The 62,050-nt window shown below is 54.9% G+C and overlaps 1 protein-coding gene across 5 annotated transcripts; it reads left to right on the forward strand.

Annotated features, from left to right (window-relative positions):
* The first annotated feature begins 30,461 nt into the window (after positions 1 to 30,461).
* CMKLR1 (chemerin chemokine-like receptor 1) lies at positions 30,462 to 60,411 on the forward strand. Of its 5 annotated transcripts, none has more exons than XM_059677202.1 (3): positions 30,462 to 30,753; positions 56,844 to 56,919; positions 57,549 to 60,411. In XM_059677202.1, the coding sequence occupies exon 3, from the start codon at positions 57,552 to 57,554 to the stop codon at positions 58,671 to 58,673; it is 1,122 nt and encodes a 373-aa protein (XP_059533185.1). In that variant the 5' UTR covers positions 30,462 to 30,753; positions 56,844 to 56,919; positions 57,549 to 57,551; the 3' UTR covers positions 58,674 to 60,411. The 5 variants fall into 5 exon arrangements, with proteins under 5 accessions (XP_059533185.1, XP_059533186.1, XP_059533190.1 ...); XM_059677203.1 differs by lacking the exon at positions 30,462 to 30,753 and adding an exon at positions 33,172 to 33,517; XM_059677207.1 differs by lacking the exon at positions 30,462 to 30,753 and adding an exon at positions 38,128 to 38,490.
* Positions 60,412 to 62,050: the final 1,639 nt, after the last annotated feature.

The following is a 62,050-nucleotide window of genomic DNA, read 5'->3' on the forward strand; positions in this document are numbered from 1 at the left end:
TTGGGGGTCGAATGACCCTTTCACAGGGGTGGCCTAAGACCATCGGAAAACACATATATAATTACATATTGTTTTTGAGATTAATCGCGATGCTTTAATTATGTTCAATGTGTAACAATGAAATTGGGGGTCACCACAACATGAGGAGCTGTATTAAAAGGTCGCGGCATTAGGAAGGTTGAGAACCACTGCGCTAGGTGCAGTAAGTGCATTTCCTTTTTCAAAAACATTCCCTCAGCTTTATGAGGTATAACTGACATACAGTTAATTGCCTGCAGCTAAAGTGTATGATTTCATGGATTTACACACATTCACACCTAGGAAACTATCGCCACAACCAAGATACTGAGCACATCCATCACCCTCAAAGGGTCCCAGGCCCCTTCGTCATCTCCCTGCCCTCCCTGTCCCAGTTCTTCCCAAGGAACTTCTGGTTTGCTGGTTGCCACTAGTGACTAATTCTCATTTTCTAGAATTCCGCGTACACGGAATTCTACGTGTGCCTTCTTGCACCCCGCGTAACTGTTTTGAGATTCATTCATGCTGTCGAGCGTACTAATGCGAGCGCTGACCCCTTCGTGGGTCTTGTTTTTGTGAGGCTCAAATAAGGTAAGTGGGTGGGTGAAATCACATGGTTGCCATACTGCATGATTCTTCAGCTACCTTCTGCCTAAAGTATATGCCCACCCTTACTCCACCCCCCTGCACTTCACATCCCCACTGCTGCGCAGGTGGGCGGAGGATGGCTCCCGGCTACCCCAGCTCTGCCCAATGAATTGCCTTTGTTGGATGAGGGCTGCCTCCTCAGGGTCACCCCTCCCACAAGGCAGCTGGCTGCCAAAGACGGACAGATCAGGGCGGGACAAAGGCTGAGTTCCCACTCATGCTCTGGGGCTCCAATGCTAAGTCCCCGGTAGGGTGTCCCCCTTGAGTTGACCAGCCACATCCCTTGAGACAAAGAGATCATCTCAGGCCCTTCCCTGCACCATGGACATCTTGATCGAGACTGAAATATATTCCAGGTAGGTGTTTGCCTTCCCAACTCTCAGAGCCAAGACGGCACCACGGCTTAAGGCCTCATATACATGTACCGTCATGTGATCCTACCCAACGCAACTTTGGGCAAAATGATGCAGCGGTGGGCTCATGGCCAGGGGACCCATGGGCCCTACCGTACCCTTCACTCTCCGGAAGTGGTTGAAGGACGAGCTGAGACGCTAGCTGGGAGATGGCGCCCTGTGAGGTTGGCATTCTATCCTTAAGGAAGCAGAATAGTCCTTAAGCCAGGGGCCGTTATAGGTCACTGTGTCACGGGGCCTGGGAACCAGGAGTTGAAAAGTTGACATCGCCCCACTCTCTGGAACTCTCAGTGACCTAGTTGCAGGATTTCTGTGGTGTCCCCAGGCCCCCCGTTTCCAAAGGGGGAGGCGCTTCCATTGGGGAACACGATAAGAGTCTCAGTACAACTGTGGCTGCCACCTTGGCATTGTGGGTAGACCAGAAGGCGCCGTCCTGGCAGAGACAATGGGCCCTGAGCATCAGGAGCTGCCGGGCGGCAGCCTCACAGAGTCAGGGAGACAGGCTCCTGGTGCTCAGGTGAATCGCCTGGGGTATCCCTTGGTGCCCCCCACGTCTAATTATACCTGAACACGGGTCATAGTCTGATCTAGCATCCCGTGTCTATTCATTAGTTGGGGTCTATCTACAACGTGTCATCTGCTGTCTGGCTCCCCTGAGATGCAGTTCTTTAGGAGAGGGGAGATAGATCAGTGGTTCTCAACCTGTGGGTCGCGACCCCTTTGGCGGTCGAACGACCCTTTCACAGGGGTCGCCTAAGACCATCCTGCATATCAGATATCTACATGACGATTCATAACAGTAGCAACATGACAGTTATGAAGTAGCAACAAAAATAATTTTATGGTTGGGTCACAACATGAGGAACTGTATTTAAAGGGCCAGAAGGTTGAGAACCACTGAGATAGATGCTTCTTTTTCCCTTTACTTTCCATTTTGCACAGTAAAGAGTTGGTTCACCAGCACCCTCCCTCTATGAGCTTCATTTTGAATCATTATGAAGTCAAGGACTTAAGCGCATCCGATGTCAAACCCAGATCTATATTCCGGTTGTAGGACAAGAGAACCTACATTTCCTCTCACCGAGAACCCAGCTCTTCTATCCCCTAGACTCCTTCATTGAAAATCCTTTGCCCACTAAATCCACTGCAGAAAATAAGAATTAATTAGTTGCTCTAATTTTAATCAACGAAAGACATAAGCAGGAGTTGTATAAGGTTATGGTTGGCAGGCAAGTCCCACTGTGACTGTACCGGGTAGCCAGCCTTCCAGTCAAAATGAAAGACTCATTAGTCAATGTGCTCTTATCTCATGCCATTAGCCCCTTATACTGAAAGTGCCTTGAATACTCTTGCTCCCATTTTTGGCTCCAAAAACCCCTTCTTTAAAACCATCTACTTAATAATACCAGCCAACATTATTGAGTTCTTGCTAGGGGAGAGACAGTTTTCTAAGTTCTTCAATATATTGATCCATTTAATTTTTACAATCACCCTAAGAGGTAGACATTGTTTTTTTATCTCCCTTAGTGGATGAAGAAATTGAGTCTCAGAGAGGTTAAGTGACTAGCCTGAAGTCACACAGCTGCTAAGTGATGGAGCTGGGACTGGCAACCCGGGGCCCATTCTCCCACATGGCAAGTGGTAGCTGCCTCGAGACTGGGCATGCGCCCGGCATTTCTCCGCAGCGCCCGCCTGGCCCTCTTCATTCATTGGCATTACCCGCCTGTCCCCTGCAGGAATTTGAGTTTAAGATCTCCGATCTGCCTCCCCACCCCTTCACAAGTCTTGCGATTCTACTTGCGATTCCAGGGAGCTTTAGTTGGGTTGGTAATAAGAATGGATGCCTTATCTGAACCCGTCCAGGGAGTAGCTTTATTTGTCCTGGATCCCACGCGGGGCTGGATTTATCCGCGCAGAATCCCGGTGCCAAATTTAGCAGAGTAAACTGTTTCCCAAATGTAGGCCAAAGCCTCTAATTTGAGCTGTAACTTGGTAACTGTGTGTGCAATTACCCGGTGAGGCGGTGGGTGATGGACACGTTCAAGATGGGCTCGGGGAGCGCTGGGCTCCATAATTTCCTCCTGTTTCTTTCTCCTGCCGCCAGAAACAATTTTCTTCCTGGTGGACTGTCTTGGTGGATTCGGCTCTTCCTTTGGCCACTGGAGACACCATCGAAGGTGTGGCTCAAAGACCGGACAGCTGCCAAGAGACTATGAAACTGGGGCCCTGCCCCACAGTGTCTGCTGTGTGACTTCGGGTTACTTTATAAGGCTCTCTGGGCCTGTTTTCTGAGTAACATCCAAAGCCAGGATGAGCGGATGATACCATGAGATGACCATCCATGTGTAAGAATCACAGAGGGATGAGAGGAGCGCTGTCCGTTACTCACATACCTGGCTTTGCTTGACCTTGAGGTTCAGTCTGAAAGGACCTTCAGGTCCATGGTGACAGGTCATCGATATATTTTGCGACAAATTCCACACACTCTTCTATTCAGATTCCCCCAATGTTAATACAGCACCCTTAGTTTTATCATCCTCTTACTCTAAAAATACACATGCATATGAGTACCTATGCATATGTATTTCTTCCCTTTGCTTCTTGGGCCCCTTCTAGTCTGGAACGGGTCCTCTGTCTTTAGTTGTCCATCATGACCTTGATGTTTTGGAGAATGTCCAGTTCTTTTGCAGAGTGTCCCTCAGTGTGGATTTGTCTATTGTCTCCTTGTGATTAGATCCAAGTCGTACATTTGGGGGAAGGAGGGATATCACAGAAGGATGCTAAATGAATTTTGAGCCAAGTATATGAGTTCTATGCACTTTTTTTTTTTGCTATTGTTCTGTATGTCTGAAATAACTTTCCAAAACTTAAAGCAATCACATACTAACCAAAAAGGACTTAGATTCGCAGTCACAGCCGGACATTTTCTTCGATTTTCATTACATTCCAGGCGCTGGGGCAGCGCATCCTGTGTTGTCTCCTTCACTTTTGGTCCTCACAGTGGCCCCTTGAGGTCAACCAAGAGACTAAGGATCAAAGGCTTAAGGAACTTGCAGGCAATCACTCCGGGAGCAGGAAGCGGACTCAGGATTCCACCCGGCATCCCAGGGGGTCAGTTCCTTCCTGGGGGGAGCCGGGGAGGAGGCAGGAACTGGGTTAGAGTGGCAGTTCTCGAAATGTGGTCCTTAGACCAGCAGCAGTAACTGACTAGAAAAGTGATTCCTTGGGTGTCACCGCACATGTCCTAAATGGACACCCTGAGGGCACCATGACAAGGCTATTCTGCTACTCATGTTAGAGTCCCCTGGCTTAAGAGGCTAGTGCTTGCAGCCTGGTGGCAAGTTATCAGCTCTGTTTGTCATTCCCGTATTATTTATGAGGGTTCATTAATATGCAAATGTCTGACAATTGATTGGCTTGCCTGGCATGGTTCCATGTATCTCATAAATCAGAGGCTGCTGTGTTTCCTGTTGCCTTAATCCTCTAACTGTAGCTGCCATGAGATCAATAAACCCTCTACTCAGAGGGAAATGAGCCAGGCCGGCCCCCATATGCCCAGAATTTCTGCTGCTTGGAAGCTCCCCGGGGCCCCACAGAATTGCAAAGGGGCCCCTGGAGTCATTGGATTGAGGTTTACATTTCAGCTTCACCAACTCCTGGCTGCATGGGGAGAGCCAGTCATTTCCTTATCTGTGAGATGGAGGTGGTAGAGTCCTAGGACTGACGAGTGTAAAAAGGATTGGTCCTTGTTTTCTCCCAGTCTTGGCCTCGGAGAGGGTCAGTGAGTGACACACCCAAGGTCACACCACCCTCTTGTGGGAGAATCAGGCCCCCAAACTGGTCCTCACCCAGTTTTCTTTCTCCCACGCGAGGACCCCTGGTCCTTCCTGAATCCATCTGGGGGCGGTATCGTCACTGACAGTTCAGTTGCTGGGCCGTGGCTGTTGACGGTGGGGAGAGTGGGGTCTGCTTCAGGAGTCTGGACACGTGGCCACTGGTGTGACCATCTTTGGATACTGAGAGAACAGGCAGGAGATGACTCGAGGTGATGAAGGTAGGCACTGTCCCTACCCTGAAACACACGCCTTGGTCATCTGCCTTGTTCTCAGCTGGTCCGCAAGCTGCCTGGTTGGTGTTGGCCGTCAAGCCCATAGGTCTTTGGTCCTTAGCCTTCGGTCCTTAGTCTCTTTGTCTGTGAAATGGGACAGCAGGATCTACCTCAAGGGGCCACTGGGAGGACTGAAGGAGACGATGCACAAAATATGCTCCCAGTCAAGTCCGCCGAGTGACACACCCTCCCTGACCCTCAGTGTTCTCATCTGTGAAATGGGGATAATGACAGAACCTGTGCAAAGAGGTTGCTGTGATTCTTGCTATTGTTTCTGCTGCTCCATTGTTCATATGTGTCTTGATTTGTTAGCTGGTCCCATTTGTGGAGACTTCTAGGTTGTTTCCACTTTTTGCTGGTACAGGTCCATAATCCCTTATCCAGGCCCTTTGACACCAGTGTTTTGGGACTTGGTGGGGTTTTTTTTTGGGGGGGGGTATGTTTTTTCCTGAAGATCAAGTGACCGTCTTATTATTTTTATATTTTAAAGAACTTTACATTTTACTTTTCAATTATAGTTGATATTTGACATTATTTTGTATTAGCTTCAGGTGTACAGCATAGAAGTTAGACAATCATACTTTCCCTAGTGTTCCCCCTGATATTTTCAGTACCCGCCTGGCACCATGCATAGTTATGACAATGTTGCTGATTTATTCCCTGAGCTGTACTTCTTATCCCTGTGACTATGTGGTAAATACCAGCCTGTACTTCTTACTCCCTTCACCTCTTTCATCCTGTCTCCCCTCCCCCTCCCCTCTGGCAATCCCCAGTCCGCTCTCTGTGTGTATGGGGATGTAGTTTTGGATTTCAGACGGGTTATAGGGTACATAAATCATATACTGTATAATACCACCGGGGGTGGGGGCAGCGCCATATAATCATCACATTAATAAATTCTTCAGTGAAACCCATAAATATTCCCACTAAATGGGATAAATAAAGACTATAAATAGCCTCACATTGGTTCAGGGCTGTGTTACTGACAAGCGAGTGTTGGCTCTAGACTTACGGCAACACCTTCCGCTTGCAGAGCCTCCTGGGTGTTTGGGTTGCAGATACATACGTGACTATGTACGTGGGCAAATATTTCTGTGAGATGGCTTTCTGCAAAAGGTGTCGCTGGGAGGAGGAGTCTGTCCATTTTTAAACATTGACTACGTGTTTGGAAATTCCCATCCCCAGTTGTCCTCTGAGCAGCGTTCGTTCTGCGCGGGGACGACTATGGGAGTGGAGGCCTGGCTCATGAATCCTGGGGTGGCTGGAGGTCTCAGGGGTTAGCGGGGCCCTGCCCACTCCCTGAAGTCCTTGGGGGAGAGGCAAGGCTGCTCTGTGCACCTGCCAGGAGGGTGGGGCTGTGGCAGCAGCAGGAGCTGGGCTTGGAGCGACCAGAGCTGCAGGAAGAGACATGTGAGCTCCCCGCGGCTTGTCCGAGAGGCAGGAAAGCCCCCGAGGGTGCTGGCCTCGGAGCCCAGGACGGAGCCAGCTGGTGTGGGAATTAGCTCTGACTCTCTGCCCGCCTCAGAGCCCAGAGCTCCGGGCCAGGGCTGGGCTGCGTTTCCCTCCCAGTCTCTCCATCTGTTTTCATCAGAGGAAAAAATACCCCTGAGTGGAGACGGAACGCCTGGTGCGGCCACAGCTGTTGGAGCGGGTGGCATGGGGCTGGTGTCAGGTGGGAGTCCTGGGGGACTTGGCAGGTGCTGGGTACCCCCTGTCCTGGGGGAAAATGCAGGGACATGAAAGAAGCAGGTGATGGATCTTCCCAGCACCTAGGACTTAGTGGCAACTTCATATGCGATTAGCTGGGAGGAAGAACAGAGCAAAAGCAAGAAGCCAAGTGATTTTACTGGCAGGTCAGAGCCAACATGGCCACCCTCTGTTCCCATTTTACAGATAGGAAAGTGGAGGCCCAGAGGGGGTAAGGGGCTTGCCCACGATTACCCAGCTGGCGAGCCCCTCAAACCCTTCTAGCCTCTTCTATGGAGTCACCCCATCTCTTTGGCTTCAGGTTCCTCATCTGTCCATTGTGTGTCCGGAATCAAAGTTGATCACATCCTTCCTTTGTATAAAACCTTTCCGGGGCTCCCCATTGCCCTCAAAATAAAGACATGGGTCCTTGATGTGACAGACACGTCCTGTGTGGTCCGACCCTGGCGGCTCCCACCCACTCTCCACCCAGCATCAGCCTGTGCCTCACCCCCTCCCTCTCTGCCCCCAGCTGCCCTGCCTGCTGGCCGTGCCCCCACCACTCACTCTCCTTCCTGCCACAGGGCCTTTGCACAGCCCTCTGCCTGGTGGCTGGGCACCGGATGCTGGAGTTTCAAATCCCACCTCTGCCGCTCCCCTGCGGGGCGACCCTGGCAAAGTGTCTGCTTAGTTCCGTCAGCGCTCCGCTCACTAAACAGGAGAGCTGGAGGTGTTTGGAACCTCCCCGTGGGAGGGAAGGACGAGGGCAGGTCCTTAAAGGGCTGACTCTGCCTTTGACTTTGGAAGGACCCTTGGGGGAGGGGCGGGGGGCAGGGAGAGGGAGACAACGATTCAGGCATGAAAACTAAATTACTTGGCCATAAATCCTCAGGAAATGGCTTTTTCCTCTTTCCTCCCCGACACCCTGCCACCTTCCTAAGTCACAGGATGCTCTTCGAAGCTTAATGACGCCATAGCATCTAGGGCAGCGGTTCTCAACCTTCCTCATGCCGCGACCCTTTCATACAGTTCCTCATGTTGTGGTGACCCCCAACCATAAAATCATTTTCGTTGCTACTTCATCACTGTCATGTTGCTACTGTTATGAACCGTCAGGTAAATATCTGATCTGCAGGATGTATTTTCATTGTTACACATTGAACATAATGAAAGCATAGTGACTCATCACAAAAACAATATCTAATTACATATGTGTGTTCCGATGGTCTTAGGCGACCCCTGTGAAATGGTCGTTGGACCCCCAAAGGGGTCGCCACCCCCAGGTTGAGAACCGCTGCTCTAGGGCCAGGCGTGCGCTTCAGGGAGAGCAAACCTTCTCCCCGGACGCTGTGACATGGGCTGATTCTCCTGGCTCTTGGCCTTGAGCTGGGAAGATGGGGACTTTGCACGGACGATTGGCTTTTGAGAAAAGGGGAGAGCTGCCCAACTGTGGCTGTGGGGCAGGCTGCAGATGTGGGACAGGCTGCAGATGTGGGACAGGCGGCAGATGTGGGACAGGCTGCAGATGTGGGACAGGCTGCAGATGTGGGACAGGCTGCAGATGTGGGACAGGCTGCAGATGTGGGACAGGCGGCAGATGTGGGACAGGCGGCAGATGTGGGACAGGCTGCAGATGTGGGGCAGGCGGCAGATGTGGGGCAGGCGGCAGATGTGGGACAGGCGGCAGATGTGGGACAGGCTGCAGATGTGGGACAGGCGGCAGATGTGGGACAGGCGGCAGATGTGGGACAGGCGGCAGATGTGGGACAGGCTGCAGATGTGGGACAGGCTGCAGATGTGGGACAGGCGGCAGATGTGGGACAGGCGGCAGATGTGGGACAGGCGGCAGATGTGGGACAGGCGGCAGATGTGGGACAGGCTGCGGCTCAGGTCGCTGCCCCCTGCGGAGGAGGCTTCACGCTTATGCCTACAGTTTTGAGGACAGAGGATGGGAACCTTTCACTGGCACCCTTTCTCTGAGGATTTACAACCGTTTGCCCAGCCGCTGTGGCTCCTATGAACCAGGAGGTCACGGTTCGATTCCGGGTCAGGACACATGCCCGGGTTGTGGGCTCGATCCCCAGTGTGGGGCGTGCAGGAGGCAGCCGATCCATGATTCTCTCTCCTCACTGATGTTTCTATCTCTCCCTCTCCCTTCCTCTCTGAAATCAATAAAAATATATTTTAAAAAAATAAAAAAATGCAACCGGCTTGCCAAGACCCGAATGCTCAGGTCCCTGTCTCCCGCTCACGTCCTATGCCCTCCGTTCTCCCCTCTCTCTCTGCTCCAGCCACACTGCCCCCTCCCCGCCCCCCCCTGGCGATTTCTCAAACACAACAGACCCTTTCCAAGGTCAGAGCTTTTGCACCTCCCGCTTCCTCTGCCCGGATGCACGTCCCCACATTTCCTGCAACTAGTTCCTCCTCGCCCTTCAGGTTCCAGTTCAATTGTCCCCACCCAGAGAGCCTTCCCAACCGCCTTATTTAAGGGGACACGTGTTCTCCCGTTGTCATTTCCTTTCCTGGGATGAGAACTTTAAGGATCTACTCTCCTAGCAGCTTTCAAATATGCAACACGGTGCTGTTACCTGTAGTCACCATGCCGTACATGACCTCCCACGGCTTGCTTTATTTTTGTAACTGGAAGTCTGTACCTTCTCGGCTCCCTTCACCCATTGCTCCCACCCCCACCCCCACCCCTGGCAACCACCAATCGGTTCTTCGCATCTATGAGCTCGGTTTTCTTTTCTTTCTTTTTAGATTCTACATAGAAGTGAGAGCGTATGGTATTTGTCTTTCTCTGTCTGACTTATTTCACTTAGCATAATACCCTCCAAGTCCACCCATGTGGTCACAAATGGCAAGATTTCACTCTTTTTTTTACGGCTGAATAATATTCCATTGCATACGTGTATTCCACATCGTCCTTATCCATTCACCCATTCACCGGCATTTAGGTTGCTCCCATATCTTGGCTATTGTACATAATGTTGCAGTGAGCATAGGGGTGCGGATATCTTTTCCAGTTCGTGTGTTCTCGTTTTATTTGGACAGATACCTCAAGGCAGAATTGCTGGGTCCTGGGGTAGTTATGCTTTTAATTTTATGAGGCATCGCCATGCTGTTTTCCACAGTGGCTGCACCAATCTGCAGTCCCTCCAACAGTGCGGGAGGGTTCCCTTGTCCCTTGCACATGTTCTCCCATTGTGTGTGTGTGTGTTTGATCACATCCCCCTGTTCCTCTCCTCTCAGCATGTATTGAAGCCTTCAGTTATTTTAAGATCAGTGGTTCTTGAGAGGGGATGATTTTGTCCCCACCCCTTGGGAGCATCTAGCAATGGCTAATAAAGATATTTTATTGTCACAACTTGGGTTAGGGCGGGGAGAGCCCAGGGATGCTTCTAATACCCTATACGGCACAGGACAGCCTCCCACACCAAGTGTCTGGCCCAAAGTGTCAACAGTGCTGAGGTTTTGAGAAACTGTGACTCAGTTGCCTATATAGCCACCTTGGCTTTCACATAGATGCAAACACTTTTACCCCAGGGAAGCCCAGCTGCGTGGCGCTGTCCGCGGTGCTGAAAGGAACAGGCCCTCCGAGCTGAGTCCCCCACAGCTTGTCCAAGCCCCAGCCTTTCTGCATCCTATTTGGATGTCTGTTCCCAATCCCAGCTCAGACGGTTGTACATAGAACTACACAGCGTCGGCGTGGGAAGCGTCCTAGAAGTCAGCTAGTCGGACTCCCCTCTGTTGCATTAAAGGGAAACGGAAGTCCAGAGTCCAGCGTGGCCGTTGCGGTGGAAGAGGAGGTTGCAACAGAACACCACTTACCGCAGCTTAGGAACTGCAGGTGCCATTTGCCCGGGCCCCTCTCTGCTCAGCACAATGGGGCCAATGACGTTTTGCCACCTGAGGACTGTGGTCCCCTGATTGAGAGGCGCTTTGAAGTAGCTTGTCCCCGAGTCACATCAGCGCTAGAGCAATAAGGACTTGGCAGATTCGCTCCTGCGGTGCCCAGGGCAGCTGGGCTGGGCAGGCCCCGGCTGGGTGCCCGGGGGCTAGGCAGCCTGTCTCCCAGGGGGCTGATTCTTCAGGTCGGCACGGTTCTGTGTGCACGCACAGATGCGGGCATCCGTTCAGCTTAATGCAGCCCCGGGCGCTTCCTGTGCGTCTCACAGCCCCAGGCCCTCGCTTCTGACTCCGTGAAACCGTCGATTCCTCCATCCATCAGAGAAACAGACTCCGGGAGGCTATTCTGGGGGGGGGGGGAGGGGGGGCAGGGGGTGGGGGTGGGGAGGGTGGTCTTTACAGAAAGCATGGCTTTTGTGCATCTTGAGGAAACAGTCATCTAAAGCTGCCTCCCATGGAGGGCCTGCACGTGTCAAGGGCTTTATATGTTGCCTCTGATCTTTATAAAAAATCATATTTTTATTGATTCAGAGAGGGAGGGAAAGGGAGAGAGAGAGAGAAACATCAACGATGAGAGACGATCACTGATCGGCTGCCTCCTGCGTGCCCCACACTGGGGATGGAGCCCACAGCCCGGGCCTGTGCCCTGACCGGGAATCGAACCGTGACCTCCTGGTTCATAGGCTGATACTGAACCACTGAGCCATGCTGGCAGCGCCGAGTCTCCATTTTACCGACGAGGAAGCTGAGGCGAAGGACCCTATTCTACTCACACAACTGCGGAGTGGCAGATGCCGGGTGTAAATCCAGGTCTTTCTTTTAGAAGCCATCTCTGTGTTTCGGGGTCTGTTTGGCCTATGACATTTGGGGCTCAGCCTCAACGCTCTGTAAAGGGAGCCTAGGGGGATCTGAGGACAGAGCCGTGGTCTTTAGGGTACATGTACATGGCCTCTGGCAAGCCATTTCACCCTGCTCCCTGCCTCAGTTTCCCCATCTGCAACCACACAGCTCCATCAACCTCAGGTGTTTGCCTTTATACGCAAACAAGGTGATAAGGACCCCGAATGATGTTTTCATAGCAGCAGCAGCAGTGGCTGTGCTTTATTGAGCACCTACTGTGTGCCAGGCATGATGTCGGGAGATCCGTTAAGCTCTGTCTCCTTTAATCCTCACCCTATGAGATGGGTGGTTTCATTCCCCGGGGTGAGCTCTGGGCCTCAGTCTTTCCATCTGTACAGTGGGGGTGATGTCGTCCCCACCGCACAGGGTGGTTTGGGTAGTAAACGAGTTCATGTAAACATGTGATTAGAATGCGGCCCGGCACACCGCAAGTACAGTATAAGCGCCCTATCACCAGGCACATCTTGTATCTGGGAAAACTGAGGCTCACAAAAGTAGACAACTTGCCCAGGACCACACAGCCGAGAAGTGGCAGACCCAGGTCTTCAACCTGTGGGTTAAGAACTCCAATGCCCACTCTTTCACCTCCTGATCAGAGCCCCGCATGCCCCTGGCACTTGGCAGTGACCCTGGTTTGGGGGGTACCTTGTCCTGTTGCAGACATCAGATGGGATGCCCTAGTCGCTTTAGTTTTGGCCTGTCCTCTCTTAGCCCATGGGAGCCACAGTCCCTCTCTCTGAGCCCCCAAGGCCATGGAAATAAACACAAAATTAGCTTCGCACTCCCAGTGTCCAGAGGCAGCGGCAGGCCTTGAATTATTCAGGCTGTTTGGGTGTGAGCTGTTAGTTTTCCACGGCTCTCGCCTTGACGGTCGCCCTGACAGATTGATGGACGAGCCAGTAAAACACCCTGAGGCCAGGAGGAAAATTCTTAATCATAACTCACTGATGGTTGCGAGTGTTTGCTCTGCACTGGCAGCTCCAGAGGCGCGGCCTGGCCGGGACCTCCCTCGCTGTCCTCTGATGAGGCTGCAGATGCCAGCTGCAGAGTCACCCTAGCAACCGGCAGAGGGCTCGGAGCAGGACTTTTGAGACTGGAGCTCTTCCTTCATTTTATTTTATGCTTTTATTGTTTTAAAAATGAAGGTGCAGCCCAGCCGGCCTGGCTCAGTGGTTGAGCGCTGACCTATGAACCAGGAGGTCACGGTTCAATTCCTGGTCAGGGCACATGCCTGGGTGGTGGGCACGATCCCTAGTGTGGGGCATGCTGGAGGCAGACGATCCATGATTCTCTCTCATCGTTGATGTTTCCATCTCTCTCTCCCTCTCCCTTCCTCTCTGAAATCAGAGAGAGAGAGAGCTGTCCCTGGGGAAATGCTTTTTTTGTTTTTTTTTTTGGTTTGTTTTTTAATAAGAAACAGCTAGACATTCTCTCTAAGTGGTTGTACTTTTAAAAATTCTCACCAGGAGTGTCTGAGAGTTCCCGTTGTCCCACATCCTCGCCAACACTTGGTATTATCGGTCTTTTCCGTTGTAGCCACTCTGGTGGGAACCAGTGTTGTCTCATTGGGGTTTTATTCTTCTCATGCGCTTATTGGCCATTTGCACTTCTTCTTCTGGCCAGGGTGTTTCCAACTGTACCTCACGCCCCTGGAACTCTGCTCCTTGGCATGAGGTCTCCCTCCCGGACGTAGGAGCTTGCGGGCTAGTGTCTGGAGTCGTGAGAGAGGTATGTGTCTGGAATGTCGTAGACGCAGCTTCTCATTCCTTCAGGGGGTTGACTGAATCCTTAGGAGGGCCCCAGCAGGCCTGAGCCCACTTTCCATCGCGGTCACCAGCTCATGTTCCTTCCCCGTCTGCCGATGCCACTCCCTCACTTGCTCTTTCTGAGATGCCTCCAAATGAAGCTGCTGCGTTCACCCAAGTCTTTGTTTCAGGATCTGCTGGTCGGATTCATGGAGCCCACGTTACGTGGACCGGAGGGAAGAGCGCAGGCTCTGGCGTCAGAGAGCACTGTTCAAGTCCAGGCTCCTCCGCTAAATCTCCGTGCGATCTCGTGCCTCGGTCTTCTCATCTGCTAAATGGGGATAATAGCTGTCCCACGCTCCCAGGGCTGTTACCACAGTGACGTGAGACCATGTGCGGTGCTTGGCTCATGGTGAGGCCCATAATAATGGGGAGTTAATGGATTGTTATTATTATGATTTTATTCAACCTTGAAAGCTGGTCTCTGGAGGAGGAATGAGGGCCAGGCATTGTGTCCCTCCCTCCCTACCTCTCCCCCCCTCCCTCCCCGCAAGCATCTTCTCTTCCAACATCCCTGGGAAGGGCAACGAGGGTAGGAGGGAGGAGGAGGCCTGACATTCCTCTCAGTCCTGCAGTCACACCCGTCCCTGGCCCGTCCCCCTTGGCCTTGCAGAGAGTGGACAGAAAAACACTACATTCTGATAACAAAGGGTGTGACAAAAGGCAGGAGTGGCCTCGAGGAATATTGATGGGGCTGTCACACAGAGTGTCTCCAGATTTCCCCGACAGTCCCAAGGTGAAGAAGCAATTTTGTATCTGCCATTAATCTTGCAAATAAATGCACGACGTGGCCGCAGCTGGGAGTTCTCATATTAATTGATCGCTGCTGCGGAACTGAGTTCGGAGCTCATTAGGCAGGGCTGGGAGCGGCGGCCGTGGGCTCACTGTGCCGTCCTGGCGCCGGGTGGCACGTGCAGCCGCGGCGGCCCCGGCCTGTTGGCGTGTGATGCTCGGGGCTCCCCGCTGGTACCGGGACTGGCATCCAGAACCCCAAAGGGATGGAGAAGGGGGTGTGGGTTGGACATCGGCAGGTGCAGAGGACCTGGGGTGGCTCTGACCCCTGAGTGACCTCAGGTCGTGAGCGAGTGTGCAGCTTCTACTTGGGAGCCCGGGTTCAAGTGGGGCCCCCACTCTGCACCTGCGGGAACTGGGTCACTGCTCCTCTCTGAGTCTCAGGTCCCTCATCGTTGAAGTGGAGATTACACCAATGCTCAGTACAGAGGGGTGCTACGAGGTTAACATGAACTGTGCCCATGTCTTCAGTCAGAGTAAATGCTCTGGGATGCGATGACCGGGTCCTAGGGGAATCGTGCCTTCTAGCCCCAGCCCCCTGTGCTGTGGGAGGGTGAGATGCTCCCATTAGCGCTCCATCTCTTAACGAGATGTCCATGCATTTGTATTTATGGAAATGGGGTGCCATCCGTCACTGACACCCAGGCTGGGGGAAGGACTGAAGAGCAGGTGGGCAAGGGATTGGAGTTGTTTGGGGGAAGGGGTGGGAGTGTCCAGGAGGCACTCGGGACCTCCAAGGAGTGAGAGAGGACGCCTGGCATGTGTGTTGGGTTTTACAGTTTATAGCGGACACTCGTATTCATTGTCTCATCGGCTCACCTCCCAGGTCAAGAAAAAGACAAACTTGGCTCCTTTTCCTGCCTTCCTTTTTCCTGAAATCTCTGAGTGACTCACTTCTCCCGCAATGCCTCAGGCCATCTGCATGGGGCCTCCTTCATATGTTTTCTTCACATCTCAGAGCCTTTTCCAAAGCTCTCTATGCAACCACTAGCTCAGCCACCCGCTCATATTCAACCAGCCAATGAAGCCGTTCTCACAATGAACCAACCAGTCATCTAGTCAACCAGCTAGCAATCAATCAATGAACTGACCATCTAACTAGCTAACTAACCACAAAATCAAGTAACTAAACAACCGACTAGCAATCAATCAACTGACTAACCGAGCAGCTAATCCACCAACTAGCCAACTAATCAATGAACCAGTCAGTCAGACAACCAACCACTCAACCATTCAATGAGCAACTTAATAAATCAACCAACCAACCCACAGACCAACTGACCAATCAAATAACCAGCAACAAATCAGCCAAAATATTCTGGGCAAATGAACACAATGAGATTCTGACTTGACCCAGGAGAAGGGCTGTCTATAAACTTATTTATGAATAAGTTTATAAATAAGAATGAGGCCCCTTCTGGGAGGGGCCTCATTCTTGCACCACTCCCTGCACAGCCCTGGGCCAGGCATTTTCTCTATGGACCCCACTAGAGCAGCAGTTTGCAAACTGGGTTCCCTGGGGTCCAGGGTTCTGTGGAAGGGCCCTGGGGTTGTTTGGGAAGCAAAGGGCAGCCAGGTGGTGGGTGCTGGGACTGTCTTCCCTGCTTCCACCGTGGGATATGGAGTAAGACTTTGAATAAAGGTTAGATGCCTTAAAAATTTGTTTTAAATGTTTAAAACCCAGCACAGCAGGCCACCTCTTTAGCTCTAAGATCAACGACTGTGGGTGTGGGTGTGGGTGTGGGGGAGCCATGAAGAGGACCCCGGGCTCCGGCCTGCAGTTTCCAGCAGGCAGTGAAGGCAGCGGCAGCTCCCCCACATCACCCTGGGCCTGGGAGCACTGCGTGCCAAGGCCTGGCTGCTGGGAACTGGGTGGACTCAGAAGCTCCTGGAGACCCACACGTCGGGGAGGGGCTGAGGACAAGGGCCCCCCCGGCGCCTCCCCCCTCCGCCCACCCCATCGCATCTCCTCACCTGTTTCCAAGCAGAGCCTGCTTCCCCTGGCCCGGGGTCTGCTGGGATTTCCACACAGCTCCAGGCAGGCCGAGGGGTGACCTGGGACGCAGCACCCACTAGGACTGATGCCGAAAGGTCTTCAGATGAGGACCCCCATCCGCCGTTTCTCAGTCACAGCTGAGGGGGGAAGGCCCAGCCCCGTGTGGGAAGACCGAGCGCATCATGCCAGCCACCTGGGCGGGGTGTGCAGCTGGGAGTCCTTTGCGAGTTTCAGCTCCCAGCAGCAAAGAGCAGCCAGATGGAGCCCAGGGCTCTTCCCCCTGCGGGAGAGAGGGCATGGCGTTGGGGGTCGGGCCGCGGGTTGAACCCCGCTTCCCCGTGAGACCTCGGGCAAGTCACGTCACCTCCCTGCACCCCTGTCCCCTCTTCTGTAAAACGGGGTTGGTCAGCGGTTACCACCGAGGAGGCCGAGAGTGGGACGCACCTCTGTTTAGGGGGCCCTCCACTGTATGAATGGAAAACTGGCCAAGCGGGGGATTTGGGGAAGAGCCGGGATTATCACTGAGGTTTCTGCGTTGATGTCTCTTTTCTTAACCCCGAGACGTCTTTTCCTCTCTCTTTGGGGGCCGTTTCCTCCCGCAAGTTAGAACCACGCTCTGCTGCCTGGCTGTGTCCTAACGCCCGGGCTGACTCCGGGAGCCTCTGGATCTCACTCTGCTCCCTGTTTTCTCAGCAATGCCCCCCTCCCCCCTGGGTGTGGGCTTAGAGCTCTCCCAAAGGTACATGGAACACCCCCAGGCGGCCTGCCCGCTGATCCGAGGGCTATCACTTATTCAGGAGCACCTCCTAAGTGCCTGATTTATGGGTGGCAGGCGAGCTATGTTCTGTAGGCAGCTAGGGTCGTGCCATTAATTTTTCAGAGATTAAGAGCATGATGGGGAAGATAAATGGGGTGATTCTGGGGATCCTGGGAGAGCAGCTCCCGGGAGGGGTCCCCGCACCCCTTCATGCTCACCTGGCAAGAAGTGAGTCCCTTTCTGCTGCTTTTCGGGAGGAGATCTGCTCCCAGAACAGGGGGATGGTCCTTCCTGGAGCCACAAGGGGTTCTCCTACCAGAATCGGAGATATTTCGATCGGAGAGTCACAGACAGTTAAGTGAGATGAGTTCTTGAAATCGTGCAGTCCAGTCTCCTCATTTTACCGACGGGGAAACCGAGGCCCAGGGTGGGGAGATGACCTTGGGGGGCCACTCCACCAGCAGCTGCACCCCGGCTCTCCCTGGGGTCTCCTCCGGCGCCTCCTTTTTCCTGGAGGTAGCGCTTCGCCGCGGGTGGAGGAGAAGGACTTCTGAGGGGCGCTGCCATCTTCCCAAGCTCCCCACTTACAGAAAAAGAAGCCGAGGTTCAGAGAGGACCCTGCACCTCTTGACTGTAACTTGCACAGGGATCCCTCGGCTTTGCGCAGCTTCTCTGGCTCCCACCTCGAGTGCGCAGGACACAACAGGTGCAATAAATATCTGTTAAATGGATGCACGTTGACCAGCATGGCTGGTACCAGAATCACGTGATCTAGAGCCCGCCCGTCCTATTGCGTCTTACGTCCCAGGTCTCATGAGCAGCAGGCGGGGACATGGAATTCCCACAGGTGGGAGCTCCACCTTCCGGACAGTGGGAATATTCTCTTGGGCTTTCTTTTCTTTCCTGTTCTTTTCTTTCTTTATCTTTATCCTCACCCAAAAGATATTTTTCCACTGATTTTTAGGGAACAGAGAGGGAAAGACAGAAATATGGATGTGAGAGGAACACATTGATTGGCTGCCTCCTGCACTGGCCCGCAACCGAGGTACATGCCCTTGACCCGAAATCGAACCCGGGACCCTTTGGTCTGCAGGCCAATGCTCTATCCACTGAGCCAAACCGGCTAGGGCTCTTCTTGGGCTTTCGAACTCCCAAGGGAAACCCAGAGGGTTGGACCGTCCCCCGAAATGCTTGGCTTTGGGCAGAGAACCCCCTCCTCTCCTTTGAGGAGAAATCCGCTGCGAGAGAAGCTACTCTGAAGGCTCCTTTGTGGGTTTCAGCGCCCAACAGAGGAAAAGCAGCCAGACAGCGAGCCCAGGCTTCTGGGGTGGCATCTGAAATAGCTCCCAGGAGGGAGGCCTGAGAACTGGACTAGGGTGGGGAGGCAGCGAGACAAGACGGGAGTCAGAGGCTGCAGAGTCCGGAAGGAAGCAAGGGGAGCTGGGGGCTCCTTCTATGTGCAGACGGTGCCTGGTGACTTAGCACCAACTGAACATAGTGATGAGGACATGACCTGCCTCTGCAGAAACCATGAGCCCGTTCTCGAAACAGGAACACAAGGCTGGTGGAAAGGATAGCCTCCAATTCTAGTAGGTCCAATGCACAAAGACTGTTTCAACGTCACAGACGCTGCCTGAGCACCTACTGTGTGCTGCACTCCGTGAGAGGCTCTGTGGGAGTTAGGAAACACGGGGCTGCATATGGTTAAGAGAATGGGTTCTGCCTGGAGCCAGACGACCCAGGTCTGAACCCCGGCTTTACCACTTAGGAGCTGTGTGGCCTTGGGCGAGTCCCTTAACGGAGCCTGGGTTTCCCCATCTGTAAAGGGAGGTAACGGTATCACGGTTGTTGGGAGGATGAAACAAGGTCATACACATAAAGCACTTGGCAAGAGGTCAGCACATAGTGTGTGCTCAGCAAGTGTTGTTGGGTAAAGGGAGTGCATGTCCCTGGCGTTGGGCAAACGGGGCTGCAGGGACAGTAATGCCCAGATCACCCGGGCAGTCGGCCCTTACTTGCAGGACCTCACTCACCTCCCCCTCCCTGCCTCCCCCAGGGACTTCTGGGGGTCTCCGGGGGCACTTCCGCCTGCTCAGGACACTGCCCACCCACATCCTCCCGCTCTGAGCATCCGGGGGAAGTCGCTGCCCACGTGCCATTTAATTTTCCAAGTAATTCCTCGGGTCTGGTCTCTATTTCCGAGGTTACGCACTGACAGTCTGCATCCCATCTGTGGCCCTCAGACACAGTTTGATGGATGGCATGGCGTTTCAAAACCATTTGAGGCAGCCTCCATACGCCGGGGGATTCCGGATTTAAAGAAACCATATTGTGAAGATATTTTCAAAAACCAAAATATGCACACATGGTTTCTGCTCGGCCACGAGGGCCTGGAGCTGAGTAGCCAACACCCTATTGGGTCCGCGACCACCGTCTCCACCTGGCCCTCAGGCCCGCCCGCCCAGGGCTCTCTCTACTCACCACCCACCCATGCCCACCAGCTCCTGTGACCACCATGGCCTCTGCGAGCATCCGCGCCCCCTGCTCCATGGCTCTCGGGCCCTCCCCAGGAATCCACTCCAAAGACTTTCTAGCTTCCGACCTCCGCCCCATCCCTCGCCCTCAGATTTTAAAACAGGCGCAATTGATTTGGCGAGGACGGGTGATTAATTAGACACGAACGCTCGCTGCAGGAGAGCCTCTGAGGCCGTTTTGATCTCAGATGCCTCTTGAATTTCCCTGCCTTTGGGGCTGCTGCTCGCAGATGGTTTAGTGTTAATGACAACCATCGGCCCAGCACCCCGCCTCCCACCCCACCCTGGTCCCTTTCTCCTGGAGATCTGTCTGCCCCACCCTTTGGGGCTGGGTAGGGCTGGGGGTTCGGGGCTGTCATGGGGCTCTGGAGCCGGACACACACACACACACACCTGGCAGGCTGCCAGCATACATTCTGTCTCTTCCCACACACTGTTATCACCTCCAGGCGATGCTCAGGGCTGGAGGAGGGGTGGAGAAATGGTGAGGAGCAGCAGCTGAGATTGGAGAGGTTTCCTGGAGGGAGCTGGCCACCCACAGGCAGTGCTTGGCCCAGCAGAGACAGGAGACGCGAGGAAGCTTGTCGGAAGGGCAGACTCCCGGGCCCAACTCAGACCTGCTGAGTCAGAACCTGATTTTAACCAGACCCCCCAGGCAATTCTCGACCAAAAGCACTTTTCAGCTCGATCTGGGCCCCAGCACACATTTGTTCAGAGCGGGCGAAGCCTTCTGTAGTGGTTCTCAAATGACTGTGGGACCGGATTCTTACCAACCCCCACCTTGCCCCCGGCCCAGGGCCTAGTGCAGTGATGGCGAACCTATGACACGCGTGTCAGAGGTGACACGCGAACTCATTTTTTTGGTTGATTTTTCTTTGTTAAATGGCATTTAAATATATGAAATAAATATCAAAAATATAAGTCTTGGTTTTACTGTGGTTGCAAAGATCAAAAAATTTCTCTATGTGACACGGCGCCAGAGTTAAGTTAGGGTTTTTCAAAATGCTGACACGCCGAGCTCAAAAGGTTCGCCATCCCTGGCCTAGCGCATAGTAGGTGTGCAGGAAGTTTTTGTAGATTTGAATCCTCCATAGGGGTTAGGTTTTCTATGTAGTTCTCAGCCTTGGCCACACACTGACCTCCACCTAGGGGAGCTTTAAACATTGCTGGTCACTGGGCCCCACCCCCAGAGAGACTAACTTAACGACTTGGGCATGGCCTGTGACGTCATAGGCGTGGCCTGTTATGTCCTAGGCATGGCCTGTTATGAGTATGTCCTGGGAATGGTCTGTTATGTCCTAGGCATGTCCTGTTATGACTATGTCCTGGGTGTGGCCTGGTCTTGGAGACTTGATAGCTCCCTAGAGTCCCAAGTACAGCCCCGGCTAAGAACACTAGGCTGGTGCCTATGATAAAAAAATCTGAGCGGCAAAGGCAAATCCCTCTTTCATATCCCACAGGGAGGCTGATGTTGGAGACCCACTCGCCCGCTCTCTTTTCCCTCAGTGTTGGGATTGGATATCCGTTTCTCCCACTGAAGAACCTTGGCTGGCGGGCACTGCGGGGTCAAGGCATTTGAAATACGTATCTCTGAATGCAAGGATCACACTTGGGGGTGATGGCACAGGGTGAGATGCTCACGGCACGAGGGGCGCACGGGATGTGAGGGCTCATGCACATACCTGGGTGCACCTGCCCTTTCACCTCCCTCTCCTCGCCCACCTCCTCTCGTCCATTCCTCTCCCATCTTTAGATCTCAGCTTGGCCACTTCCTCCAGGAAGCCTTCTCTGACTACCCCGGGGTGGGGGTGGGGGGTAAGCAGGTTCCTTGGTCCTATGCTAGCAAAGAATGGTGCTCTTGTCAGAATGCAGTTGGCAGGCGTGTGAGGTGGGGGCGTGACATCTGGCGCCCCCTTCTGGGCTGGAGGTTCACTGCGGCCCTTTATTGTATGTCTGGGTCACATCACCGGGGCTCAGTTGAAATTGCAGTGAGTGAGTGCATGACTCAATGAGCAAGTGAATGAATGAATACATGCAGTTCTGCAGGCACAGGTGGTTGAGGGTCCACAATGGAGGAAAGGTGCTCTTCCGTTCCACACGGCTTCTGTGTAGACACGTTTTATCCGATTACCACGGGGGACCCTGTGGTGTGCAGTGAAACGGGGCTGTGTTTCTTAGGTCTACAATTTTCCAATAATTAGGTTTTCAGGCACGTATGTCTTGCGGTTTGAATAGGATTCAGTTATAGCTCTGTTGCTAAAGTAACCGCATACGTAAGCCCTCAAAAATGTGCTTTAATAGTGATGGGTTACTGTGAATTTGTGCTATTTAGGTAACTTGCAATATACTGGCAGGGCAATATAATTACATGGCTGGGTTATTTTTAATTTCATGGGGCAGCGTTTCTCAAGCCTCTGTCATCCAGTGCCACCTTTTTGATTTTTGCCCTGCTTGGATACCACCTCTCAGGTGTCACGAATTTAATATTTTTCTTTAAATCTCATTAAAAAATGTCAGTAAATGTACTCATGAAAAAATATCAGTAAGTGTCACTCACAAGGAAAATTGAGATGATCACAGTAAATAGAAACCAAGGATTGCTTTTCTCAACTAGAAGGTAACCACCAACTAACCCTCACCCAAAAACAGTGAAAATAAAACAATGGTATTCAATGCTAGCGAGGCACTGTTGCCTGTCTAAAGCTCCGAGCCCAATCCGTGACAGTTCCCTCTGTTATAAAGGGAGATCGGCAAGTGTTGGAGAGGGTGTTTAAGACCTGTGAGCCCTACATCGAGACTTCCTACAGGAAGTGACCAAGTTGCCATCTAAAGACGGAATAGAAATTTATGAGAATCGGTGCGAGAGGAGAGGGAGGTAAAGTTACCTTGTTTTTCTCCAGTTTTTTTAAAAATCTTTTTTCACAGTTTATTTATTTCTTGTTATTTTTTTATTGATTTCAGAGAGGAAGGGAGAGAGAGAGAGAGAGATAGAAACATCAGTGATGAGAGAGAGTCATTGATTAGCTGCCTCCTGCACGCCCCACACTGGGGATCAAGCCCAAAACCCAGGCATGTGCCCCTGGCCGGAATCAAACCCCGGACCCTTCAATCCGAAGGCTGATGTTCTATCCACTGAGCCAAACCGGCTAGGGCTCCCCAGTTCTTTCTAATAGCCACATCAAAGGGTGAGACTGAGTGAGTCTTAAGGTGGTTTTTTTTTTTTTTAACCTCAACTTAAAGTTAAGAACCACTGACAAAACACAGATACCTTTGAGGTGCAACTGACCAGGATTGGAACCCTGGTTTTACCACTTGTTTGCTCGGTGACCTGGGGCAAAGCACATCCCTTCTCTAAGTCTACATTTTCTCAGCTGGAAAATGTGACTACCATCGGCCTCAGAGGACTGGCATGAGGCTTATAAAAAGGCGTTGGAGCCTGGCCGGTGTGGCTCAGTGGTCGAGGGTTGACCTGTGAACCAGAGGAGAGGGGTTTGACCATGCAATCTGATGATCACGAAGCTTGTGGTTTTCAACAGTCGTTCGATGATTGATTCATCCCGCAAACATTTCTTGAGCATCTATTATGCACCAGAGGCCCAGATATGCATCCGATTTGTGGTCTCACGTTTATACCCATGTAAGATTCTGGAACCCTTTTGAAAATGTTGGACCTGCCTTTTCAGAAAGCCTTGTGCCACCCAGGCACACCCATGTAAATTTTATGTGGCCTCCCGGGAGGCCATCAATAGATTTCCTGGGGGGGGGGGGGGGGGGGGGAAGGGCGCGGGCACAGGTCCCAGGTTCAGAATCATTGTTATACCCTAATAAATGAAAAAAACAAAATAAAAAGATGTCATCATATTTGTGTCATTGTACTTGCATAATCCCTTGACGCTTGACTCATTATCATGAATTTTCTGCCTTTTAGTGTAAGAGTCACAGACTTTGACATTTGAGCATCAGTTTCAGCAGGAAGTCCAACAGATGTGGCCCCAGGCCTCATGGAGCCTCCAATCAGGGGAGGAATTCCCTACCTGCCCCGGACATCTGCCCCCTGGCTCTTACCAACAGCGCGTTGGGAAGAAATAGGGGGAAGTGAGCAGAAGAGGGGACATGCGAGTGGTGGAGGCATCAGGGTGCTTGGATTTCACCAGGCTTGGTGACCTCCAGTCAAGAAAGGGGCTGTGGGTGGCTGAGTTCACCATGGTTTTAAAAATTTGTATTTATTTTATTTTTTAAAAATATATTTTTATTGATTTCAGAGAGGAAGGGAGAGGGAGAGAGCGATAGAAACATCAATGATGAGAGAGAATCATTGACAGGCTGCCTCCTGCTCGCCCCCCACTGGGGATGGAGCCCGCAACCTGGGCATGTGCCCCGACTGGTAATTGAACCGTGACCTCCTGGTTCATAGGTCGACGCTCAACCGCTGAGCCGGCCGGCGTGGTTTTTATAGTATTATTTTTTTTTTAATTTATTTTTTTGCGTGGTTTTTTTAGATGCCATCAGAGCCCAGTTAGGGTTTGGGGAACCAAGATGCCTCAAATAGTGAAAACCAAGGTGGGCAGCTGTGGGCACGAAACGAATCCAAGAGCGCGGCCACCCATGATCTTCAGCTCTGGGAGGTCCACCCATGGCTTCGCGGGCAGTTTTCCATAACACACACCGGGTCTGTGACAGCAGTGAGGGTGGGCAGATCGCCCCTCCCGCCCGCCCGCCCGCCCGCCGGCCTCCAGAAGGAGTGAATCGGGCCAGACAGACATCTTTCTGGGTGAATCATTCACAGCTTCCTTCGCTGAATTCGAGATGAGCCCTCGGGCCCTCATCCCCTTCCTCTCACCCCGACATCTCAGGGAGGCATGTGGAGAGCACTGACGCAGGAGGCAGCCAGCTGCCGCCAACAGGCTAGAGAGCAGCCAGAGAGAAACCTTATTTATCAGCCTTCCAGGGCTCGGCGCCTTGGAGGGCGGCTGTCTGAGCAGGGACCAGCCCGGGAAATGAAGGAAGGTGTTGATTTAGACCGGGGCTGTCTCCTCACATGCTTCTGGTCCTGTGATTGCGGCTTTCTGACGGGTCACGGAGTGTTATAACGGATAAGAAATAGGTCCCTGGCTGGAGCTCAGGTGGTTGGGCCTTGTTTATGCACCGAAAGGCCGCTGGTTTGATTCCAGGTCTGGGCACATGCCCAGGTTGCGGGCTCAGTCCCCAGTAGGAGGCGTGCAGGAGGCAGCTGATCTATGTTCTGCTCTCACATTGATGTCCCCCCCGCCTCTCTCCCTTCCTCTCTCTAAAAATCAATTTTAAAAATATATTTTTTTAAAGGATAGGAGCTAGGAAATGATTGAGAGTCTATGTTCCAGGTACTATGCTAAGTGCTTGATATGGGTTAACCCAAGTCATTGCCACCACCACTCACTGTTACTATTACGGCCTCTGTGCCCTCTATTATCACCTCTCTGAGGCACAGAGAGGTTAAGCCACTTGCCTTAGGTCACACAGCTGGTAAGCGGTAGGGCAGGATTCAGACCTACACTGTGCTCTCAATGACCTCGGTTGCTACCTGGAAGCCCTCGGGGGGGGGGGGGGGCGGGAGTCTTTTCTGTATCATCTGATAGGACATGGGCCCTGATGAATGAAAAGGCCCTCGCGAGCCAGGCCCCAGGCCCCCTGCTTGAGAATCGTGACCCCTCTGGCTCCTGGGTCGTGGGGAGATTCTAGGAGGCAGTCCTGTGGGGCTGGGCTTTCCTGGCTGCTCCGGAAATATTTTAATGTTTATAGAGCTGGTACAAGTCCTTCAGCTGTGCCTGCCAGGCGGGGTGGGAGCACGTGGGTGACCAGAAACCAGGGGCACCTGCGTGCCCGGGGGACGTGCCAGATGAGGAGGATCTGAGGTCTGGGACCCCCAGGCGTCACCCACCCGGGCCCAGGGCCAGGGCCCCCACCCCTCCCGTCTCTCCTCAGAGGCGGCCGCCTGAGTTTTGGGCTGGTCTCTGAGTCAGAGGCTCCGGCAGGAAAATAAACTTTCTGTACTAAGAGGAGGAGGGTGAAGCTCACTTTTCAAAAATAGGAGAAGCAGCCCCGTTGCTATGACGAATTCCTCGTGTTGCTCCGTGTTTTTTAAAATTTTTATTTTTTTAATGACCCACATAAAAAGGTACATACGGCGTCCTTGTAAAAATCCATGGAAAAATCTCCCTCTGAAGCCTGATTTGAGTGAGGCCCGAGGAGCCGGGGGGCCGGGAGAGCCTGTTTGAAGGCCATGGAAGGCTCTGGGGTCGCTGGCATTTTGAGGACCCCACCCGCACCGTGGCAAAACTCAAAATGTCCCTCCAGGTCCCCGGACACATGCCAACGTCTACAAACAGCTGAAAAGGTTTTACAATACTTCAGACGACATAGGGCTGTATGGGATGGACTTTCGTTGGAGGACAGAGCGGGAGGAGGAAGGCCAACACCTCCCACCCCCCTGCCGCCCCCCAGGTCCGGGGCAGGCATCGCCAATCAATCACCGTGCTCTTTCCAGCCGGGCCTGGCTGTGACCTGGGATCCCCTGAACGCAGAGCTCCCGGGTTCCAGGACCAACCGACTGGAGTGGAGCGTCAGGATGAAGCTGGCCCGATCGGTGTGGCTCCGTGGTTGGGAGTCGACCTATGAGCCAGGGGGTCACAGTTCCCGGTCAGGGCACACGCCTGGGTTGCAGGCTTGGGCCCCAGTGTGGGGCGTGCAGGAGGCAGCTGATCAATGATTCTCTCCCATCATTGATGTCTCATCTCTCCCTCTCCCTTCCTTTCTCAAATCAATAATATATACATATTAAAGATGAAGCTTGATCCGAAATCTGGGAACTATAGATTCCAAGGGAATGAACAGAGGCCTCTTAAATGCCCTGTAGGCCACTACCTCTCTCTCAGGCCCCAATATCCCTACGTCAGGCCTTAGTTTCCAAAATCCTGTTAAAAAGCCATATCCCACCCTCCCAACCCCTTTTCACTCCCAGGAAGAAAATGCCAAACTTACCCAAGTGCAGAATGGTGGCACTGATGGTCTCCGTTCTTCAGGGGGGCGGTGGGGTTCTGTGCTCCATCCCCCACCCCTGGCATCCAGAGGCCTGGCCGGCCCGGAGCCACATGTGGCTCCCAGCTGATCAAGCCTCATCACAGCCTGGGGCTGCAGGTGAGGCCCGCAGCAGTGCACGGAAGCGGGGAGAGGCACTTCCCATAAGCCCATCTGTTCTAGGCCATTAGGCAGACGCGAGCAGAGCCAGGACGGCGGGCCAGGTACGGAGGGTACCTAGCAAAGAGCAAAGCTGGGAAAACAAGGACCTCCCCCCGGGTGACCGTTCCTCCCCTAGCATCTCCTGGTCCTGCAGTTGGGACCCCCTGACCCTCCTCCTTAAAGGTAACATCTGGGCCTTAGTTGCATTTCAGCTCCAGCCCCAGCAACGCAGCAAAACCAGACGCTGCCTCAGGACCAGCTGCCTTGACTAATGACCCCCTGCCCTGGCCCCGGCCAATCAGTGGAGACCTGGACCCTGAAAGCTGATGGATATGCTGATGAAACCTCCCCTAAGATTCCCACCAGCAAGAGAGAAAAATACCCTCGAACAAAGGGCCACCGCACCTGCTCCACCTGCCTCCCCACCCCCGGGGGAGCACGCCCACGCCATTCCCTCCCCCCTTCTTCCCTCTAAGGGACCCCAGGAGACTTGCAACCAGGGGAGCCATGGGCAGCGGCAGCTCGTCCAGGGATCACCCCTGAACCTGCCTCCAAGGCCCCCTTTTCTCTGACTTCTCGTGACCTAAGCAGCCCAGCCGCGAGGCTCTCCCATTGTTCCTTCTGTGCCCTCCCTGTTTCACTGTCCTATGTGTGTTGTTGCCGTGGCCAATCAGTTCTTGCTTCCTTTGGTAACACATCCACAGGTGGGGCTCCCCTGGCTCCCCTCCCAGGATCCCCCAAGTGTGCTTGATTTTCCAGAAAGGCTGGCTGCCCACTCCTCCTCCCTCTTCCTCCCTCTTCTCCACCTCTCCATCCTTACCTCCCTCTCCTCCTCTTCCTCCTTCACTCCTCCTCCTCTCTCCTCCTCCCACAGCAGGTGAGGAAATCGAGGCTCGGAGAGGCGAAAGGACTTGCCCCCATCACAGGGGTCACAAGGGTGGAGACAGGGGTTCAGTCAGATCTGGTCTATCTGACCTCAAAGCCCTCCTCCTCCTCCTCCTCCTCTTTTCTTTTTAAATATATATTTTTTAATTGATTTCAGAGAGAAAGAAACATCAACGATGAGAGAGAACCATCAATCGGCTGCCTCTTGCACGCCCCCTACTGGGGGTCCAGCCCGCAACCCAGGCATGTGCCCTGATCTGGAATGGCACCGTGACCTCCTGGTTCATAGGTCAACGCTCAACCACTGAGCCACGCCGGCCGGGCAAAGCCCCCCTGCTTTCCCACGATTCTGTGGCCTGACAAGAAAACGTGTTCTGGGACCCAGACTGTATTCCTAATGGAAATGTCTGTATCTGTGATTTTCAGGCTCCAGCGAGCTCCGGCTCCCCCAGCAGCTGGCTCCCCCACAGCCGGCTGGGCGCTGCCCCTGAGGGCCCCATTCTGCTGTCTGCAGTGAGGTCTGGGAGTGTGCATGCCCCCCAGGCTCCCAGGCAAGGCTGCTGCTGTGGCCCCCCTGGCCTCTGTTAGTCACGGACCTTTAGGGGGTGATGCACGGGCTCCTGTCGTGTTGTGGAATGTCCTCTCCTTTGGGCCAGGAGGCTTTGGGGCTGCTGCTCACTGCGGGGTGACCTCGGGCGAGTCCCTTGCCTTCTCCAGATCCAGTGCTCCCATCTGTACAGCAAGGCAGGATGAGACAGAAGCTCTTAGTCCGCTGGGCAAGCCTGGCAGAGGGGGTAGGAGAGGGGTCTGGAGTCAGGCTGGGTCTGACTTCTGACTCTAGGGAGCTGTGTGACCTTGGGCAAGTGACTTAACCTCTCTGTGCTTCCAGTTATTGCCTCAGAAATGAACCAGTTAGACTAGATCGTTTTTAACTGTTAATCTCACTGAATTAACAGTCGAGGATGGTGGGTAGAGAGAGGTGAGGTTCTAGGGCTGGTCAGATGGTGAAGGACACGTTCCCCCACCTGCCCAAGCCTTTGAGGTGAACCTACTCCCTCTCTCCCTCCCTCCCCCTCTCCTTCCACTCTCCCCTGCCCTCCCCTTCCCTTCCTGTTTCCTTTGCACACAAGTTATTTTCAGCAGCCTCAGCTGAATCAATCAGATCTGTGGGCATGATTGGGGCACCCTTGGCAAAACCACTTCCCCTCTGTGGCCACAGCACCCTCATCTGTGAAATGGGCGTGTGACTCCTCCCCCGGCTGCATGGACAGCGCTTGGCCCAGGGCCATGTGCTCGGTAGGCCCCCTGTCAGTTCTTTAATGTGGAGGCGAAGGGCTGGGCTCTGGAGTCAGACAGCCCGCCTGGAATCTCTTCCAACCGACCAGCTGTTGGCCCTGGACAAGTGACCTAACCTTTCTGTGGCCCAGTTTCCTCGTCGGTAAAATGGGGACAGGCGTAGTCACTGCTTCCTGGGGCTGCAGTGAGGATACGCAGCAAGGGCCCAGCACATGCCTGGCTGTCAGCCGTCTGGACGACACCGCTGATGATGGCGATGCTGATGGGATGGTGCGGACGCTAAGCCAGGCACGGTGCGGAGCTGGGGACAGAGCAGGGGACGAAATACATCCCTTCCCCAAGGAGTTCCCAGTGCAAGGGAGAGACGCCCTCACAGGCAGGGACAAGTCCACAGCCGTCAGTGCTGTGATGGGGGAGCCCAGAGCAGACCCCCTCCCCTCCCCCCAGGCAGGGAAGGCTTCCCGGGAGCTGCTCCCCAAGCTGAGACCTGAAGGGGGAGCAGAGACCCTTTGAATAATAGGAACATGTGTCCATAAGGATTTTGTATAAGAAAGTAATTGGACAAGCGTGTTCATTACAGCTAAAAAGTTGAGAATAACCGAGTCAACCACTAAGAAAGTATTAATCGAATAAGCTAGGGTGCATTGAGTCAATGAAATGATTAACAGCTGGTCAAACAGGGTGCGATCCATGTACCTGGTCACTGAATGAAGAAGCAGGTTACGACATGGCACACAGAGTGGGACTGAGTCATTTTATATTTAAATATGAAATACACGTGTGTGAGTGTGTGTGTGTGTGTGTGTGTGTGTGTGTGTGTGTGTGTGTTCATACCAGAGTGCTACTACTATGATTCATCTTGGAGGGTCAGGGCTGGGGATGAAAACAGAATTTGTCTTTAAGCCACACAGGGCCTGAATGTAGTTAAAGGTCTGATGTATTCTGCCCAGAAATGGTAAGTCACTGCCTATCCCCTATCACGTATGTGATTTTTGCTTTCCTATAACATTTAATAAAAGCAAACATGATAAAACATTGTCATCTTTGTTCATTTGATACTTAAAAAACCTCATTGCTGTTTTACTTTACAAAAAAAAAGGGAGCAAGAGGTTATCAGGCCCGAACAGGGACAGGAAGGGCACCCAGGTGGGAGGAACAGCACGCACGGAGGCCTGGGGTGAGAAGCGCCAGAGCGGTGGGACACCCGGCAGCCAGCCTCTGGAGGCCCTTGTGGGGAGCACGGTGCTTCCGCAGCTGAAGTGCTCCCCGTTTGTGCTCAGCCAGTGGGCACGGCTCCCAGCTGGGTTTGGCCGCCAAAGGGGCGGGTCGACCCCAACAGGCCTTGCCACCGGCCACCACCCAGCAGCCCAGGCCCTGGCTGGCAGGGACAGCCGCCCCGGCAGCCCCCACTCCCTGCAGCTGGCCGCCCCCGCCCGCGTTCGGCCCAGTTTCCTGCCCCTCCCTCCCGCTCCCTCCCTCCCTCCAGCTGTTTCTCTGGCGGAGTCCGTCCCTTGCAGGACAGCAGCCCCAACCAGCTCGGAGCTCAGCACAGACTGGTCTCCCCAGGAGCCTCTCAGGGGGTGAAGGTGTTCTAGGGCGGGGGCCGGGCTGCGCTCTGTGGGGCTCGAGGAGATTTTGAATGAATGGATGAACTGCTTTCCGGGCAAGCAGCCACAGCCACAGAACAGTGTGATTGGGAGAAAGAAGTCGGGAACGGGCCGCCTGCACAGCCCGGCGTGGCCTGAAGCCGAGGGGAGCCCTCAGGAAGACCTGGGTGGAACCAGCCTCAAGGTACCATGCGTGGCTTTGACCCCCCCGCAGGGGCCAGGACAGGGGCGCGCTAGTCCAGGAGAGAGGTCTTCCCCTTCGGTTCTTCTTAAAAGTTAACTTCTATCCAAATGACTGGAATTCTATCCTGATGTTCAGATTTCCAAAGGCGTGCGTGCACGTTGTAAAAACCGGCGAGCTCACCGGAATGTTAAAGGCAGGAAGCTCAGCGTTTCCCTCCGTTCCTCCGTTCATCTCACAGCAGCCCCAGGAGGGAGGTGCTTTCAGAGTCCCCATTTTGCAGGCGAGGAAACTGAGGCTCAGAGAGGGGAGGGCACGGGCTCAGGGCTGTAGGGACAGTCAGCTGGGAGGTCAAGATTGGCATGAGCCTGGTCAGTGTGGCTCGGTGGTTGAGCATCGACTTATGAACCAGGAGGTCACGGTTCAATTCCCAGTCAGGGCACAGGCCCAAGGTTGCAGGCTCCATCCTGAGCTGGGGGGCGTGCAGGAGGCAGCTGATCAATGATTCTCATCATTGATGTTTCTCTCTCTCTCTCTCTCTCTCTCTCTCTCTCTCTCTCTCTCTCTTCCTCTCTGAAATCAATTAAAAAAATTGTTTTTAAAAGGATTGGAATGAAATGAGGGTCATCACCACAGGGCAGCATCGACTCTCAGGACAGAGATGAAAGAGGGGTCCTAGCTCAGAGGTGGTCTCCCAGGTACCCTCCCCATCAGTCACTCACTCACCCTCTCACTCACGGACCCATGATGTTTGTTGGGTGCCTGCAATGTACCCGACACATGTAAGCATGTAAATGGGGATACACACACTCACTTCCCCACCCACCCCCCGCCCCCGTTTCTAAAATTAAATTTATTGGGGTGGCATTGGCTAAAACGATGGTACAGGTTTCAAGCGCACAGTTCTACCATACGTCACCTGTCTATTGCATTGTGGTTTCACACTCACTTTTCTACCTTTGTGTCTGGTCATCTTTCTTGTGCTTCACCTCGGACTGTGGGCCCCCTTCCCTGTCATCTTATTCCTCCACCATCCGAATGACGTCATGGAAAACGTGTCTTGTCTTGGGGTTTATTGAATCATTTCTCATCGGGGAGTTTCCGATTATGAATAGCGCTGCAGTGACCACTCTAGGACGACATCTTTGTGTTTGCTTGCTTTTTTCTTAATTTTCTCTCTTTTTTTTGGTGTGTGTGTGTGTGTGTGTGTGTGTGTGTGTTTAAATATATTTCTTTATTGATTTCAGAGAGGAAGGGAGAAGGAGAGAGAGATAGAAACATCAATGATGAGAGAGAATCATTGATTGGCTGCCTCCTGCACACCCCCTACTGGGGAACGAGCCCGCAACCCAGGCATGTGCCCCTGGCCGGAATCGAACCTGGGACCCTTCAGTCCTCAGGCTGACGCTCTATCCACTGAGCCAAGCCGGCCAGGGCTGTGTGTGTTTGTTTTACGGACAGTTTTCCAGAAGTGAAATTGCTGGGTCAAAGGTTTGCCTGTTTTTAAGGATGTTGAGGCTTTGGGACATATTGTCTCCACTGGTTGTGCTGGCTTGCACTTCCCTGGCCCTGTCCTGGGTGCAATATTCTCCCAGCTCTTACTAGTAAAACGTCCCTGATGAGAAAGGTGAGCTAACACGTGGCCGCCTCACTGTACATTCCTTTATCAGCACCGAGTAGCCTTTATAATCTTATCGTTCCCCTTTTTTAAAAATAATTATCCTCTTCAAGTCCATTTCCATTTTCTGTTCCCTGTTAGCTTGTTCACCTTTATCTTATTGACATTTAAGGGGTTTTTTTTGTCTATGAAAGCTCTGAACCCTTTGGCCGCGGTCTCTGTTCAAAGTTTTCCACTCCCCTCTCTATTCTCAGATGAGCACATTTTAAATGGGAAAGCCACAACAACGAGGTTTGTGGGCAAAATTACAAGAAAATAACACGTAATACTAAGTGCAGTCGGCCCTCCCTCCGTATATCTCGGGTTCCACATCTGCAGATTCAACCAACCGCAGGTCAAAAAACTTTGCGAAATAAAAAAGTGTTGCTGTTGCTGACATACACTACGTGTAATTTAGTTACAATAGATGCACCTGCATTTTTTCCTCATGATTCCCTAAACAATAGAGTATAACAACTATTTACACAGCATTTACATCGTATTAGGTGTTATAAGTCACCCAGAGATGACTCAAAGTATATGCGAGGATGTGCGTGGGTTATGCGCAAGTACCACACCGTTTTATGTGAGTGATTGAGCATTTGTGGGTTTTGGTGTCCACCGGGGTCGCGGAGCCAACCCCCCCGCGGATACGGAGGGATGCCTGTCATGCTATTGGAGGTGAGTCTGCTCACTCAGCCGGGTGTGGCTCAGAGAGGGGAGCGAGACAGCGGCCAGGCCCTGGGTCTGCTTTCTCTTTCCCCGAAGGGCCTGGCCCCCAGTTTCCCTTCTGGAATCCCCTACTTCCTTTTCAAGACCAACCTCCTTGCCGCTCTCGCTGTCTCTTTTGCTTCCTCCAACTTGCCGAAAGGAAAAACTTCTCCAAATGTCTGTGTCGCTGGAATGAACAGCATCGGCTAAGTCAGGCCTCTGCCGGCGGGAGGAAGGCGGCTTGACATTTTCTTAGAAGGTTTAACTGAAACCCGCGATGCTCAAGCCGTGTGGTGCCCGGCATTGAGAAGCCCAAGGCTGGAGTTATTGACCCCTTGGTACACAGGGACCTTCGCTGGCCTCCTCCAGCCTTCAGGGAATAGATAAACCTGGCTTTGGGTAAGTGCTTCCCTCTTTGGCTGAGCCCTTATGAAAAGTCCACTCACCTCTCCAACTGGGTCAACACCTATCCCCACTAGGCTCTCTTGGTGCCGGTACTCACCCATCACAGTGCCCATCACACTGTCTTGTAATTGCCTGTCCTGCTGTCTGTCTCCTCTGCTGGCCTGGGAGCTCCTTGAGGCCAGAACAGGTTATTATTCTCTCTGTATTCCCAGTCCCCTGCACAAGACCTAGCATGTAGCAGGTGCTCAGTTAAACGTTCATCGAATAAGGAAAGTAGCCAGGCCTCAGTTTCACCATCTGCAAAATGGGATGAGGGAGCTCGACTAAAGTCTCATCTCTTAGATGTTTACTTAATAACTCCTGTCAGTTGGCAAACCATGTTATTGCTATAATTTTCTCGAATCCTCAGCATGGCTATGATGATAAAGGTGCTATTCATACGTCTGTTTGACAGATTAGGAAACTGAGTCCCAGAGAGGGGTTCTGATGCTAGGCCACCATGAAAGGCCATAGAGCACGATGGCTATGGGGTTGGGTTCTGTTGGGTGGGTTTGATCCTGGCCTGCCACCTGCCACCTTAGTGACAGAGAACAAGTTATGCCTTATCTTTATACCTCAGTTTCCTCATCTATAAAATGGGAGTATGAATAGTAATTCCCTCCTAGCATTATTAAAAGATTAAATGAGATGATAGATGAGGAGCACGTAGCAGAGGGCTTGTCATGTAGCAAGGGCTTTAGAAACATTAGCTATTATTCTGTTATCATTTCTATACCACCATGCTATCTACACCCGTGACACCCATGGGAGCCAAGTAGAAATAATTATTGATTTCTTTACCAGTCGATCATTAATGCCCAGGTTCCTGCCAGTGTCCAAGAAAACCAAAAGCCGATTTCATTCTCTTTGAGCTATGCTTGCACAGGTGCAGTTATCAGTGCCAGTTTTGAGGCTACGAAATAGACTCAAGACTTCTCCTAGTGGAATCCTGGGATTATTGACATGAGGATCAATAATCAGGAGAATCATGAGTATTTCTTAAAGCTTCATTTTTCTGAGTCAGAATATCGGAGGGTAAGCTGTGCAAAGTCCGCATTTGGAAGTCACTTCACGGAGGAGTCTGATGCACCCCAAAACCTAAGAACCATTGCGCTAGAGTAGTTGACTGTCTCTTTTCCTTGCCTTTGCCCAGGTCTCCGGGTTCTTCACTGCACACCGAGGTTTTTTTTTTTCCTTTCTAAGCAAATATATATGTACTTTTTGCAAGTTATACCCTGTGTCAGCAGTTGAGGTCAGGCGGCATGCTGGAGAAGAAGTGAAACTTTGTTGTGTTGTGCCACAGAAAGCAGATTCTGTGCAGACTTGGGAAGTTTCTTAAGCCACAGAATCCTTCTCTCCAATGAAAATATATGGGGGAAACAGATAAAGGTGGTGCTATCCTAACTGAAATAGGAGTGGAGGGCTCCAGGCTTCAGCTCACTAAGCATCACTCTCACTGCTAAAGGACCTTAAAGAATCATGTTAGCTCTGTGGAGCAGGGTGAAGCTTGCAGACCTACTCCCAACTGTTAGGAGACCAAAGTTCTTGACCTTTGCTGAATATGCTCTGTGACCTTGGGCAGCGTACTCTCTGGCCATAATCATTTGTACATAAGGAGGCTGACTGTTGTATTTGTCAGGGGAGTAGCTGTCGTAACGGATAGACCCAAACGCGTATCATGGCTCAAACAAACAGGCGTTTATTATAAGGCAGGCATTTCTGGATGGAGGGTGCTCCTCTTCCAGGCGGCGATTCAGGGACCCATCTCATGTCCCTACTGTCCCCATGGACACCGTCGCTGAGGAAGGAAAGCATGGAGGTAGCCTGCTTGCTTCTGAACTGCCTTCCGCCACACCTAAGAACTAATCATGTGGCCAAGGGGGCTGGGAAACGGAGTTCCTAGCCAGGGTGGCTTCTTCCCAGCGATAGCTGTTTACTGTGGAGGGGAGATTGGTTTTTGTGACATCTGGCTGTCTCGGCCACAGATTTGGTGGCTCCTTGGGTCTCTTCCATTCTCTGATTCTCAGTCTACATTTTTGTCAATCCCCATCCAACATGCCGAGGAAATTCCTACATTCCAGGCCCCTCAACATGGATTTCCCTGGAACTTAGTCAACAGCTGTCCTCTTTCCATTCTGGAAAAAGGAAGCAAGAATAACAATTTTATGGAGCACAGCACATTTATCGAGCCAAAGCTTTTCATCTCCATGATCTCACTTAATCCCCTGACAACCCTGTAGAGAAAAGTTTCAGGATTATCATCCCCATTTTACAGATGGAGAAAAGGAGGCTCAGACAGGACAAGGGGTCTTCCCAAGGTCACATAGGTCATAAGCAAAGGAACTGGGATTTGAACTCAGAAAATCCTACTCCTGCCCTAGGGTCTCATTGCCTGTGCATATGTATGCCAACACATGTGTACACGCAGGTGTGTGTGTGTAGTTAAGTCAGGGTTTTCTTTGGGCTGTATCCCCCCCAGGGCTGGGCACTGGGGAAGTGGAAATGCAGGGATCATGACCCAAGTCCCTAGAAGGAGCCAAACTTACTGATTATAAGGCAGCTGGGTGTTGTTCTTGCCGAGGAAGCCCAGGGCATCAGGGGCTCCTGGATGACGCTGAGGTCTGGATCAAGACAGGCACATAGTGGGTGCTTGGGATCGACTTCCTGTACGAATAAGCCTGCGGAGGAGGAAAGTTCTATGAATGTGAGAACTTCAGATGAGTCAGGCCCAGTTCCTGTTCTTACGGCCTTCAAAGGAGGGGAAGCAAACTTACGACATATATTTTCATTTATTCACCCGCCCCCCCCCCCCAAAAAAAAACACATGCGTTCAGACCTTCTGTGTGTCTGGTACTCCGTAAGGCCGAACGACGAAAAAGACAGGATTACTTGCCCCCATGTGAGAGATGAAAAGAGTGAGGCCCTGATGGGTTAAGGTCATTTGGTGGGACTAGGACCTGGGCCGCTGGGTTCCCAGTCTAAGACTCTTTTCATGCTTCTTGGGCAAGGGGCCGGGCCGGGCCTGGGATGCAAGGAAGGAAGGTTGGCAGCCACTCTGCGCTGCTTCTGGACTCCAGGACATGCTGGTTTCAGGCAAAATTAGGAAACTTAGTTTTACTTCTCTTTTGGAACCTCCCTGTTTTTGCAATGTTGGGCACAAGCCTGGTAGAGAAGGAGTAGAGTGTCTTGCCGCGCTGGATGGAACCGGGGGCAATGATTCTAAGGGGTACGGGGTGCTGTCGAAGACAGAGATACCAATGTCTGCTTGGCATCTGTTGACACAGAACATGGTCATACTGGTCTAGGGTTCAGATCCCAGCTCTGCCCCTTAACCTCCTGTGGCCTCAGTGTCCCCATCGGTACAATGGGCACAATCTCAGTGCCCACTTCATAGGGTCCTTGTGGGATTAAATGACTTACTACCCTTAAAGCACTGAGGACAGCTCAAGGTCAGCCCAATGAAAGCCTTTCTATTTTGATTCTCAGGGAAACAGGCATTGAGATGGGCCTTTGCACATCTGGGCTGATGAGGGCAGATGGCGCCCGGTGCCTTCAGTTTCCTAGGCCAGTCTCCTGGCTTCATGCCTCGCCCCATGGAGAATTCTGGGCTCCTGTGGTAGGAAGGTGCTCCATCCACCACAGACACACTCTGGTAACCTTGGCGTCACAGCAGCTGACTCAGTCGGGTGGTCAGCTACTACCCAGGCAGAAAGTTGGAATCGGTTCTGCTTTCTTGGGATGTAACTTGGGTTCTCTGATCCCAGCCTTGGGCTCGTGCTGAGGGCAGCTCTTGTGCAAGGAGGTGGGTGAGTGTGAGTGGGCGACTGATGCAAGAATCAGCAGCTAGCGTACTCGGTTGTTCCTTCTGTGACCTCGGGCCAGAGAGACAGGAGAGCTGGTGAGAGGCCCCGCCTCCTGACACCATCACAGTGGGGGACAGGACTTCAACGTATGCCTAGCATTCAACCATATAGCACTGAGCCAGTCCCCACTCCCATTTTTCAGATGGAAAAAGTGAGGCTCAGAAAGTGAGAGGGTCTTATCTAAAGGTAGCAAGAGAGCTGGAACACAGCCTCCATGCACTCCCCCAGCATTTGCTGAGCACCTACTGTGTGCCGGGAGCAGGGGATACCGGGAGAGATGAGCCCTGCCCTCAGGGATGTCAACAGAATGGGGTTCATCTAGCCAGAAGGTTGGCTTTAACATGCACGGGGGCCAATTGCCTCTGGCTCGCAAGCCCCCAGGACAATCCCATCCATCATCCATTCAGCTCAGGAGGTGAACACTGGGCCGTTTGGACCGCACGCTTCTTGTTAAATGCACTTGAGTTAGTGCCAGTCCGGTGCATTCAGCGCACAAGGTCCTGCAGGCGCAGAGGGCGGGCAGCGCTGAGGGGTGCAGTCAGGAAATACTCTGAGAAGGAAGCCTGCATTTGAGCTGGTTCCAGGGATGAATTGGCCTTGAGTGCTGGGAGGAGAAATTGGCCAGAAATAAAAGATATCTCAGCGGGGAGAGCAGCGTGAGCCGAGATTGAGCGACTTGATGAGGAAGGGATGTCTGGGGTGGTGGGCGGGAGCCGGGCGCGGCCGGAGGCAGTCTGGACCCTCTGCCGGGCCTGGCACGTCCCACCCAGTTTTCCGGGTGGTCCAAAGGCAGCCCGTGTCACCGGAGCAGCATCCCATTGTCCCCAGGCCTCGTCCTCTCCACACTCGGTGCTTGAACTTGAACATCTGGACGACGGAGGATTTCAGACAATCTCCAGCTGATGGAGTTGGAAATCCCAGAGGGCGTGCGGGTCCGAGGCTCACTCTCCTGGGTAGCCTGTTCCGTAAACCAGTGTGGAGAAGAGATGATTCCTTGGCTACGGTGGCTTTTTTGACTGAATCCTGGGTCCCCTCTCCTACCCCGCTCAGGACTGGCTGACAGAGGTAGGCACAGAGGTCGGCAGAAAACGAGGAGTTCCTTCCAGGGTTAAAGAGAGTTGATTTAGGGCGGCACCTGGGGCCGGCCTGCGACATGTTTACAAGAGGGAGAGAGCCTGGCGGCTGCCCTGCCCGCTGCTGCTCCAGGCTGGGCGTTAAAGTTTCCACTGGCCTCCCAGCCCGGCGGGGAGGTGGGCTGACTGACGTCAAGTGCGGGCCCTTAGGGAGCGTGTGCGATTTCCAATCTCTTTTACGACAGCCTGAACTCACAGGGGGCCTCTTCAGCTGTCAGGGATGTGGGTCACGAAGAAAAAGGGTCTTCCTCCAGCAAGAATGGAGCGGCCGCCGCCCGGCGGGTAGAAGCAGAAACCCCGCTGCTCCCAGGGACCTGTTGGGAAACCCATTTCTGCGGCGTGCCGGCTGCGGGACCCGGGAAAGGTCGCTTCCCTGCTCTGAGCCTCGGCTGTGACTTGGGGATCACAAAGGGGCTTTCTTCACGGGAGCAGGGTCCGTGTTGTTCACGTGAGATCGTGCGTGGCACAGAATTGGGGCCGGAACCCAACACATGGGGCCCGGAAGCCCTGAGCCAGGAGGGGCTGAGGAATGCCAGGTGTGGATGGTGCCAGCGGCACAGCTTTGCCCAAACCTTGCCCTCTGTCTCCTGTGTTGGCGGAAAGCCTGGCACGGCCGGGGCGGAGGCCTTGGACCGCCAGCCGCGCCTCTCCCGGGGAAAGCGGGCCTGTCTGGCCTAAATGGGCCTTTCTTTGGCTGTTTTTCTCTCCCCTCCCGTGAGAAGCCGCAGACACGAAGGAAATCAGGAGCAGGGCTCTGGGGAAGGGCAGGGCGGCTTCCCGGAGCCTGGCTGGGCGATGCCCTCACCTCCCCATTCCTGAGTCCTGGCGGCCTGGGAGAGGGCACGCCTCAGGTGGGGGCCCTGGGCTGCCCCCTGTCCTGCCGGGTGGCTCCTGGCCCAGGCTGGCTGGCTTCCTTTTTCGTTAAGTGTATTGGAGTGACATGGTTAATAACATTACCCAGGTTCCCAGGCTCTCTGGTCACTCATATTCTGGGTCCTCTCCCAGCTCCGGGGCCTCACATTTCCCAGCGCCCCGGGAAGTCTGCAGCGCCCCGGGAGAGTCCCTCCTTCCAGGAGCCCCCCCCCCCCCCGTGCTGTTCCCCAACCTGAAGGAGCAGGTAGTTTTCACTCGCAAGTCCCGGCTGAGCTCCTGCCCAATCCTGTCACCGTCAAAATGGTCTTCTGGGGCCAGCCGCCCCTCTTGGAGGGATCATGGCAAACTCATTGGAAATGTGGGAGCTGGGGCCAACGGTCCCATTTTACAGCCAAGGAAACTGAGGCCCAGAGAGAGGGCGTGTGCTCACTCACTTTTCTGTCAGCCAGCCTCCCTCTCTGCCTTTGACGTGCGTCCCTCTTCCCCAGATCCCTGCCCCCCCCACCCCCCCCAGCTCCTGTCCTTCTGGGCTCTTCACCGAAAGCCCCAGAGCTGAGGGGCCGGGCCACTTCCCGGGCACGTGACCAGGGCAGCCGCACGGTCTCGGCAGGGCCTGCCCCGGGCTTCACGCTCAGCAGTTACCGTCTCGAGATACTGAACACTTTCTGCACAAGGTGTCTGCGTGTTCACGCTGCACGGGCCCCCACGAAGGATGTGGCTGGTTCGCCGAGCGAGGGGAGTGAACCTCCTGGGAGGGGTCGCACCGGGGCTGGGGTGCTGCGTCCACGCCCTAGTCCTGTCCCTGCTTCTCGTCCACCCGGTAGTCACTACCACCCAGACGTGCCCCCGGCCTCCCGGGGCGCTCCCACTGGGTGGCCGTCCTTCAACAGCAGAAGGCAGCGGCCAGATTCACTCCCATTTTACGGATGAGACCACCAAGGTGCACAGAGACCAAGCCCCCTGCCCGGGGCCCGCAGCTGGCGAGCCTGGCTAAGCCGACTCTGAGCCTGAGCATCCGGGCTGACACCGTGGGGGCCCCGGCAGGCCCCGCTACCGTCTGTGACTAAGGCTCGGCCTTCACACCTGCAAAGAGAGGGGACGAGGGAAGCTGTCCCTGTGCAGAGCCAGGGATGTCTGAGTCCTGACGTGGGTGCTGGCACGGGGCTACCTTCTGAAACGGTAGCCCGGCCTCTCTGAGCCTCGGTTTCCGCGTCTGCCCGATGGGACCATGGCAGCACCTGCCTCCCTCTCTGGACAAGTTCTGAGCACAGGGCCCGGCACAGGTGGGCGGGCAAGGTCAAGGTCGGGTCGTGCGTGTCCGTGCCGGCCTCAGAACGCAATGACAGACAAGCGGGGCGTGAGCGGGGCCCCAGCGGGTGGCTGAGTTCTAGCGGTGCCGCAGGGAACAGGGTGGCACCTGCCGCTGCTGGTGGTGCAAAGACGCAGCATCAGCCACCTGCTCAGGCCCTCGGCCAGCTGTTCTGGAAACCTCCTCAGAGAAAGCCAGCGACGCCGGAACCCGGATGCCTAGACTGGAACGCGTGGTCCCTCCTGCCTGGTACTGTCTAGGACGGTGGCTCCCGGCTCAGGGAGGTTCGGGAAGGCTCGGCGTTCCCCGGGGCGGGCTGGTTGCCAACGAGGAGGCTGGGAGTGGACGCCGTGGCCCACCCAAGGGAAGTATTCAGGACGCTACTTATCGTCTGCATTTTCCTCCTCAGCCTTGGCGGTACTTTCTGTCCCCACCCTCGTTTCCCTTCCTCCTTTCTCTCTTGATTTATGTCCTCCTGGACCCACCAGCCTCTCTGCAGATGTATTCTCCCTCCCTTCTGGACGGAGCCAATAGACAGACAGACCTGCAAGCCGGGACACTGGGCGGCTCCCCTCCCCCTGCTCAGGGGGAACAGCCCCTCCCCCTCACCCCTACACCCCCCCAGAAAGGGGCTGGAAGACAAGGGGTGAAGATGGATGCTGAGGAAGTGTCCGCTGAGGTTGACATGAGGAAGTGACCCCCGCTGCCTGGGGAAGGAGGTGACCGCTTATCCTGTGTGACTTCTGGCAGATGACCCAGGTGATAGAGCAGGGGCTGCTCCCGTTCAGTTTAGCAAAAAAAAAAAAAAAAAAGGTCTCATTGACTTCATGGGTTTTTCTCGAAGTTCTGCTGGTGGGGGGAGGGGTGGGGGAGGAGAGAGAGGGGTGACCTGCTCTGGAAAATAACCAAATACAGGGAGTGTTTTTTTCTGATTATTTTATTTCCGAGCTGTGACTCGAGGGCTCAGGGGACACGGGAGGGGAGGTCCCAGACGGAGGCGCCCCCCCCCTTCACCAGGCACAGGATTCTGCCCACTTTGCTCGCAGCGGCCTTCCTGTGCCTAGTACAGCGCCTGGCACACCGTGGGGATGTGTCAAATTAATGGAATGAAAACAATAGAGTTTCTGACGGCAGAGCTAGGATTCAAACGCGATGTTGTCTGACTCAAGAAGGAGTTCTCTTTAAACATCACAGTCCAGAGGCACGTTTGCTCAAGCTGGACTCTTTGTAGAGGTAGCGTGACCCACCTGCCCCGGATTTGCCTAGAGCAGTGGTTCTCAACCTTCCTAATGCCGCGACCCTTTAATCCAGTTCCTCATGTTGTGGTAACCCCCAATTTCATTGTTACAAATCGAACATAATGAAAGCATAGTGATTCATCACAAAGACAATATGTAATTATATAGGTGTTTTCCGACGGTCTTAGGCGACCCCTGTGAAAGGGTCGTTCGACTCCCAAAGGGGGCGCGACCCACAGGTTGAGAACCGCTGGCCTGGAGCATTCTGGTTTGCGTGTTGAAGGCCCCGCCTCTCGGGACACGCCAAGCGGTGCGCCCTGCGGATGCGAGCCCGTGTCCTCCTCACATCGACCCCAGTTGCAGGTGGAGAGAATGAGTCTGTGGCCTGAGACCGCACGGCAGGCGCAGGGCCCGGCGGCTGGGGACCTGGCTCTGCTGCAGCCGCGTGGGGCTCCGGGGCCACTTGCCCTTATCTGCCCCGCGAGGGTGGCAGAGCTTCCGAGCCTCCAGCCTCTCCAGCAAGCGTTCAGGACCCTGGCATTTCCTCTCGCCTGGAACCAGCTGTTTTTTTTCTGTTGAGGGTGGGGGTGGAGGGTGGAGGGGGGGGCACGACTTTCTCAGCAAGACCCTTCGGGGGTCGAAGTTGGAGCTCTGCCTTGAGAACGGCGACAGTGATGGGGTGGAGGGGAGGGCGCCTGTCCTTCCTCCCCCAGGGCCTGGGAACTGGGTGGGATCTCACATTCCCAACGACCTGGCTGCTGGCAGCAGCACGAACCCTTTCGTCAGCTGCCTGGGCCGGAGCCAGGGCATTCCAAGGGGCCAGAACCTTCGCGGACGCCCAGGGCGCCGGTGCCCGAGGCTGCCTCCTGCGCAGGGTGCAGCTGGGGTGGCTCGGGGCTCCAGGATCTCTCAGGGGTCCACCTGGCCGCACAGGCCCCTGCAACCCTCCCCCCTACTTGCCCCAGAGCCTGGTGTGTGGCAACGGCACTGTCAGAGGTGGGTGAGTCGGGTCACTGAGGGCTCTCTGAGGGGGGATGGTGGATGCAACGCTGCCAGCCCGGTGCACAGGCGGGGTCTGGGGGTGCAGAATGCAGGGCTCTGCATCCAGTGGGGTCCCTGGCGGGCAAGTCATAGAAAGTCAAGGGCAGTCACGGTGATGGAAGAGGTGGTCCCTGGTGTCAGAATAGCCCGGGTTCAAGTGCCACCTCTGCCCCTTCCTAGCCGTGGGATCTCGGGCTAGTGGTTTGGCTTCTTGGTGCCTCAGTTTCCACATCTGCAAAATGGGAATGGAAATACCCACCTTGAAGGTTTGTTCTGAGTAGAGGCACCAGGTACCCTGTCAGCATCCGGTGAGTGGGGAATCAATGTCCTCACCCCAGCCTCTCAGATTCTGTTCCTCTCACCCCAGGGCTGCACCCCAGGACCCTGGGACGGCTGAGGACTTCTGAGGCCCCACAGGGAAGCCTTGCTGGTGAGATGTAGAGAAGAGAGATGTAGGGATGCTACTTGGACGCTTGTCACAGCCATCAGCCCATTTAAGCGGCTGGGTCCATTAGAACACAGGCTCTGGACTCCCTGAGGCCTGCGTTCGAGTCCTGCTCCCACCTGGTGCTGGCTGGTGCTCTGATTAGGTTCCTGTCGGCACCTCATGATCCCCTGCGAAGTGGGGATAAGAGCCATGTCCTCCTGGCATGGTGCGGGGGGGCTTGTCAGGATGTGGGGACCTAAGGAAGCCCCTGTCAGCAGGATCATTTTGTCTTCTGGCCCTTATCACTGTGCTGCCTGTGCTGCCTGTATTTGTGTGGCGTGCGCAGTGAGGCCGGGGGAGCAGAGGAGACTAGAAAAGGGCACCCCAGCAGAGGGACTTGCAAGAACCAAGGCTCAGGCCGGGGACCACTGGGCTCCGGAACCAAAGGGAGTGGGTGGGTTTGGAAGGACGGGAGCTTCGAGGTCCCCCTCCGCGACCCCTCCCTGACCCCAGGCTGGCGCCTCCTGTGGGTCCTGTAGCCCCGACTTGGGGCAGTAACTCCAGGTGGCTGACCTCTCCCTAGCTGGCCCCGGGGAAAGGGGACCAGTGTTCACACACAGGAGCCCTCCCCTCCTCTCTCTGCAGCTCATCTCGAGGGGGAGCCTGGTGTGTGGCCACTGCACTGGGGGGGGGGTGCGAAGGATCGAGTGTAAGCACTTTCTGTATGTCATGTTGTTTAATCCCAGAACCACCTTCCATGTAACAACTACTCCCATTCCCCCCACTTTCCAGGTGAGGAAACTGAGGCACGGGGTGGCGGAAGGATACTCCCTGGGCCCCTTAGCTGCCTGGGATTAAACCCAGGCAGCCTGGCTCCTGAGCTGGTTCTCAGCTCCATTTAGCAAAGGCTTCGCACCCACCAAGATTCAGCTCAAATGTCACCTCCTCCAAGAAGCTCTCCTGATTTCCCCAGCCACCCATCTCTTTGCTTTGTCTAGAGCCAGGGCCACAAACTCAGCCATTGAAAGGGCCAGGCAGGAGACAAAAATGACCAAAGTAGGGACACTATTCACTCGCACAAAGAAATACATGTTCCCCCATTATGGTGCCTGGCAGCTGACTCCTTGCCCCACTGGGAGCGTGGAGACGGGGCCATCTCACTCCCCCAGCATTTAGCAAAGAGGTGTGGCACTTACTAGTAGAAGGGACCCACCGCTGTTTTTTAAGTGGATGTTGGAATGCACCGACCCATGCGGCTTCCTGAACTTGCCAAACCTGCTCCTCAGGGCCTTTGCACGTGCAGTTCCCACTACCTGGAGTGCTCAGGCCTTTCTGAGCACTTGACCTCAAATAGCATCCCCTCCGGCACCTCTATGCCCTGCTTCTCTTTATATTTTATCTGTAGCCCATATCATCCCCCGCCGTTAGATTCGTTTTATATTTCAGCATTCCCATAGTGCTTTGATGGACCAGGCATGCTTCAAAACTTTGCCAGTGCAAACTCGTTTAATCCTCGCAGCAGCCCTGTGAGGGAAGAGCTAGGATCACCCCTATTTGTCAGCGGAGGGAACCGAGGCACAGAGAGGCACGGTGACTTGCCTAAGGTCACACAGCTGGTGAGGGGCAGAGCAGGGATTCAATCCAGATGGTCTGGATCCGGATGTGTTTGCTTTGCCTGGGAGAGGTTTATGTTTGTTACCTGTTCCTCCCCCTCCAGAAGGCCAGCCCCTCCAGGGAGAGACATGTCCCCTTGTTCCCTGCTGTGTCCCCAGGGTCCAGCTCTGGGCTTGGTGCATTATAGGCGCTTAATAAACATTTCTTAGAAGGAGGGAGGAAGGGAGACAGGAGGAGCAGAGAACTGGAGGGAAGCGTCCTTGGCTTTCGAGCTTTCCGCCGCTGAATGTCAAGGCCATCTTATTGGAAGCTTCTCCTCTTCTTGGAGGGTTTGAGTCAGCCTGAGAGGGGCCCTGTCCCTCCCTCCCCATCCCTCCCTCGCCCTCCAATGGGGCCTCTGTTTTCTGACCTCTCCCAGGCAAAGGTGCCAAACCGCGCTCCTCGATCCCTGGGCCCATGCTGAGCACACTTCCTCCCCTGACAGGGCCTCGGAGTTAGAATGTTTGGGGCTGGAGATAGGAAGCTTCCAGAACAAGACGGCCCGGAGTGAGCGGGGCTGCTGGGCAGCCAGTGAGGGGCCTGGGAGGGGCTGCCCTGGGCCAGATGTGCTCAGGCCTCAGTGCTGCTCGGGGCATGAGCCGAGGGGACAGGAGAAGGCTGGGAAGGGGTCCTGAGGCTGCAGCCTCCAGGGGTCTCCAGTTTAGCCAACATCCCTGGCATCCGGCCCCGCTCTGAGCAGTTCCGGGGGAGCCCGGTGCCCTGCCGAGTCCTCCTTGGACCCTAGCATAGTGGACGCCACCGAGGGAGCAGCGGGAACATATTACCTAGTTTCTCCTTTCCTGACAGTAATAAGTAATGGAGACTGTGACAGGCACGAGGCCACGCACGTCACCAGCCTTGTTTTCTTGAGTCCTCACAACTCTTGGAGATACAGGCTCCAGAGAAGGCGTGTGAGGCTCAGAGAGGTGAAGTAACCCGTGAGAGGTCACACAGCCTGATGGGCTGGAGCTGGGAGGAAAACTTAGCTCTAAGTGATACCGAACATGATTCCGGGGAAAACCAGGAGAGGAGTCTGAAGCCCAGACTGGAGCTCCTGATTCTACGACTGAAAAGGGCACCGGGCCCAGAGCAGGTCTGCCTGGGCTGGCCCGTAGCGTGTGGGTTTTGACTTCCTGCAGGAAAGAGTTCACAATCCGAGTCCAGGTGATGGGAGAGGACAGTTTAATAAGCTGGGGAGGGTGCAACAGGGAGGGCAGAGGCGGGCTGCTCTGGCTCCCTGGGAAGTCAGAGCAAAGGGGGCAGGTTCAGGGATGAGCCTGGGACGAGCTGCCGCTGCCCACGGCTCCCCTGGTTGCAAGTCCCGTGAGGACCCTTTGAGATTAGGAGATGCGGGTCTGAGAGGGAAGAAGGGGGGAAGGGAAAGGCGTGGGCCTGCTCCCGGGAGGAAGAGCATGTGCTGGGTCTTCTGTTTTGAGGATTTTTAAAGGCTGGGAGTTTAAGGGGGGGTGGGGGTCCTCATAGAATATTCATCAGCTTATCCAGATGTGTCCTTTCAAGGGTCGTCATCTCCACTGATTGGTCAGCGCCAGGGCAGGGGGAAAGCAGCTGGTCCTGGCGTCTCCCTCCTTGTTTTGCTGCTTTTCTGGTCTTGGAGCTGAAATCCAGCTGAGGCCTGGATGTGCTCTCTAGGGGGATGACCTTCCGCATCTGGCTGTAAATGGTTCAAGCGATTTGTTCAGCTGTCTCCGTTTCTTCCGTCCAGTTGCCAAGGAATTTTCCTAGCTTCTTACTATCCTGCTTCAATCCTGCTCACTACTCACTTGCTGGGACACTTTGGGAAAAGATCACCAAACGTGTCTGAATGAGTTTGCTCATCTGTGAAATGGGAATAAGGGGGCAGTGACATTGTTTGAGAGCCTCCAGGGGGCGGGCTTTCCTTCATCCCTTTCCTTCATCTTCACCGTACACAGGGGCCATCGCTAAGTCCCAGCAAGGCTGTTCCTTTTCATGCTTTCATGCCCCGGGCCAACAGAGTGAGGCACTGGCTTGATTTCAACCGAGGGGCTTGAATCAAGTTGAAAAATGCTTTGCAGAGGCTCTTGCAGAGGATGTGGGGGTGCCGGGAAGGGAGACGGGGCTGAGCTGAGGTGGAGGAGCTGTAGCCACGGCTTCCTCATCCGGCCAGGGCAGCGTGTGGTCTGGGAGGAGGCAGCTGAGTGGGACCGCAGGCTGCGGCCTGGCTCCCAAGCCTCTTTGGCATCCAGATACCCTCCAGACTCATCTCTGAGCTCCGATGATTTCCAGGAACACAGATCTTTGCTTTGGTTTAGAACCTGCGAACTAGACTCAACCTGGTTTCCTCCCCCCCCCCCCCCCACCCCCGCCACCGTGGGAGAGAAACGCTGCCTGTGCTCACAGATACGTCGCCGTCTGATTTTTTCTATAAAGACTTCTGCTGGGCACCTACTGTGCGCTGGGTACTGTGTCCATAGCATTGTTTCACGACACGCTCACGCTAACTCTAAGAGGGAGAAATGGGATCAGCCCCATGTTACAGACGAGCACACTGAGGCTTGGAGAAGAGAGGTAGTTGGTCCACGTTCACTGAACTAGGAAGGGCCCTTGAACCTGGACTCCCAAGAGTGGGCCCCTCTGGCCACTAGGTAGCTTGGAGTGGGGAAAAGTCTGAAACCACCTTGTCACAACAGCTGGCATCGTGGTGGAGAGACTTTTAACTTTAACTTAACCTTGTATCTCCAGCCCGGAGATCTTAGATCTGCAAGGGGTCCCGAGAGAACTTTTCCTCCAAGACCTCTTGATTTACTGAGAGGAAGGCTTTATTATTGTCATTTTATAGGCGACTTCACTACAGCTCAGAGAGGTCAAGCAACTTGCCCAAGGTCACACAGCATGGCACTGAGCCATGATGTCTTTATGTTGGCCCATTCAACCAGCATTTTTTTTTTTTTAAAGCTGAAAGGGGGCCTTTGAGACCATCAAATCCAACCTCCCTGTCTTACAGATGGGGAAATTGAGGCCACAAAGAGCCAGCGATGTATCTAAGAACATTTGCCAAGTAGAGCCTGCAAAGCGTAAAAGAGCACTCGGTTCTTAATCTGTATTCAAATCTCACCTTTGCCTCTTGGTAGCCACACGACCTTGGGTAAGACTCTTAACCTTGTGGGCCTCAGCTTCCCCATATCTATAACGGGCAATCGTAACCACCACCCCACAGGGTTGTGTGGGGTGACTTACAGAAAGTGCGCCTCGGCACCTTGGCACACAGAGTAGGTGCTCAACAGGATACTGCTGTTTTGGTGGCTACTATTAATATTCGTTAACCCTGACGCTGGGATCCCAAGCTCCTTACCAAGATGCCTGGCTGGGTCTCGTGTACCGACCGGGGCCCTGGGGTCAGTTTCAGGGGCCTGGTGAGGTTCTCATTCATCTGACAGAGCAAGAGAGAAGGAAGGAGGGAGGGAGCCAAGCCCAGGGGTGGAAGGGAAGGGCCCCAGAAGCAGACAAGCCGTGTTCTTAGCTTCCTTGCTCCTCTCCCCCAGCAGGTGGGGGCCCTGCTGATGGGGATAGCGGCTGTGGCTGCCACCTCCCGGGGGTCTCCAGGTGCCAGGGGGAGAAGCCATGCTTTGGGGTCCTATCTGCTGCAGCCTGGGCCTCAGGGCTGAGGGTGGGCTGTGCGGGCCTGGATTGAGGGGGGCAGGGTTCAAGAACTGACCTCTCAGGGGGCACCCGTGTTACCCACCAGGGGACCTGGCCTAGAACGGGTCTGCCTCGGGCCAGCTGGTCCTGGGTAGGTCCTTGGCTTCGTGTGGGACACAGTTCACAACCCGAGTCCAGGTGACTGGGAGGGTGCATTCACTAAAGCTGGGGACAGTGAGACAAGGGAGGGCCTAGGGTAGAGGAAGCAACGGAGAGCCTCGGTGGGGCTCACTGGGAAGTCAGAGCAAAGGGGGCCGTGCGGACAGGTCAGGGGGTCAGCCCGGGACGAGCTGCCGCTGCCCATCGCTCCCCTGGTTGCAAGTCTCTGGGGTCCCCCGGAGTCTAGGGAGTGCACGTGCGGGGGAAGGGAAAGGCCCGGGCATGTGGGTCATTTGTCTGGAGGGCGTTATCTCTCCCCTGCAGGCAGGAATCCTAGGGGAGACAGCAGGGGAGGGTTTCAGCAGAATATCTGTCAGCTTGCCCAGACGTCTTCTTTCAGGGCCATGGTCTCTACTGATTGGCAGCTGGTGGGAGTGTCCGTCACCCACCTGGTGCAGCTGCTTTTGGGGGCCCCAGGGGCCGGGGGCTGAACCACAACAGAGGCCTGCAGGGACGTTATCTCTAGGGCAGTGGCCTTCTGCATCGCCTGTAAACTTCTCTGTCGGTTCGGCTACCTCAGTGTCCTCATCCCACTTGCGCAGGCACTTTCCTAGCTTCTTACTATCCGCCTGACCACAAACCCTCAGAGTCCGGGCTCCAGGCCCGCGCCGGGAGCAGGACACCCGGCGCATCCCATGGGCTGGTTGCTGGCCGGGGGAGACGGTGACCACCACGGGCCGCCGCCCCTGACCACATCCCGAGCTGCTCTCGAGATCCACCCTCCCCCCCCCCCCCCCCCCCCCCCCCCCCGCACACTGCCTCGAAGACACACCACGCTCTCACTCTCGGCTGGGGATTATTTGCGTGAGTGGATGCCTCCGGGGGATTATGCAAATGGGGGACTAGGCCTCCCAGGCCTGTGGGATGTAAGAAAGAGAGAACATTTGTTGCCAGGCTACCTCCAGGCGCAGGCCCTCTGCCCCATGGCTCGGATGCAAGCGGAGTGGCCGAGAGAACACAGGGTTCGCGGGACTCATCGCTGGGGGCCGAGGGGCTTTCTGGCCTGGGAAGAGAGACCTCTATCCAAACATTCGTGCTGGGGCCTTTTGTGGCTGGGAATGGCGGCCGGGTCTGGGATAAAATAGGGTTTTCAAAGAGGCGTTGGCACTCCCCCTGGGCGCGGGGTGGGGGCCTTAGCTTAGTCCTAGGGTAGGCAGGGGCCGGACTGCTTGGGCCTTGGGGGTTTGGGTAAGGAATTGGTGTTATTCTAAGGGTATGAGGAGCAGCCGAGAACTTTACTTTTTAAAAAATATATTTCTATTGATTTCAGAGAGGAAGGGAGAGAGAGATAGAAACATCAACGATGGGCGAGAATCATCCATCGGCTGCCTCCCCCACGCCCCACACCGGAGATCGAGCCCGCAACCCCTGCGTGCACCCCATCTCAACCAGCAGGAAGTGGGCAGCCCGTGAGGCAGCCAGCGCCTTCCACCCGCGGCGGTGACTCAGCGTGAGCTCCCGGTGTGGGCGTGGGACCAGGGAGGAAACGCTCCCAACACAGAGCTAATTCTGTCCGGGGCTGGCGGCCAGGCGCACCGCTGGAACAGCAGCTGGCGCTGTGTGGTTTCGGGGTCTCGGGGTCCCTCAGAGCTGGAGATCCGGGGACTGGAGCCCTGAGGGGTTTCCTGGAGCCACCGGGGGGTGGGGGCTGGGAGGCCCCTTTTCTCTGCCCTGAAGGGTGAGACATGGGGATGGACGAGGTGGGAACCGGCAGGCAGCAAAGGCATCCGGACCCACAGGCAGTGGCCCGGCCTGGGGGACACGGGGACATTGCTGGGGAGAGACAGACTGTTGTGACCGGGACAGTGGTGTCTGGAAGGCCCGGAATGTCTCCGCCGCTGGCTGAGGCTGTGCTATTGGACGAGTAGGAGTAGCGACGGGGTCAGGGAGTCTGATTTACATCCTGAGCAGATGCTAAGGGCTGGGTGAGCCTGGCTGGTCACCCCGCCTCTCTGAGCGAGCTCCCACTCCACCTGTGCACGGAGGATGCGCAGTGCAGAGGCCTCCGGGGTGGCAGGTGCCAGGCAGAGTTCCAGGCTCTGGGGATGCACCCGCCACAGCCTGGACAGCCCAGGGTCCTCCTCTGAGTGCCCTAGGGAGGTTCACGCGCTCTCGTGACCTCAGTTTCCCCGGCTCCAAAATGGGTGCCCTCCGAGGGGCCTCTCAGCCCCTCAAAGCCTTTCAGAGGCCAAGACACACAGAGCGGGATGTCCGCGCTGTCAGGGTGGGCTGGGGGTGGGGAACAAGGGAACCGGAGCCAGGCCACACACTGGGGAAGAGCCTCCCGTTTCCCCGAAGGTTCCCACGCCCACGGCTGGCCGATGAGGCGCCTGCTGGCCCGGGGCCGCCACCAGGGGAAGTTAGTGCCATATGCCCAGAGAGCAGCAGGGGAGGGCCAGTGAGTGGCTGCGGGCAGCTTGGGCGGCTGGGCACACAGGTACTCACCTGTGGGCAGGTGAGGAGCTGCTGAGCCTCTCAGAGGGGAGGGTGGGGAGGAAAGGGACAGGATGACAGAGAGAGAAGACAGACAGGGAGACGAGAGAGAGAGAGAGAGAGAGAGAGAGAGAGAGAGAGAGAGAGAGAGAGAGAGAGAGAGGCAGAGAGAGGGAGAGGCAGAGAGAACTAGACATGTGCAGAGGGAGGCAGGCATGGAGATTGGAAAGAGAAGCAGAGACAAGAGACAGAGGGAGAGACATGGGACAGACAGACACGGACAGACAGCTGTGGTCAGGAGGGTGCCTTTGCAGACTCAGGGTGCCTGTCTGGCTAAAGGGCCTGGGCAGTGACGCAGAGAGGAAGCCGCGGGCACGTCTCTGCCGCCCAGAAGCTTCTCAGCCCTGCGTCCCAGGAGCTTGTGGGCCCCAGGCATGCGGGCAGCAGCTGGAGGAGGGGGGGCCCTGGAGTCACAAGGACCTGGGTTCAAGTCCCCGCTAACTAGGTGAGTGACCTTGGGCGAGTGACCCCTTCCCCCTTGGTAGATTGGTACTGATGCCAGCAACCTTTCAGGAGTAGGAGGAGGCCCCGGTGGTCACCCGCTAGGGCCAAGGAGCAGTGGGCTGGGCACGTCCGTGAAGGATGGACGAGTGAGTGAGCTTCGCTCCCGCAGCACCCTCCCCAGAGCTTCTGGGATCAAGACACATGCCCATTCGGGCCACTGACTAGACGCAGAGGGGCTTGAGGGCAAATCCCAGGGAACTCGGAGCCTCGCGCCCAGAACCCTTCCAGAATGACCTTCTGGAAGCTCCTGGGAGGTTCCAGGGGGCAAAGACCAGAGGATTCTGGAACGTTCCGAGGAGTCAAACAGCAGACAAGGACAGAGTGTGGGTTTGGCCGCTCAGCAGGTTCTGAGCTTCCTCTTCTGTTCAGAACGACCAATAGGCTCTGCCTGGCTTCCGCGAGCCAGCTGTGTGACCTTGGGCCCCTCATGACCCTCTCTGGGCCTCAGTTTCCTCGTCTGTAACAATGCTCAGAACGGCGCCTGGAGTGCAGACAGGGTTGTTTCACAAAAGTTAAGCAGAGAACATCTGTCTCAGGTTTTTGCTCTCGGTGGTGGGAGGACCAGATGTGACCTTGAGCCCCGGTCCCTCCCTCCCCCAGGGTCTGGGCAGTGTGGGACCATCTGCAGCGGGACCTTCCGCCTGGTGACCATCTGGTCCCTGGCAGGGGCTAGGCTCGCCAAAGAGGTGCCAGGGCCTGGGCCACTGCCTAGCCGCCTCCAACTGGGCCGATGCCGTGACTTCCTTGGCTCCTCCAAGTTCATTCGCTGCCCGACGGGAGGAGGTTGTGAGGGTGGGGCCCTGGGCCTGCCCAGTGTGGCTTCATCCGGGATTCAGTGACCCAGGCGCTGCCCAAACAGAATCCCCAGGCAGGGGTCTGGGGTGTCCGCTTGTTTGCTGTGGGTTTTTGTGGACCCCGGGAGGGGCGGGAGGGCCGACATGATGGCACCCCTCTGTCCATCTCCACCTGCGTCGCCACTGGCCTCCGGAAGCCCCGCGCTGACTGGTCTTACTTTCTTTACTGCATTGATTTCCTTTCAGCCCCGCTTTCTACTCCTCCCCCTCCCATTTCCGCTCCCACAGAACCATTCTAATTGGTTCAATGTGTATCCTAATTGGTTCAGTGTGTATCTTGTGATTCCACCGTGTTCTTGCAAAAAAACAAAAACAAACAAAAAAAACCCACACACACAAAATTGTGCGTGTGGCTGCTTTTGCAAGCATGTTTCCAATGGACTCAGTGCTGGGAGGGGAGGTGGCTTCAGGATGCTCACATTGCGCTTTGCTGCTTGCGCCCTAGATAATCTGCCTCTTCCAACAGCTGCGCAGCATTCACCCGTCCCCTCTCTTCCAGCCCTGGAGGGCAATCGGGTGGTAGGTACGCGGGACTGCTCTGTACTACTTTTGCAACTTCTTGTGAGTCTGTACTTATTTCCAAGTAAAGTTATAAAAAAGAGAGTTACAAAAAGAGAGGAATCTAGAGATTGTCTCCCTCCCAGTCCTGATTCCAGAAGCTCATCTTTTTCACTTTAGCTCATCCTCCCAGCAGCCCTGAGAAGTAGGTGGGGCACATACTATTATTCCCATTTTATAGATTGCGCAACTGAGGCCCAGAGAGGGGGAGCGACTTGCTCAGGTGTCACAGCAGATCTCCTGCCTTCTGTATCAAATGGTCCCTGGCATCCTCTCCCAGGGACCTATGGGAACTGTCCAAGGAAAGGACCGGCACGGCTGGCCAACCTCCTGCATCCCTCCCCGGCTCCGATCGTGCACTGGTGGGGTCCCTCAGCCTGGCCTGCGCCCTCTCGCAATCTGGGACCCCTCGGGGGATGTCGGAGAGTCGGCTTCAGCCAGATCCTGCAGGCTAGGCCGAGGGATCCCACTGGTGCACAAACCACTAGTTTATTATAAGGAACTAAAACCAATATCAAGTATAATAGATGTAGACACAAGGACCAACCCAAACCAATGCAAAAACCTGCCGACCAGCGGGGTCAATGGAATTGCTGCTTTTGACCTGCAAATGTGAGTCAGAGCTTCCTTGTGGCCACGTCAAAAAGGGAAATGTGATCCGTGGTAGGACCTGGATTTTCAAGAATGAGGAAGCAGCCCAGTTCCGCAGGGGAAGCAATGGTGTTCCCTACCCTGAATTCTCAAGGGCACTTCTCACTGGGAAGGGGGCTTGATAAGGGCACCCCAAAAGGGCAGGGGGCATTTCCATCGACCAGGACCTACATCGCAGGTGTGATTTTCACGGAGCCTTTAAGGAAAGGTGAGGTGGCTCGGGGAAGGCAGCTCCGTGGAGGATGAAGAGTGTGAGGAAGGTCTGGGCTCTCAGAGTTCCAGGCTGAGGCTTATAGGACTCAGAGAGGTGGGGTTGAGGACCCCCTAGCCATCAGGGAAACAAAGGAAGCATGAGACTTGGAAGCAGCGTTCTGGAGTCAGATTTCCCAGCTGTGTGGCCTCGGGCAAGTTGCTTCACCTCTCTGAACCTCAGTTCTCTTCCCTGCAAACTGATATCCTTGCAGGGCGGTTGGCAGCATTGCATGGAGTCTTGCATTGCAGTGTTTGGCATATGGTGAATACTCAAATACGTGTTACCTATGTGTGTACATATGTTATGTATATATAGTTATAGATACTTTTTTCATGAGCTTCCTGGTTGTGAGGGTTTAAGAAATACAAATAACTAGAATTTTATAGCTCTTTACAATTTACAGTTGGCAAAGGATTCATTCTCATGTCACATGACTCTCCTGACAACATGAGGGAGGGGTTCTTACCCCCTTTGGAGAGATGAGGAGACTGGAGCTTAGAGAAGCAAAATCCTTGCCTGTGTTGCCCTTGACCTGCCCTTGAACCCAGAGCTGGGAGACTAGTGGGCAGGATGCATTGGTCCTCCCACCTTCCCAGGCTAAGGCCATTTTAGGAGGGAGTTAAGAGTGGAAGCCTAAGAAATAATCATCATCATGATAATAATAATAAAAAGAACAGTAATAAAAACAATAACAACATAGTGACCCAGTAACAATACTACTCTAAGTTACTTTGCATGTGACATTTAAGCCTCTCAACCATTCCCAATGATTGTGATCGTGCCCATTTTATGGATAAGACAACTGAGGTGCAGAGAAGGTAAACTGACTTGTTCAAGATCATAGGAAGTTCATACAGACTGAGGATTTGGATGTGAGGCAGCCCAGAACCGGTGTCCTTGACCATTCAACCCAGAACTACATGGTCTGGGGACAGAAATGAGCTCAGGATGGGAGGGATGTCTGTGGGGACAGAATAGAGGCCAACTGCAAACGTGTGACTGGGGTCCCTGTCCAGGGAGAGCCGAGGGACTGGGGTGTGTGTGTGGGGGGGGGGCAGGGGAGGACACATACCAACTGGGGACACTGACTCACTCAGCTCTCAGGAGGAGGGGTGAGGGGTGAGCGGGCAGACATGCCCAGAAGATGTCAGCGCCACCCTGTGCTGGCCCAGCCTGGCCCCCATTCAAAGATGGAAAGAGGTGGCCCCTGACCCTGAGCTGCTCCCAGCCCAGCCGGAGAGCCAGACGTGACGTCATCTGTGTCCCCAGAGCGTCTCTGCAGACACCACAGCGCCAAGTGCTCGGTCCTGAGTCCCCGTTCCTTTCCACCCTCCTCCAGGGGCTCAGACACCCCCCTCCCCGACTGCCAGAAAGGGGGGCATGCTGGGAGGTGGGGCCCACCCTCCTCCCTCCTTCTATCATCTTTCTTGTGGATGTTGTTGTTACTCCTCAGCAGAGGATATTTTTCCATTGATTATAGAGAGTGCGGAAGGGAGGGGGAGCGACACAGAGAGAGAAACAGCGATGTGAGAGAGACACATCGATTGGTTGCCTCCCACAGAAGCCCTGTCCAGGGCCGGGGATCGAGCCTGCAACGGAGGTACGTGCCCTGGACCAGAATCGAACCCGGGACACTTCAGATTTGTAAGCCGACACCCTATCCACGGAGCCAAACCGGCTAGGGCTCCTTCTGTCATCTTAAAATTGTCCTTAAAGCTCAGCTAATGGGTTAAAACGTGAGCCTCCTGGGCCTGAGGAAGCTTCTGACTCCCAGGCCCGGGAGCACCCCTTCCCGGCCTGGGAGCACTTCTTCTGCCTGGTGTCTTGCAACCGACTATGAGCTCCGTGGAGACCCCTCCTTCATCTTTCCCAGCTTCCTGCCTGGAGCGTGGATGTGATGACTGGAGCTCAGGCAGCCTTCCTGCTAGAAGAGGCATTTCCTTGTCCCTGGGGCCTGCACAGCCGGGCACAGGGATGTGGACACTCAGTCATCACATCACGATTTGAGGGGAGCATGGAGCAATGGGAAGAGCCCGGGTTCTGTGGACGGGGCTCCAATCCCGGCTCTGCCACCTCCTGCCTGGGGGCCTGGGGACCCGTTACTGGGCACCCCTGGAATTTGCTCCCAGCCTGCGGAGTGGGTCCGCAGCTCCAATTCAGAGTCCCTGGAGCCCAGAGTCCTCAATGGAATTTTACAAGTAGCTCTTGTGTAATAAAATCAGATGACGGCTCTTATGCAATAAAATATAACCGCAAGTCCATGAAGGAGTGGCGATGAATTTGGATGGAGGGAAGCTGGGGTGATGGGTCATGAAGCACCGACTGGCCGTCTCGCCAGGCTCAGACATCTACCCGCTTGGAGCCCGTTTGTCGAGATGGGAGGAGCTTTGGTGGTGGGAAGTGCAGGGGTTCCAGGGCGTCAGGGTCCTGGGTTCCAATTCCAGCTCAGCTGCTCGTCAGCTGGGTCACCTCAGGCACGTCCCTGCTTCCTCTTCCGTGAATCGGGAGTGACGACAAGAGGTCCTTTCTCAGAGCGCACCAGCGTGGTGGCTCTGAGACCGGGACCCAGCAGCTGCCTCCTGTTCTCCCTGCAGGTGTTTCCAGCTGTGCACGGAGACTGACCGGCTGAGGACCCACCCCGGAGAGCTTTGGACACCTTAACAGTGAACGGTGAGCCACTCTTGGGGTCTGAGCGCGTATCCCCAAAGGGCGCCAGTCGGGTCCCCTGACCAGGTGGGAGCACCACATAGCTGTCCCCTGGGTCTTGGGAACATGGTTGGGACCGAGTTCATGGCCCTGTGCACCTCTCCTTATGGCATTTAGCGTTGTTCCTCCCACTTTTTCCATGATCATGGAATTGTGGGTGAATGTTTGATTCCTCCGCTGGACTGTAAGGTGAGGGAGGGTTCCAGAGAGGCAGCAAAACACGGCTGTCCAGAGGATGGATTCTGAAGTTGGGTTAACTCTCAGCTGAATGACCTGGGACGGATCACTTAAGTGCTCGGTGCCTCAGTTGCTTCCCCTGTAAAGTGGGGTTCCTAACCCATCTACCTCGCTGAGCTTTTGCAAGGATGAAGAGCGTCTGTGTATGTCAAGGCTTCAGAACAGTCCCTGGTGTGTAGGAGGTGCTGGCCAGCTATTTGTTAAGTAAATCAAATAGCAAAACGGGAAGTAGTTAAGCTAAGGAACCGGCCTTGTGCCTTGCCAGGGAGAACCCTGTTGGGCTTGCTGATCTTGGTTGGCCTCTTGAAGGCAGTTCCAGTCCAGGTTCTGCTCATGACCTTGGTCTCCCCTTGCAGAGCATGGAGGGGGAGGATTACAACAACTCCTACGATTACCACTACGATTACGAGTACCCTGAGGATCCTGAAGCCATCCTGATTTTGGAGGAGTTTCCACCCCCGGAAGGCGGGGTGATCAGGATCTTCCTGGTGGTGGTCTACAGCGTCATCTGCTGCCTGGGCATCCTGGGCAATGGCTTGGTGATCTTCATCGCCACCTTCAAGGTGAAGAAGACGGTGAACACCATCTGGTTCGTCAACCTGGCCATCGCCGATTTCCTGTTCAACCTCTTCCTCCCCTTCCACATCGCCTATGTGGCCGCGGACTACCACTGGGTGTTCGGGACCGCCCTGTGCAAGGTCAGCAACTTCCTGCTCAACCACAACATGCACACCAGCGTCTTCCTGCTGATGGCCATCAGCTTCGATCGCTGCATCGCGGTGCTCCTCCCCGTCTGGTCCCAGAACCACCGCAGCATACGGCTGGTCTACGTGGCCTGCGTGGTCATCTGGGTCCTGGCTTCCCTCCTGAGCTTCCCTTCCCTCGTGTTCCGGGACACGGTCCTCGTGCACGGGAAGATAGCGTGCTTCAGCAACTTCAGCCTGGGAGAGGCCAACTCTTCCCTGGGGCGCGCTCGCCTCCATCCGGGCTCCGTGGGGTTCCGCTGGCACCTGGCGGTGAGCGTCATGCGCTTCCTCTGTGGCTTTCTGATCCCGGTCCTCATCATCACGGCCTGCTACGTCACCATCGTCTGCAAGCTCCGGCGCAACCGCCTGGCCAAGACCAAGAAGCCCTTCAAGATCATCCTGACCATCATCATCACCTTCTTCCTCTGCTGGTGCCCCTACCAAACCCTCTACCTCCTGGAGCTCCACCACACCTCCGTGCCTGCCTCCGTCTTCACCTTGGGCTTGCCCCTGGCCACGGTCCTCGCCATTGCCAACAGCTGCATGAACCCCATCCTGTATGCCTTCATGGGTCAGGACTTCAAGAAGTTCAGGGTAAACTTCTTCTCCCGCCTGGCCAGCGCTCTGAGTGAGGACACGGGCCAGTACCCCGACCCCAGCCACAGGAACTCGACCAGGATGTCGTCCATCAACGAGAGATCCTCGAAGAACGAGAAGGAGACCAACATGTTGTGAGCCCCGCCTGGAGACCCCGACAGACACTCCCAACCTTGGCGTCCAAGGCGCTGCCTTCCCGAGGCCGCGGCGGGAGCCTGCGCCGCGCCCACCAACGCCCGCTGCATGTCACACGGGGCGGACCAGTGTTTTGAGCCGGGTACCCAGGGCTCGGGACCCCTTTCTCCCGGTGGCATGGTGGGCATGGCATGCCCCTTGGCCCACAGCCTTGGACCAGCGTCCCACGCTCCTTGGGAGACCAGCCTTGACCAACGAAGACGACGCCAAGCACAAAAGGGAAAATTCTCCAAAGCACTGCCGTGGACCGCGATCAGCATGAGACAGGGAGACGATGCTACCTACTGTGCGCTCCCCGGAAATGACACAAACACTCTACCGGGCCCGTTCCCGGGGTGAGCGGAGGAGGGCAGAGCACGCCTCTCCCTACTTACCTATCCAGCAGCCAGACAGACGTCTCATCCCTCAAGCCACTCCTCTGGATTGGGGCGCGGGGAATGCACAGGGCACCTGGGAGAGGAAGGTGACAGATGAGCCCTGGACCGAGCATGTGTGTTCAGCTCTCCTAGGAACACAAAGAACAGGTCCGGAGGAGCCATGCGGGCTCGTGGGGGGAAGGGAAGGAGAAAGGACTTTCCATGGGCTTTGTGCTGAGCTATTTTGGGGGTGGGGGTGGTGCTAGTCCTTTCCCCCAACCCCTGTTCTCACTTTCAATTTGCTCCTGGGGGTGCTGGGTGGAGGGGTCAGCTTCATCAGCGGCCCCCACCCCCTCCCAGGGGTTCCTCTCTCCTTCCCTGATCTATGGGGTCTGGCTGGAGCCACTCAGAATGAAACACTCCGGGACAGGAGGTGAGCAAGGAGGGCCTCTCCTCTTCCTCCACGCCTTGCTAGAGACCAGTCCCAGGGCACCGGCAGGAAGCTACAGGGAGTGCCTTGTGGCTGGGGAGTGCGTCCAAGGGCCCAGTCACTGAACTTGAAGCGGAGGTTGGAGCCTGACCTTGAACTGTGTGCTCTGGGATGCAGGCCTGGGATGCAGGCCCTGGGGTACCAGAGGCACGGAGCTCCTGTGTGCAGCCCTGCAGCCTCTTCTCACCTAGGACAATGCCCTCCTGTGCCCCGGTGTCATCATCCCCCTTACACATGGCAACGCTGAGGCTCCCAGGAGGCAAGCAACTGGCCCAACAGCACACGGCTAACCAGAGTCTCTGTCTGAGCCTACAGAGAATGTATCTATTGAGAATGTTCTAGATCAGTGATGGCGACCCTATGACACGCGTGTCAGAGGTGACACGCGAACTCATTTTTTTGGTTGATTTTTCTTTGTTAAATGGCATTTAAATATATAAAATAAATATCAAAAGTATAAATCTTTGTTTTACTATGGTTGCAAATCTCAAAAAATTTCTCTATGTGACACAGCACCGGAGTTAAGTTAGGGTTTTTCAAAATGCTGACACGCCGAGCTCAAAAGGTTCGCCATCACTGTTCTAGACTATAATGATAGCCTGCATTTATTTAGCACTCCCATGATAAGCACTGTACAGGTATTGCATGTATTCCTCACAGCAGCCCCGAGTTAGGTACAATTACACGTGACTTCCCTTTTCCATGTGAAGTATCTGAGGCTCAGAGAGGTTAAGGAACTTGCCTGAGGGCGCCCAGCTGGTCTCCACCTGTGTTGGGATTTGAACCTAGGTCTCGTTTGGCTCAAATAAAGCCGCAGAGTCCTAAGGTTTTGAGAGTTGCCCTCCAGCTTCCTGGACAACCATCCACACTCACCCACTGGCTCCCCCTCCTGCACCCAGGACAGGCGGGAGGCAGCTCCTCCTGGGCCCCAGGCACTCTGGCCTCCGAGGGCTGCATTCTCTTCTCTCCCCTCCCCTCCCCTCCCAGTCCCTTCAGCCTGAAGCCAGTTCTCCGAGAGGCAGCAAGCAGCTGCGATGTCTTCCCAGCACCTGGCAAGCGCCCGAGGCCACGGCGATTTGGACTCACACCTCATTAGGAGACAAACTGTTCCTTCACTTGTCAGGTCCATTGTGCTCAGGATGAGCCAGCCCTGAGTCGATCCCACGCTGCAGCCTCCGCCTGCTTTAAGCAACCTGCCTTTGGACGGCTTGAGAGCAAAAAGGGGGGCTTTACATACTGCCCGGTGCCTCCACCGTCCCCTCCCCATCCTCACAGGTGAAGCGACTCGGGCACAAGATGGTGCGGGACGGGCTCCAGGTCCCAGAAACAGCCGCCGTCAGTCAGCCACTCGGGCCTCTGAGCCCCAGGACGGGCCGCGTGCAGGCCAGGCCGCCCCGGGGAGCCGGGAAATCATTATGTCCTTGGAAAAGCCGATGAACAGAGCAAAATCCAAACCAGCTGTTTTCCTCCTTCGGGCCCAGCCTTTTCTGCACGATCCACCTCTCCACCCATCCTCCCCCCCATCCGTGTACATAACCATCTCTGCGAGTACATATCCACCCGCCCATCCGGGCCATCACAACCTAGCCAGCACCTACTTTTTGCCAGGCCTTGCGGCAGGCACTGGGAATACAGGGTGATCCGAACATACAATCTCTGTCCTCGTCAGCTCATTCATCGGCGAGTGGGAGAGACAGCCAATCATTAAAAACAACAACAACAATTTTCTCTGAATGGAAAGCAACCTCCGTAAGTGCCACGCACACATTGGAGGGGGGTCTGACCCTGGCCAGAGGCCAAGGACACTTCCTCGGGAAGAGACGCTTGAGATGCGAAGGAGAGGTCGGCGCTGGTGTGGTGGGAGGTGCGACAGGGGGAGGGGGAAGCAGTGTGGGTGTGGAGGGAGCAGAGTGAACGTGAGGGTCTGGAAGGGGAGGTGCGGGCCACAGAGCCGGTAGACCGGTCATAGGTACACCGGACGGAGAGGAGGCAGGGCCGGACCCTGGGCCCATACAACAGCGATGTGCTCAGATCTACACATTGAAATGATGCCTCATGCCCGATGCCCAGGCCTTCTGGTTGGGAGGAGGTGGGCGGGGGGGATGAGGGGCTCCTGCAGCCTCCACATGCGTGTGATGATGCCTGGACTCTGGGAGCAAAGGTGGCCTTGAGAGAAGTGGACTGACTGACGGAGAGCGATGTTAAAGCTCCCCAGGCTTCCTCCGGGGAGTGGTTAGTGGGAAGCCAGCCCAGGGGCCGGTTCAGCCGTTCAGAGGCCTCGGAGCTGCTCTATTGACGGAACTTAATTGTAAATATTATTCAAATGCACCTCCCAACGCACAATTATATTTCTCAGGGGAGCCCTCTGAGCACACACCAAAGCCCTATAAATCACACATAGATTAACCCAGCAGGAGTGGAGGCCCATTGATGCTGCAAGTGGGGGCGGGGGCTGCGGGGAGCCTGTGCAGACA

Source organism: Myotis daubentonii, chromosome 19 (assembly GCF_963259705.1).
Source record: "Myotis daubentonii chromosome 19, mMyoDau2.1, whole genome shotgun sequence".
In the NCBI taxonomy this organism is placed as follows: domain Eukaryota; kingdom Metazoa; phylum Chordata; class Mammalia; order Chiroptera; family Vespertilionidae; genus Myotis; species Myotis daubentonii.

What these genes read in the sequence shown, in the direction of transcription:
- CMKLR1 (XM_059677202.1), top strand. Translation starts at nt 57,552, where the DNA reads ATGGAGGGGGAGGATTACAACAACTCCTACGATTACCACTACGATTAC.